General features: G+C 34.4%; 1 protein-coding gene and 3 long non-coding RNA genes across 4 annotated transcripts; all 4 read right to left on the reverse strand.

The window, feature by feature from the left end:
- Positions 1–26,419: 26,419 nt before the first annotated feature.
- On the reverse strand, positions 26,420–27,898 carry LOC127905434 (uncharacterized). The gene is made up of 3 exons (XR_008059411.1): positions 27,778–27,898; positions 26,738–26,970; positions 26,420–26,649 (listed from the first exon to the last, which is right to left on the reverse strand). It is a non-coding gene; the product is annotated as an uncharacterized LOC127905434 (long non-coding RNA).
- Positions 27,899–35,392: 7,494 nt separating this feature from the next.
- On the reverse strand, positions 35,393–46,883 carry LOC127905433 (uncharacterized). The gene is made up of 3 exons (XM_052453643.1): positions 46,639–46,883; positions 46,451–46,570; positions 35,393–36,047 (listed from the first exon to the last, which is right to left on the reverse strand). The coding sequence occupies exons 2-3, from the start codon at positions 46,451–46,453 to the stop codon at positions 35,523–35,525; spliced, it is 528 nt and encodes a 175-aa protein (XP_052309603.1). The 5' UTR covers positions 46,454–46,570; positions 46,639–46,883; the 3' UTR covers positions 35,393–35,522.
- LOC127905435 (uncharacterized) lies at positions 36,678–38,213 on the reverse strand. Its single transcript, XR_008059412.1, has 4 exons — positions 38,093–38,213; positions 37,053–37,285; positions 36,826–36,964; positions 36,678–36,739 (listed from the first exon to the last, which is right to left on the reverse strand). It is a non-coding gene; the product is annotated as an uncharacterized LOC127905435 (long non-coding RNA).
- A 4,086-nt stretch (positions 46,884–50,969) lies between the features above and the next one.
- LOC112326075 (uncharacterized) lies at positions 50,970–54,177 on the reverse strand. The gene is made up of 6 exons (XR_002979809.2): positions 53,477–54,177; positions 52,311–52,533; positions 52,081–52,219; positions 51,933–51,983; positions 51,587–51,859; positions 50,970–51,516 (listed from the first exon to the last, which is right to left on the reverse strand). It is a non-coding gene; the product is annotated as an uncharacterized LOC112326075 (long non-coding RNA).
- Between the last annotated feature and the right edge of the window lie 17,912 nt (positions 54,178–72,089).

A 72,089-nucleotide genomic window follows, 5' to 3' on the forward strand; every position in this document is an offset into this window, starting at 1 on the left:
GTAATTAAACCGAATCAGGGGCTAAATTGAAGACATTAGAAGTTTAATAATCAATTGAGAGTCAAATTGCATAAATCAGAGATCAAAGACCAATTTGAAAAAGGCGACTAACTTCAGGGCCGGCGAGTGAATTTGGCAGGGATGCAATTGAATTGATTTTTAAAATCAAAATTTACAATTGAGGACTTAAATGAACAAATCACAAATTGAAGACTGATTTGGACTTTGACACGTTTTTGCCGCCTTTTTCTTTTAAATGAAACGGCGTGTTTTGTCCAAAATGGCGCCATTTCATCCACTGTTCATAAAAAAAGGACCCAAAACGGTGCCGTTTTGAACGACACCGTATGTCTTCTTCTTCCCTTAGATGTGCAGTAAACAAGGGAAGAGAGCTTTTGTTCTCCTGTTTTCACTGACTTTACTTCCTCTGAAAAGCATCAAAAAGACGCCGACCAAGGACACCCACTTACTAAGCTGACTCGTGGCCTCCCACGTGTTGGAGAAACGAAGGAGACGTGCCTCCTCGGGCAGTCGTGGGGCGGCTGCACAATGATCGCCCCGTCCATATCTCTCCCTTGTTTTTGCCTATAAATACAGGGGAGACGAGGAGAGCAAAATGAGGGAGCACAAGAGAGGGGGTAGACCGAAAGAAAAAAGAGAGGAGAGAGAGTTGAAATAAACGAAGAAAAAACGGAGAGAGAGGGAGGAAGAAAGGCAGAAACCAAAAGAAAAAAAAACAAAAAAAACAGAAGAAAACAGGGGAGAATAAAAAGAAGAAACTGTCGTCCACCTGCCACCCTTAGCTCCCCTGTTCGCCACCGCTAGCACCAGTAGCACCTCCACGAAGCCGTTGCAGATAGGCAGAGCGTTATTGGCGAAGGGAACGAAAGGTAGAGGAAGCAAATAGAAACGCAGTAGAGGGGAGAAGAAGAAGAACCATTATCTTCCGCCACAGTCATTCACCGCGACAACAGCACCGCCTTGACGCCACCCCAGGTAACCTCTTGCTGCCTCGTTTATTTCCTTCTTGCTCAGCCCCTGCCTGCATTTGCATGCAGAACTGCATCAAATGATGAAGTAACCAGCCCATTTGGTTTTTGGCCGGTGTTGGCCCATTTTTATGTTGGGCCGGTGCTGGCCCATCATTTTTGTATAAGGCTGGTGGTGGCCCATTATTTTTATGTTGGGCCGTGCTGGCCCATTACAATTAAATACACCGTAAAAATATAAATCTGGTATTAAAATACTCGGTTTTCGTCAAAACTTCCAAATTACAAAAAAAAATTCAAAAAAGAAAAAATGTTTTTGTGCATACGGCCAAGCGTCTCAAAGCTAAAAAATCATATTGTGTTTTTCATACACCAAAAAACAATGTTTTAGCATGCATTCTGACTTTCATAACCAGTTTATTAAAGTCAAGAGAATATTGGCCAAAATTTCAAAAACAACAAAAAAGTTTTTTGTCTTTTAGTATCCGGGGTACGACATTACACGTAATATGTATTCCAGATATTAAATTCTTTTTTTCAGACGCTAGAATGGTTAGGTTTTACCCTATTAAGATAAGAACCTCCTTATTGAGGATGGTTTTTCTTGAATCTTAGACAGACAAGACCAACAATTAGAAAATACAACCAAACCTTAGATTTTGATCAGACAAATAAAACAATGCAACTTACCTTAGGTAGTACGTATTTGGGGTGCTAATACCTTCCCTTTACACAACCAGTCTCCGTACCCGATCTCTGAGACCAGTTAAGGTTTCTAGTGACCAAAATACTAGGTGGAGACTCCCATTACCTTTACTGATAAGAGACAAGAATTACTGGTCTCTCCATATTTGCCTAATAGACCTATACTTTCAATCCTGAGGGTGGACGATTCGTCACGACGCCACACACGTGCGACAGAATGACGACTCCGCTGGGGACTTTGTGGACCAAGCTTTGTTTTTGTCTGATAATTGTGTTTTATTGTTGGGTTTGTGTGTTTATTGTTGATATGCATTTCCTTTATTTATTTTCTTATGCACTTTATATTTTGTACATATTTGTTCATACATTGTATAAAATTGCCTTATGCATCACACTTTAATTTTTTGAAAAGCACACACAAGCTTCTATGTTAAGTGGGGAATTAGCGATCTACCTTATGACTATTGGTCAGGGTTCAGATGCATGAAACACTCAACTCATATCTGAGTGTCTGCTTGGTAATGACGGGCATATGTGCCTTAGATGTTCTTGCCTTTACGAAGGCCGTCACTAGGCAGATATGAGACCCGTTTTGAGACTAGGTAGAAAACCTACCTTTTGTCTCACATAATGAATAGAGCATGTCCTTAGGTTGTATGTGTCATCTTTATTTGCATAACGGCAAACTCTTCTTGAAGCATCTTGAACTCAAGACTTGTGGGTGACACAATGACCGTCACTCAGAAAATTTTAATTGTAGAGGTTGGGCAAGAATCAAGATACTTGTTTCATCATGCAAGAGTTACGACCATATGTCACCCCTTAAAGGGCGAGTTCATCATATAGAAAAATGTTCATACATTTGTCATGTATGCACCAAGATAAAAAGTAGGTTCCCCCTACTGAGGTCTACTACACTATAATGAGAAAAGTCAGAAAATAAAGAATGGGGTTCGGAAGAGGCTCATGGTCTAAAGGAAATGGAGAGCATCAAATGTGAAGTAGCTAGACTCATTTATCTGCTTGAACAAGTGCTGAGCATCAACAATGGAAAGGGAATGCATATGCAGCCTTCTGTGGGAACACTGTTTGACCACATCCCACACGAGAAGAATATTTTTAGCTCTTCTTCCCAGCACTCCACCAGCAACGACCACATCGTCGAAGCTGCACCTCTCTTGTTCAGTCATGAAAATTAGCAACGCCTTCAGTCATCAATGAAAGATAATTTCTTTTCTGGGTTAGCTGCCCTCATAAGATATTGATTTGAAAAACACAGTAGTAGAGAGAAGAGCACTCCCGATCCAAAAGGCAAGAGTAAATGTCATGGCAGAGCTCTCTCGACAGAGATCTGTTTGTAGATCTGCCAGTTGGGAATCCGAGAGAGGGGTGTAGTAGTTTCAGAACAGCTACAATTTTATCCCACTAGTGTCAGTAGGAAAACACAGAAGTAGGGAGAAGAGACAGAACTAGTCTGAAAAACAAGAGCAGACATTAAACTTCAACATAACAGAACTCCCTCTATAGGTGCTTGTTTGCTACACCGCCAGTGAGGAATTAAAAGGAGATAAAAGGGTTTCAGATTTATCAGTTTCTCTTCTAGTTGAGACAACGCGTGATTCCACACATCAGCAGTAGCGACGCTATATGTCTTCGGGCGCTATCAAGATTACCTGCTATTGGAAGGTTTCCAAAAATCCTCTTACAACCACAACAACATGTGCATATTGATATGATGTTGTGACGATTGCCGAAAGAATTGAACAAGCTATGAAGAGAGGAAAGATTGCAGGTTCTGTCATGAATTCCAGAATAACGATGAGAGATGGATCAAAAGATAACTCTGAAGGTGTAAAACCTTATTTATATGGTCTAGCCAGGTCTCACTATAGCATCAATTGCTCAAATGTTTGTGCCAAGATTGTCTACTAGCATCTATTATACTCCAGACTTATTCCCCGACCCTGTCAAATCCCATGCAACCATCATTTTCTAGGTGGTATAACCCAAATAGGAGATGTGAATATTATGATGGGGGTCTTGGGCCATTTTAGATGAACAGTTGCAAAAGTTTCAAGAATCTAGTCCAGAAGTGGTTAAACAAAAGGCTATATTGTCACCTGAACATCCTAAGAATGACAAGTGATCGAAAATGCTTGGCAAAACACAAAGATTGCCCGAAAAGTTGATCCAAGAATGGTGTTGAACTTTCAATCATCCTTGTTATGAATTTTTTCCATTTTCCATTTTGTTTTGGGATCACATCTCATCCTTCAATGAAACAGGTCTCTTCTTTACTCTTTATTGTTCTGAAATCATGAGATGTTTCTTTCACAGGGTATTGTGATAAAATACTTTGATCAAACTTGAACATGCAAAATTAAAGCTAATCAATCCTAAGGATTAAAGGTGTTTTAATTGCAGAAATGACTCGTTGACATGAAAAACAAACATGAGGTAACCGAACAAATCATGAGCTCACACCACAAAATTAGACCACACATCATATAGCTAAGTTTTAGCAATATGCATAATGACACGCAGTGGATTCAATAGTTATGAACTCGTGAATCAAGACTCTTACAAGTTCAAAGCATTATACTAGTTGAGGTTAAAATTTATCGGTTCTAACCAACCTTGCATGAAATGAGAAAAGGCCATCGTTGTTATCCCTTCACTGTCTAAAGATTATATCCCTTGTAATCCCTATTTGAGCCAGAATAATTTTCTTTTAAAAGAAACTCTGACTGGGATCACACCCCACACTGGGGGCAAACGAGAGATATTTTGAAGACACTGATAGAATCATTGGAAAAGGGAAGGTTAAGAAAAAAAATATCCAACAATTGAGAAAGGGCTAAAAGAAAAAAGAGACATAGACTAGGGGGCAAAAATACTGATGCTGATCTTTCCTTACCATCCAGACAAATCAGTAAAGATAGGAGTTGGAATTAATCATGTCACAGTTATTAGGACAACAAATGCCAAAAGTCAAACACCAAAAAAAATACTGAGCTATAAGCATAACTTTTGGTATCTATGATAAAGTCTCTAATGTCTTCAAAATGATCCAGATTGGTTATTCATCAAGAAAATAGATTATGACCCATGTTAAGAGACTTCTACTTTTATCCTTAACATGACTTTATGTCATTCTTCTATAAAAACAACAAGAGAAAGAGATTGATGAATAGTTAATGTTGATCCAAGATCTTTGAAACCCTTAAACACATTTTGAGCTGGTGAAATCCCTTTTCTTTCATAGCCTTGAACCATAGCCTTGAACCATAGCCTTGAACCGATAAACGACGGTCTCAAAAACTTGAAGAGCCTTTCCATAAGAGTCGTGGCTTCATGAATTAAGCTACTAGTTATTATGCATGCTGATAAAATAGGTGCTAAAAAAGGGAAACACCCTTTTTTGATAAAGCCTTGAGTTTTGATTTGAGCATCCTGTTTCTTAAAATTCACAGAAGGTCACCTCATCACGTACCACAAAAGATATACCAAAGATCAAATATTAAAATTGACAAAAAGAACCACATAAAATGCAATTTTAATCTTACAATGGATCAATTTCTGTTTTCAAAATACAAGACAATTGAAGGACTATATTTATTGCATGATGTGTGTTGGACCTTTGACCAAAGAAACTTGATTTTCAAAATACTTTCCAAAATAAACATCTCTCTGATTTCATTTCAACAATTAGACTTTGAATAGACATAATCTTTGAAATATAAGAGTTGATTACGAAACAAGAAAGATTATCAAACAAAAAGAACATCGATCAAATTTGCAAAATCCTTGACAAAAAGGATATCGCCACTTCTCAATACTTCTTGAAACGTTGAGCAGCTGGGGACAATATAGTGGACCTTGAGAATGAAAAAAAATAGTATTTAAATCAGCTGGGGCAAATGAAGAATCAAATGATGAGTTAACAAAGTCCATCAAAGTTATGATTGGCATCTGGTAATGACAAAAACACCTCCTGCGAGCATGTTCATATCAACTGGGGCAATGTTGTTCAAAGACAGCCTATGATCTAGTGCACCCTCAATAACAATTGATGAGTAATGTTGCACTTGAAGGACATCTTCATATCATCATTCTTTAAAAAAGGGATATTGATCAATAAAGGCATACAGTTGTATTAGAATAAATGACAAAAGATGCAATTCATCAAGACTGACTATGGAGCAAAGATATACCTAGAGGACATCTTCACATCGTTATCCTTTGAAACATGGCTATCGACTGATGTTGTCATGATTGCATTTGAATGAATGATGAAAAGATGCAAATTACCAAGACTGACTGTGGAGCAAAGACATACCTGAAGGACATCTTCACATCGTTATCCTTTGAAACATAACTATCAACTGATGTTGTCATGATTGCATTTGAATGAATGTCGAAAAGTTGCACATCACCGAGACTGATTATAGAACAATGCTGCATTGAAAGGACATCTTCATCTAGGGTTATCCTCTGAAACATGGCCATGACTCTTGAAACGGTGTTATCATATAGCTGCCTTGAAATGAATGTCGAAAAGGCACCCACCACCAAAACTGACTGAGGGACCATCTGTTTTGAAGCAAAAGTGAACTTCACCGTATGAGTATGGGTGATAAAGGCAACATTATTAATGAGGCTGAGACATTTCTTTTCACAATCTGATTAGAGGAGCTGAGGAAAATCTATTGAAAAGAACTTTGAGCATACAACGATGAGCCTTTACTGCAAGCTATTATATTAATGTCTGAACGACTTATAGTTTCAAGAAGCCTGATGATAACATGCACTTAAAGGTCTTGTTACAAATAGAGGCAAGTTTATGGGTGATTGACAATCCAGGATGAGGTTGGCTAGAAAATCTTTGGATGAGTGTTGGCAGGATACACACAATTGATCAGAAAACAGTTACCGAGATGAGTTGAGGAGATGAATGGCTTGTTATGCGACATGATGAATCAAACAACACTACACTTGGGGGCATGATCAAGCTGGGGGGCAATCCAAAACCACATGGTGGGGGCTGGCTCCACGATTCCCTTCCTAATAAAACAAAATGTATGGCTGAGTTGACAACCCTTGAGGTAAAGATTGGAGGACATAGAAGTATAATGGCATCAAACCCTTCCCCAAGGGTCAAGATCACAAGATATGACTCGAGTAAGCAAGAGTGGAAAGACCATCGAAGTTTACTACCAATACTCCAACTTTTGAGAAAAGAAAGACACCATGAAGAAATGGGGACCTATATTTCTTAGGTAAGTATACATGCATATCAATCATAATGTATTGCTTTCAACATTGTCAGATCGGTGTTTCACCATCACCTTTTAGGTAGGGCATTTTCTAACCCTATCTCATTTTGAGTGCGTCTTTGAGCCCTCACTTTATTTTGAGTGCCCCTTTGAGCCCTCATCTCTTGGGTAGTGCATTTTATAACCCTACCTTATTTTGATGCACCTTAAAGCCCTCACTTTATTTTAAGTACGCCTTTGAGCCCTCATCTTTTGGGTAGTGCGTTTTATAACCCTACCTCATTTTGAGTGCAACTTTAAGCCCTCACTTTATTTTGAGTGCGCCTTTAAGCCTTCATCTCTTGGATAGTGCATTTTATAACCCTACCTCATTTTGAGTGTGCCTTTGAGCCCTCACTTCCTTTTGAGTGCGCCTTTGAGCCCTCATCTCATTTCGAGGGTGGTAGTGCATTTTCTAATCCTATCTCCTTTCAAATGCGCCTTTGAGCCCTTGTCCCTTTCTAAACTATTTCTTTTTTCGACTTGGTAAGGTCACCCATTACAATAAGACCATTCTCCATGTTTTTTTATTTGGGTAGGTCACCCATTACAATGAGACCATTCTTCCACCTAGGTAGGTCACCCATTATAATGAAACCACTCTTCCATCTTCCATTCTTCACTTGTTATTTTTCTATCTGGGTAGGTCACCCTTTACAATAAGACCACCACACACTTTACATACACAGGATTTTGGTTCCGGATAAAGAGGATTGGCAAAAAGAATCTCAGTTTTGCCCAACCACATAGTATTTTGGTTCCGGTTAAAGGGGATTGGCGAAAGGAATCTCAGTTTAGCCCAACCACATAGGATTTTAGTTTCGGTTAAAAGGAATTGGTGAAAGGAATCTCAATTTAGCCTAACCACACAAGATTATGATTCTTGTTAAAGGGGATCGGCGAAAGGGATCTCAGTTTAGCCCAAACAAAAACGGATTTTGGTTCTGGTTAAAGGGGATCAGTGAAAGGGATCTCAGCTTAGCCCAACCACACACAAGACTTTGGGTCCGGTTGAAGAGGATTGTTGTAAAGATAGAATTTCAGGTCAACCAAATTTTGAGAAGACCAGTTTTGTTTATCTTTACAAAACTTACTACGCAAAATCTTTGCTTCATAAGTATTGTAATAAACCAGACCTAAATCCAAGTTCTACAGCTCCACTTATGATCCAATAACCGAATGGTGTTCCAATTTGAATTCAACCAGCATCTCTTTTCTAAGTTTAGCCCTCTATTTGTCTTCTCAATTTCAGTGATTAAACTCATCAATCAATCCTTTGATTTATGTGATAGACCTGTATTTAAAATGAACATTTACCATAAATTAAAGGTATCTTATATTATCAGACTTGTTATTATAAAACATGCTCTAGTTAAGGAGTTATTGATACTTCAAGTGCAAAATGATGATATAAAACCTTGATAAAAATGCACTTTTAAGTACTAATCACACCCCCCAACCAGCGTTAAAATAGAAAAACAATTTGCAAGTTTCACAAAACAAGGCATTCATCATTCAACTTCCATTAATCTATCCAAATAAACAAACTCTCATTAAATTTATATATCTGCTGCATATTGTTGAAATAAGAAATTAATAAACCTTCTTTTTATGTGTTCAATGTATGAAAACATAGATGATGAGGCTTTTATTGAAAGAAAACAATATTATGTTCTAATGTTTTTCTAAAGTTAACTTCCTTGGGTTGGGATTATTATCTTTTTTTTTTCTTTTTTTTAAATATATATACATATAACTTAAAACACAATGTATTTTTAACCCATGTAACGAGCTTTCGGCTAATGACTCCAGACCAGTTGGTCTTAGGGCATTAGGTGTTGAAACACCCCTATGAGCTTAGTAACTCGGGTTGCAAATACTGATACGTAAATAGTGCAATGTTTGATTCCCTTAAGCTTTTCTCCTTAACCCACGTAACAAGCACTGGGTCAATAGCTCCCAAGTCAATTGACTTTAGGGTATTAGGTGTTAAAACACCCCTTCGGATTTAATTGCTTAGGTTAGGGAGGCTACGAAACCAAACTTATCACGTCTTTATTATCATCAATATTTTGTTTTTTTGTTTTTTTGCAAACTATATACTATCCCTTTCCCTTAGTTGTTACCTTTAACAAAAGAACATAAATAATGTAATAATCCAATCTGTAACCCACAATCATATGTTAAAGTTTGTGTGTGAAAATGAAGGGTTAAGAATACTTGTTAAATGAGTATATGAGCATAATCAAGTGATAATAATGCGAGAGTTTGTAAACCTGAATATTTCAAGAAGTATTCTGATAGACCTTGATAAGAATATTTACTAATATGCGTCTCAAGAGTCAATAAAATTCCTCCTTACTCTACCATCCTAATAACAGTTTTGTCAAATGATTTTAATAATAGCAAAAATAGTTAGTAAGTTAGTTTTTTTTTTTTAATGTCAACTACTACCCTCTCCTTCCAACCAAAATGAGACATGTCCTCAATGTCATAAGGTAGAAAGATAGAGTATAGAAGACATCACCTGAAACAGCTAACACTAACAAACCTGAAACACACTTAAACAAATATAAGAAATAACAAAACAAAATAATATGTTATTAATAAAACCAAAAGACACAAGGATTCACAAACGAAGGCTCAAATCCAATCTAAGCTTTTCACGGCTTTCCATAGTTAACCAATTTATGCGACTCATGGAGGGATCAATTACAGGGATGAAATATTGTAGTTGGTTAATCAATTGTTCAGCAGTAACAGTAGAGATTATGATTTGTCATGCCGAAGATGTTAGAAATTCATGTTCAACAGCTTGATCAGGAAAAGACAACAAATTATCATAAAAACCATTAACATTTAACAAACCTATAGGTTTATGGTGAATGTGCAGTTGGGCCCAAGAGGAAATATGAAAGATCTCTTCTAATATGCCAAGACCACCTGGTAAAGCAATAAAGGCATCAGCATGGTTAAACATTACATTTAGTCGATTAGAAATTGTGGGAACCTGTAATTCCTCTCCAATTGTTTTGCCAATGATGTCCCCTTTTGCTAAAGCTTTGGGGACGACCCCCAAAACTTGATTGCCTCCTAAAAATACAGTTATTGACACCCCCCCATTAACCCAAGGTTGCCTCCCTCATACACTAAATGAATCTTTCTCTCAGCTAGTACCTGACCAAGATGATTTGCTGATTCTAAAACTCTTTTTCTTTCCCGGGACTGGATCAACCGAAAACACAAATATTTCTTATTTGATGACTTGAGGAACCTGTCATTTCTACACACTTCTATATCTGTTGAATGTATGGGTTGAGTAGAAATGAAGGGAAGGAAGAGAAGATTTTATAGATGAGAAATTGAAAATGCAATCATAACACCTATATGTAGGCCAGCTGGAGTCTCTCTCTCTCTCTCTCTCTCTTGAAAACAAGTGTATGTACAAGTAGTTGTGATTGTGGCTCACATCTTCCCTTGGTTTTACGTCCAAGAACGACTTAAACGCCCTTTATGGGTCCGGGATAAGCTTCCCATCCAGTTTTTTAAAAAACTAGCAAACATGGTTTTTTTTAGTCAGATTCCCAAGACTATGTCGAGCATGTTCTTTATAGAATTGTGGCCATAAATCATGAATTGCACGATGCACATCTCCACTAAGATGCGTCTCAAGAGTCAATAGATGATTATCTAAAGACCTTTTACTCAGGCCATTCTTAATGAATTGTTTTTTATCTTCACGGTTTACAGATACCATTTCTAAAGAATGACATGTTGCATTACAAGTCCATCTGGCACATCTGTGACAGACTTTTAGTCGTTTTGCACGATGTTTCTTTGCAAAAGTACTTTTACTTGTTCCAGGCATGTAGGAAATGAAAGAATTGGAGGACTCACCTGATAATCAGACATTTGCTTCAATTAGCCAGCGAATATCTTCAGGAATTCCATGATTCATTAACAACCTCAATCTTTCACACCGAGCACGGTAAATTTTTGCAAGCGTATTTGGAGGCAAAGCGGGAAAATACTTTTTAATTTTTAAAAAGTGGTGTCTATTTTCAAATAAGAATTGGAGAAGAAATGCAAAGCAAGTAGAAAGAGCAAAGAATTGTACAAATATATACACAGATATCCGTTATCATGGGAAATTAAAAGAACTGACTTAAAAGTCACGGAGTACCATTATCCGCCATTTGACTGGGGTGAAAGAGACTCGCAAAACAAAAGTCACACAAAAAAGAAACACAAAAACAATGTGAGAAAAAGAATCAATCTTTATATACAAGATCACCCAATTCAATAGAGTCATTTTCAACTGAAAAATTGTCAAAGTAAACTTTCAAACGATGTCCATTTACCTTGAAAATATTGTCATTATTTGGATTCTCAATATCACATGCCCCATATGGATACACATGTTTCACAATAAAAGGACCGTTCCATCTTGATCTTAGTTTTCCAGGAAATAAATGGAGTCGAGAATTATAAAGCAAGATGTTTTAACCAACATTGAATGTTTTTCTCAGTATTTTCTTGTCATGAAACTCTTTGATTCTTGCTTTATGAATTCTTGAATTTTCATATGCATCATTTCTTATTTCCTCAAGCTCATTTATTTGTAATTTTCGCAGCTGACTAGCATCATCAAGGTTTGAATTGAAAACTTTAAAAGCCCAATAAGCTTTATGTTCAAGTTCCACAGGCAAGTGACAAGATCTTTCATAGACCAACCTATAAGGTAACATACCTAATGATGTTTTAAAAGCAGTACGATAAGCCCAAAGTGCATCATTAAGTCTTAAAGACCAATCCTTCCTATTAGGGTTCACTGTTTTTTCCAAGATTTGTTTGATCTCCCTATTAGCAAGTTCTACCTGTCCACTTATCTGAGGGTGATAAAGGGTGGCAACTTTGTGTGTGATTCCATATTTCTTCATTAAAGACTCAAATGGCTTGTTGCAGAAATGTGTTCCACAATCACTTATCATAGCTCGAGGGATTCCAAATCGACTCAAAATATTTTCTTTCAAAAACTTTATCACTGTTTTGTGGTCATTGTTTCGACTTGGAATTGCCTCTATCCATTTTGAAACATAATCTACTGCGACTAATATGTACAAGAAACCAAATGATGGAGAAAATGGACCCATGAAATCTATACCCCAACAGTCAAAGATCTCAATGACAAGAATAGGATTTAAAGGCATCAGGTGACGTTTTGAAATAGATCCCACCTTTTGACAATTTTCACAAGTCTTGCAGAATGCATGTGAGTCCTTGAACATGGTAGGCTAGTAAAATCCACTTTGTAAGATTTTTGCAGTTGTCTTTCTTGATGAGAAATGACCCCCACATGCCTTAGAATGACAAAATTTAATGACATTACTTACCTCATTGTCAGGAATGTATCTTCGAAATATTTGATCATGACAATATTTGAATAAATAAGGGTCATCCCAATAAAAGTTCTTCACTTCGTTCAAGAACTTTCTTTTGTCTTGGGTACTCCAATGAGCTGGCAATTGTCCTAAAACAAAAAAAAAAATTAACAATATTAGCAAACCAAGGCATTGTAAAGACAGAAAGTAAAGATTCATCAGGAAAGTAGTCATCGATTGGTGTGATGTCAGATCTTGAATATGTTGTCAATCTTGACAAATGATTTGCAACAACATTTGCGGTGCCTTTCTTGTTCTTAATTGTGATATCAAATTCTTGAAGAAACAAAATCCACCGCACCAATCTAGCCTTAGAATCCTTTTTAGAAAAAAGATATTTCAATGCTGTATGATCACTAAAAACAACAACAGGTGAGCCAACAAGATAAGATCTGAATTTTTCACATGCAAATACTACTGCAAGTAATTCTTTTTTAGTTGTAGTGTAATTCATTTGAGCACTATTTAAAGTTTTACTTGCATAGTAAATCACATAAGGTTTCTTATTTTTTATTTGTCCCAAGACAACATCCACGGCATAATCACTAGCGTCACACATTATTTCAAAAGGTAATGACCAATCAGGAGGTTGAATGACAGGAGCAGAAGTAAGCAAGTTTTTAAGTTTAATAATGGCTTCTTCACAATGTTCAGTCCATTAAAAAATGTTATCCTTTGTTAGAAGGTTACTCAATGACTTAGATATTACACTAAAATCTTTGATGAACCTTCTATAAAAACCAGCATGTCCTAAAATTGATCTAACATCTTTAACAGATTTTGGTGTTGGTAAATTAGCAATTAACTCGATTTTAGATTTGTCAACCTCAATTCCTGTTGATGAAACAATATGACCAAGTACAATGTCGTTTGTTACCATAAAATGATAATTTTTCCTGATTCAGCACAAGATTCTTCTCTTCACACCTGTTCAAAACTTTTTCCAAGTTAGTTAAACAATCATCAAATGAATCACCAAAAACAGAAAAAATCATCCATAAAAATCATAAGAAAACATTCAACCATTTCACTAAATATGTTAAGCATGCATCTTTGAAACATGGTTGGTGCATTACATAATCCAAAAGGCATCCTTCGATATGCAAAAGTATCGAATGGACATGTGAAGGTAGTTTTCTCTTGATCTTCCAATGTGATTTCAATTTGGTTGTAACTTGAATAACCATCTAGGAAACAATAAAATTCATGACCTGCAACTCTTTCTAGGATTTGATCCATGAAAGGTAAAGGAAAATGATCTTTTCTAGTCATTGAATTAAGTTTCCTATAGTCAATGCACATGCGCCAACCAGTAATAGTCCTAGTTGGAATTAACTCATTTTTCTTATTTGTTATCACAGTGACTCCAGATTTCTTGGGTACAACTTGGGTAGGACTTACCCATTTGCTGTCAGAAATAGGATAAATGATTCCATTATCTAGAAGCTTAATGATTTCATTTTTCATTACTTCTTTCATATTAGGATTAAGCCTTCATTGCATTTCTCTAAAGGGTTTAGCATTTTCCTCTAAATAAATTATGTGTGTGCAAATCAAAGGACTAATTCTTTTTATGTCAGCTATGGTCCATCGTAATGCATTTTTGTGCATTTTCAGAGTTTGTAATAACTTACCTTCTTGATGTGCATTAAATTTGAAAGAAATTATTACCGGAAAAGTTTCATTTCTCCTAAAAAAGAGTATTTGAGATTGAATAGTAATGGCTTCAAATCAGGTTTTGGTGATTGAATACTTGAAGGTACGAACTCAATTGATCGTGGTGGCAATTCTTCAATTTGTGGTATCCAATTACTTGCCTTTGATTCTTCTTTAAAATAAACCATTTGCAAATCGTCAGATTCATCAATCTCAGTTTCACTGGAAGTGGTTTGAAATTGATCATGAACTAATTTTTCAATAAAGTCTACTTCCTGTAAATCATTATCATCTCTAGGTTGCTTGCAAATGTTGAAAATATTCATCTCCAATGTCATGTTTTCAAATGATAACTTCATCAGTCCATTCCTAGAGTTAATCAATGCATTAGAAGTTGCAAGAAATGGACGTCCTAAAATAAGAGGAATTAAATTACATGCTTCAACAGGTTGTGTATCCAAGATAATAAAATCCACAGGATAAATGAATTTATCAACTTGTACTAACACATCTTCAATTATTCCTCTAGGAACTTTTACATATCTATCAGCAAGTAAAAAAGTTACAGAAATTGGTTTCAACTCACCTAGATTGAGACTCTGAAAGACTGAATATGGAAGTAAATTCACACTAGCTCCAAGATCAAGTAAAGCTTTTTTAATTTTATGTTCTCCAATAAAGCATGAAATTGTAGGACAACCAGGGTCTTTATATTTCAAAGCATTATTGTTTTGAAGAATGGCACATACTTGTTCGGCTAAAAAGGCTTTCTTTTTCACATTCAGTTTTGTTTTCACAGTGCACAGATCTTTCAAAAATTTAGTATAGGAACGTACATGTTTAATAGCATCCAACAAAGGTATATTGATCCTTACCTGCTTAAAAGTTTCAAAGATTTCAGATTTGTGATTGACTTTCCTTTGTTTGGTTTTGGCATGAGGAAATGCAAATGCTGGCGAGGAATCAGTCTTTTCTTTGCAATGTTCAGATTCAACCCCTTCCTTACCCTCAAAGATTAACTCATCATCTTTCTTGCAAGGTTCAAGAATAGGTTTTTCAATAACCTTACCACTATGAAGAGTAGTGACTGATTTGACTTGATCCATGTGTTGGCTTCCGGAACTACTTGCATTTGCATTGTATTTTCCCTTTGGATTTTGCTGTGGTTAAGATGGAAACTTACCTTTCTCTTGAAAACTGAGAGCAGATGTGAGTTTTGCAAGAGTATCTTTAAAATCTGTCATGCTTTGAGCAAGTTGAGTGTTGATTGTCACTTGCTTTTTAATGAATGCATGCAATGTTTCCTCCATATTTCTTCTAGGAGGTGGAGCATAAGGAGGTGCATATCCATCAGAATTTTGGAAATTATGGTGTGCTTGAAACGGTGGCTGTGAAGTTTGTGCATCACTCTTCCAACTGAAATTTAGGTGATTTCTCCAACTAGGGTTGTATGTTTGCGAGTATGGGTTATGCTTGGGCCTTTGGAAACTGTTTAAAGCATGGGCTTGTTCATGGAGGCATTCCTTGAAAGAAGGCAAAGTTGGACAGTCATTGGTTGAGTGTTCATTGATTTCACAGATTTGACACACAATGTCTTGAACAGATTTTAATTGACCACTCTTTTTCAATTCTAGTGCCTCGACTTTTCTAGCTAAAGATGCAAATTTGGCTTGGAGGTCATGATCTTCCCTAAGGTTGTACGTTCCTCCACTAAATGTATGAGGTTGAGTTTTACTTGGTGCCTCATAAGTGCCTGTAATATCCCAATTTTGAGCATTTTCAGCTAGCAAGTCTAGGTACTCCATTGCTTTATTAGGGTCTTTATCTTCAAAAGTCTCATTGCACATCAATTCCACCATTTGACTATCTTTAGGTATTAACCCTTCATAAAAATGTGAAACCAATCTCCATATTTCAAAACCATGATGAGGGCAAGTATTAAGCAAGTCTCGATACCTATCCCAACATTGGTAAAATGTTTCTCCTGGATTTTGAGTGAATGTGGTGATTTGTCTTTTGAAAGAGTTTGTTCTATGAGAAGGGAAAAACTTCTTTAAAAACTGTTGTTACATTTCATCCCAAGCACGAATGGATCCTAACTTAAGATTTTGTAGCCATGTTTTAGCTTTATCTTTTAATGAAAAAGGAAAAAGCTTTAATTTAATGGTGTTCATGCTACAATTTAAGTCATTATAGGTGTTATAGACTTCCTCAAATTCTCTCAAATACAAGTATGGATTTTCTAGATCTAAGCCATGAAAAATAGGTAAAAGTTGAATAATGTCTGGCTTAAAATTGAAGTGAGATGCATCAAGAGGAAAAACTATACATGAGGGTACACTTGTTCTTGTAGGATTCATGTGGTCTCTAAGTGTTCTAACTCAATTATTCTCATTATTTTCATTATGAAGTGACTGGTTATCTTCTTTGGCCATATTTTCTGAAAATGATGAGGATTCCCTAGAAAGTGTACCACTTAATGTACATGATCAATCTCTCATGCACGTGTAGGAAGAGAATAAAAGGAAAAAAAGAAACAAAAAGAAACAAAAACAAAACAAAAGAAACAAAAGTTAGATACAAGAAAAGTGAAAAGAGAAAATAAAATACATATTATAATTTATACAAGTATTTACCTTCTCGACAACGGCGCCAAAAACTTGACACAATCAAAGAGTTGATGTCTTCTCCCAAGTGTAGGAGTGTTGAAGTAATAAATAACCCGGTAAGACCGGGGTCGAACCACATGGAGGTGAACTCTATAGAATTATAAATAAATAAAAAAGATTTGAAGAGAGCTTTGAGATGTGATAATGATGTAAGGATTTAAATAAAGATAAAACAATTGTTAAGGTTAGAGGATTTATTAATGGTATTTTAAATAAGTATAGTATAAAATTTTTTTATTACTTGACTAGAAACCACACACAAAGAAGGTTCCACTCGGATTATAAATTGTTAACATGATTATATTAATTATCTTATTCGAGTAACGTTAATACTTATAAATATTATCAGGTATTCATGGTGATAACTTATGTTAACAACAAATCAAGTTCCTTTCATAGCACAAGTGTCGGTTATACTATACATTTGGGCTATGAAAGTGCCAAATATTTGTTGTACCAAGGGTTGTTCAACACAAATCTAGATTAACCATTTAACAAGGAAGATATTAAGAGTGAGTAAGATAATAAATATAAAACATGTTAGTATCAAACATTAAAGTCCATGTTGAGTTTATACTATACTTATTCTTACACCATTAGTGTAACCTTTTCACTTTGACATAATAAACTTAGCTGAACATTATGAATAAGAGAAACATAGAAAAACAAGAGGACAACATGATTATATAAGTATAATAAAGGAAATGAAAAGCATAAATAAGAGATTAATGAAAGCAAAACTTTAGCATTATAAAAATATAAAGAGAGAGAGAAAGAACATGATCTTGATCTGAAAACCAAGATGCCTAAATGCATGACAAATGCCACCTTTTATAAGCCAAAATTCAGAACTATTGATTTGATGAATAATTGTTGAGTGGGTGGCCACCTCTTGACTTGGTAACCATCCTTATCTTCTTGTCTGCAGCAAACGTCATTGGTAACATCAAAATTTGAATAGATAGTCTTCATAAACGTTCTAGGGAATTGTCTCAGCTTTCCAACAAAATAAGAATGAGGTCATTTGGACATCTAGAACTCGAGATATGGGCTGAACACTGAACAGTGTCTGGGTTGAGGACAGATTTTGACTTTTCTGTTGTTGCTACAATTTGAACTTGAAAACGATCCTTTTGAATCTTGAACTCTTCATGAACGTTTTAGGCCTATGTTTTAGCTTTCTAGCCATATAAACCAGACCTAAATCCAAGTTCTACAACTCCAGTTATGATCCAATAATCGAATGGTGTTCCAATTTGAATTCAACCAGCATCTCTTTTCTAAGCTTAGCCCTCTCTTTGTCTTCTCAATTTCAGTGGTTAAACTCATCAATCAATCCTTTGATTTATGTGATAGGCCTGCATTTAAAATGAACATTTACCATAAATTAAAGGTATCTTATATTATCAGACTTGTTATTATAAAACATGCTCTAGTTAAGAAGTTATTGATACTTCAAGTGCAAAATGATGATATAAAACCTTGATAAAAATGCACTTTTAAGTACTAATCAATGATCACGTTGGGTACCAAACACATCTCAGCAGCCTTTATAAAGTCATGGAGGTTAGTTCCCTCAAATGTTCTCATCCTTTGCTCTAGGTCAATCAATTTATCCAGACCATCTTCTTCTACCATCTTGTCCTTCATTGTAAAGTCAATGGTAGATGACATATTTGTGGGCTATGCTGGTTAAGAAAATTAGAAATACGTAGCATGTTGAGACACCTCATTTGTCTTCAGATTATGTGGATTTGTGAGCATATGTTCAAGCTGACCTGTAAATTTTTCTTCTTCGGGTTTAGATCTCAAGGCATGTTCGAGTAAGCTAGTAAGCCTTGCGACTTCTTCTCTAAGACTTTCCATCTCCTTTTCAGTGTTGAGCTTCCAACTCAACTCTTTTTTTTGTTATCCATTTGTCTTTTTCACGGTCGAGTATTATAGGTGTGTTTCAAGTTGGGATTGGAGCAATGGTTATGTCAAAAGATATATAGTTTGATGAAAAACAAGTTTGGGATTAGAGCAATGAAAAACAACCACAACAACTTGTTTCAGAAGAAGAACAAAAACAAAAAATTAAAATGGAATTCCAGATTGTACCATTTTTACCTTCTTAGATTGAGGTTCATTATTCTTCAGATGGATCCCCAAGTTCAGCTCAAAAAAAATAACAAAAAAATACAAGAAATATATGATGTCTTTCAAAGAATTGACCATAATGATGTTATCTTCTTTTGTCTTTTTATAGATGATGAACCTTTAACATTTGAAAAAGGCTTATTAAAAGCTAAACGAAAGAAAGCAATGAAAGAAGAGATAACTACTATTAACAAAAATAACATATAAGAGCTCATAACACTTCTTGAAGGACACAAAACAGTAAATGTGAAATGAATTTTCAAAACTAAAAGAAATGGAAAGGGACAAGTTGAAAAGTACAAAACTAGATTGGTAGTAAAGGGCTACACACAACAATATAAAATTCATTATAAGGATGTTTTCGTACCGGTAACATAATTATATTAATTATCTAAATTTATTAATCAAATATTAGATTCAATAATTAAACATAAATTAATATTAAAGATTAAAAAAAATTATTAGTAATAAATATATTTTTACATGAATAGAATTAATGTTACGTGTAACCAACTAATTGACCATAAATTATATACACTAACATTCTCTTCTCCCACGAGAATTATAATCTAATGAGGTAGAAATCCAAGTTATCACAAGAGTGTTGGTTCTGAAGATTAGTGTAGTCTCATCTTACACATAACAGGTAGATTGAATATCTGAATCAGACTTAACTAATGTCATCCAATGGCTTTGTAATTTGGCCGCCATTAAGCTTTGGAGGTTGCAAAATGAGTTCCACTCCATCTGTTCTTTAGTCCAAGCCTTTGAAATCGGTAACCTTCAAACATGTTCTTAAGGGCAGGTAATTAGATAGTTGATCACTTATGTTGTTTGGTATTGTAGTCCAACCATGTTTTTAAAAACTTTTTATTTTTTTAGCTTTAAATAAATTTTTTTTATTTTTTTATCGTTTTGATGTGCTGATGTTAAAAATAAATTTTAAAAATAAAAAAATATTATTTTGGTGCATTTCAAAGCGAAAAACACTTTGAAAAATAACTTTTACCATACTCTAGAACATGTACTAAGCTAAGCAAAGTCCAACCAGAGTTTAGGGGTTTTGGTGGCCAACATTAATGTCCAAATAAGTCCCGAAGGCTCTCAAATATCAGGACTTTTGTTTAAGAGTATAATAACCTTATAGAAAATAAATTTAAATAATTTATAAAAATAAATTTAAAATCAAGTAAATATTAAATGATCAAATAAAAAAAAATTTAACGAAAAAAAAACTTTGTAAAAAAAATGAGTTGACAACCATCTCTTTAAGATATATTAATCTTTTCATCCCCTTGTTGAGTTTTAATCAAATCTCATTTTCATTTTAAAATAAACTAATAAATAATTTGTTTCAAATATCTTCAATTCGGCAGTTCACAGATGTTGAAATATAATTAGAAATTAGTCCTTAAATTAAATTTATATCATTCACACAATTATTGGTGGAATCCGAATACTTTATATAAAGGCAAGGGAGTCCGCGATAATGTCATTATCTCTAATTTGTGAGTGCCACGTATATCTTGCACTGGGTTGCTTAGGGTCAAATCATACACGTGAGATTCCCTATAGCTTGTGGACCCAAATCCCTAGGCTTGTCCCTTTGTCATAAATGCCAGCCTTCCATTTCTGGATTTTCCTCGTCTTGTTCAGATTTAATATTTTCAGCTACAGAACTCCACTCGTTTCACTAATTGACTTTATTGAACGCTTCCACTATAATTAAATAATTGTCACATCTTCTCACTGGTGTGACCTCACATCCAAGAATCCTTCAGAATTTATAGCAAAACTCAAGCCCAACTACTTCAAATTTATTGAAAGTCCCATGCATGTGGACTTTTTTAAACTGAGGTGCGTCGTGCGTGCGCCAACGTGTTTTTTTTTTAATTTTAATAAATTTTTAACATATTTTTATAATGTTTTTTTTTAGGATATGATTTAATTTTTACAATTAGTTTTACAAGTAAGATTTCATCATTTTTTTTTATGTTAGGAGGTATTATTTCTTTATTATCCCTACTAAACAAATTTCTCTTTAATTTTATTCTATTGACTTCCTATATGTGTTTATTAAATAAAATATTTATTTTAAGAGATAATGTTATTAGATACAATTAAGTCAATGACTCCTGTTTCAAAACCAGGTATTTGCAGTCACATCTATCACTCGACTTTTTAATTTGATTTTTGGTTAAAAATCACTTCATTTTTTTATTTAGTTTTCACATAAAATTATAAAATCTTTTTCAAATATGTGCAACTTGGCATAATATATTTTTCTTTGATTTTATTAAATTGGTTTCAAATGTGTATATGTTTCTATCATTATTAGATTAAATAAAGAATTATACATAACTCGTGTTGTGAAAAAAATATATTAATCTACATTCACCTCTCTATTTTTCCAGTTTAATCTCTAGTTATCGTTAATGATTTTTTTATATTTTATTGGCATGAATAATCGTTTGATTAAATAAAGAACTTATTCTAAGAAACAAATTTATTAAATAGAATTGGTATATGGTTGGTATTACAAGATTAAATATTTTAATTTACATTTATTTCTCGATTTCTCAAGTTTAGTCTTTACTTATTATTAATCTTTTTTTATGTTTATTAGCATGGATAACTTTTTATTTATTGAATTAGATGCATGCGTGAGGTTCAAATTTTTTATTATAATTTTTTTATGACCAACCAAAAACACATTGAAAAAATCAAATCACATGTCAAATAGCTAGTATGTAAACTCCTTGATGCTCTATAGTTTCAAATTTATCCTTTTGTATTTAACTTACTAGCCCTTTCTTATGTAAACTAACTTTTCTATTTTTGATCCGTAGTTTCTAAGTCATAAAATCCAAAGAACAACTTACGGAATAAATAGTTGTTTATATTAATAATATACTTCCTTTTAAGCAAAATTGTTGAATATGTGTAATAAACTCAATTTTATGTATTGAAATTATCCAATATATTATTTGGCAAATAAATGTTAAAATGTTTATGAAACAACTTGAAGATTTTAAATCTAATAAATTTACTAACAGATGCAAGTTATAAAAAATTATTTATTGATTTAAACAAGTTTTAAAGAGTTGAAATATCTATTTTAATAAAATAATCAAATGATTTGATTTTATCAAAAATAAAAATAAGTCTTGTGTTCATAAAAAGATTAGTAGAAGTAAAGTTGTTTTTCTAATAGTATACGTAGACGATATATTATTAATAGAAAATGACATTTATTTACTCTAATAGGTAAAGATCTAGTTATCTAAAAGTTTTTCATAAAAAGTATGGGAAAAGTAACTTATATATTATAAATAAAGATCTATAGAAATAGATATATTCTTCAAGTAATATTTATTCAAATCTTAAATAATCTTAGATTATTTTTAATGTCTCTACGTGTTTTGAGAAATCCAACAAACCCGACCTTGTTTGGAATGGGAAAAACCTCATCAAGGTATATAGAAATGGAGCATTGATAGTTCTATTTTAGGGAAATTAGAAAGATAAAAAATTGGAGGAATATCGAGAGATCAAAAAGGTCGGTTTTTAGATGTCTCGTCTTCACACATAAGAATTAGAGCCTAATAAGGTATAAATCCAAGTTATCCGAAGAGTGTTGGTCTTGGAGAATAGTGCAGTTTCATCTTATGCACACAATGTAGATTGGATATTTGAATTGTACTGAACTAATTCCATCTAGTGGTTGTGTAATTTGGTAAATATTAAACGCGGTCTTGTTTGTTCATTTTAAAAATGTTTCTGAAAAATATAATATTTTTTTATTTTTTTATTTTAAATTAATATTTTTTTATTTTTTCATATCATTTTAATGTGCTGATATCAAAAATAATTTTTAAAAAATAAAAAAATATTTTTTTAATGAATTTTTGAGTGAAAAACACTTTGAAAAGCAATTATAACCAATCATTTATACCTCTTTTCTAGACTTTCACATCTGATTTCCTTTCAACCAGTTGCACCTCGTTTAGAAGCCATTGTAAAGAACTTCCCTGCTCAAAAGCTCTTAAATCCCTTTGCCACTTCAAGTTCCATAACCATTTCAAAGATTTTTTGTTGGTGGCCTCTCTAGCCTTTTCTCTTACAGTGAACTTGTTGCTAAGCCTCTCTAGCCTTTTCTCTAACTACTACTTGCTACTGTATTTTTCTTAAATATTTTTCTCTACACTGATTAGGGTCAAATCAGACACACGATAGACCAGAACGCCTAACCTTGTCCTTTGTCATAAATATCCATTTTGGATTTTCCTCGTCTTATTCAGATTTAATAATATTTTCAGCTACAGACTCCACACGTTTCACAATTGACTTTAATGCACACCTCCACTGTGATTGAATGATTGTCACATCTTCTCACTTGGTTTTAATCTCTTTATTTTCTAAGAATATTGATTTAAAAAGAATGTTAATTTGCTAAACATGAAAACAAATACGGGTGAATTACTATGGCTGCAAGTGCCAGTCCAGTATATCATCTTAACTTATTAATATTAATTTTAGGGTTTCCAGAAATTAATCAGTAAACTGACGAACATCCACAGTAAAAAAAAAAAAAAGTGCCAGGTAAATCTTGCACTTGGTTGATTAGGGTCAAATCATTAACATGGAATTCCCTATAGCTTTGTGGACCAGAATGCCTAACCTTGTCCCTCTGTCATAAATGCCCGGCTTCCATTTTGGATTTTCCTCGTCTTGTTCAGATTTTTAATAATTTCAGCTGCAGCTCCCCACATGTTTCACATTTACTTTATTACACGCTTCCACTGTAATTGAATGATTGTCGCATCTTCTCACTGGCGTCCCAAAGTGGACTTCATATCATCATATAAAATTTATCTATGAAATCCTTTAGAATTGTAAAATCAGTATTTTTCTCATCTGCAGCCATGAATTTTAAATTGATTTCAATGTTTGATGATTGCTATACAAAACTTTTTTTGAAATAAATTATCGCTTGAGATATATTCTAAGAAACTCTAACTGGAAAATTCACTGTGGCAAAAAAAAAACTTCAACACAATTCTCTTCTTTTTCCTTTTCTTTTTTCTTATTATCTATTATTCCTTTTTTTTTTAATTATAGGTGTCCAGACCGGCTCATACGCACCTCGACTAATCCCTTGAAACCTTAAAATTAAAAACCATGTAAGTCTCTAGTAATCCTGAAATTTATAACACTTGAATTAATGACCACTATTTTTTAGTTGCATGGAAAGATGGTTTTTAATATTTAAATTGTTCCCATCCCATCCCGTTACCAATAATTATTATACTCACTATTATTGATATTAAAATCACAAATAAATTGATAAAAAATTATAAAATGATTGGACAATTCATCCAATTCAGTCAAAAACATATTTATTTGGAATCTTTGTATTTTTTTTTTAATTTTCAAAGATGTGATCAAACACATGCTAAAATCGAGTACGACATGGCATGCTGAAATCTAATAAAAAGTTGGTCCTTAAATTAAATTTATATGAAGACAACAAAAATGAGTTTAAAATTAACGATTCACACCATTCACTACAAGATTTCACAGTTTTACCGACGGAAATATTCTGTCGGTGTGTGATTAGAAGTTCGTCGGTGATTTATTTACCGACGTCTTCACCGACGGATTCGGTCCGTCGGTTTTCCCTTCGTCGGTGATTTCCCTTTCCCTCGCTATATCGGTCGGAAAAACAAAAAAATCATTTGCCGATGGTTTTACATACGAAATTTGCGCGCCAAAAAAAAAAGTTTCCCACTTGAAATATACCGACGGATTTTTATTCCGTCGGTGATATCGGGATTTACCGACGGCTATGTACCGTCGGTAAAGCTGTCGATGAGTGTTTGAAATATCGACCGAATATATCCGTCTGTAAATTCGTCAGTAAGTGTGGCAACTACTGTCAAATGTCGACGGATTAAGTCCGTCAGTAAGGCTGTCGGTGAGTGTTTGAAATACCGACCGAATATATCCATCTGTAAATACGTCGGTGAATGCTACTGTCAGATGCCGACGGATTCATTCCGTCGGTAAAACCCTTGGTAATAGTTTTTTCTAAATTTGTTTTTAAAAAATTATTTAGAATATATAATATAAAATTATATAAATTAATGGTAATAAAAACCAATTATAAAAATAAAATTTATATTAAACATCAAAAACAAAAAATCAAAGTTAAATAATATTCATTACAAACTGAATATGTTTCAAAAAAAATATTAAATGAAGTTTTAAAGGTAAATAATGTTTATTACAAATTAATATAAAGGTGGAGCTGGAGGAGGAGGAGGAGATCCTGAAGGAGGAGGCTGGTGGTTATACGGCCAAAAAGGATTAGGCGCACATGTTCCACTATGTGTTGCCATGTTCATGACCATTTCGCGAAGCTGTTCATAAGCCGCTTTTTGTTGTTCAGACTCCGCTTTTTGTTGTGGTTGAGACGCTTTGATTTGTTCAGACTCCGCTCTTTGTTGTGCATGAGACGCTTTGAGTTGTGCGTACTCCACTGATAGGTGGTTGTATTTGTCGGTGAGTTGAGCCGTGTGTTGCTGCAAAGCCACGAACTCCTTAGATTGGGAGCTTGATATTGATTGGGAGCTCCCAACGGTTGAAACACTACGGGTCGACCGCAAGTTGTCGGACGTAGTGTTGGAGAGCCCGTAAACCTGATTTTTATCGGGTCCACCTGACGATCCAACCTCCATCCACAAATCCGGATCGAATTCCGGATGGGTCAAAATATCGTCCCCGTATCTCTCCCTCAACCGATTATTATAGGTCTCCTGAAAATAAAAAAAGTAATCATCATATTCAATTCAATAAACATAATAACTTACAAAATAAAATGGTTGAACAAACATACCATGAAATGTTGAGCACGGTTATCAACGAATTGTTGTGCCCCTTTTTGGCGGTCTTGACTCAGCACGTGCGTCTCCACAAACAGCTCAATCGTGCTCGGCTCACGTCCAAGAGACGTAGCCTATAATGAAAAAAGATTTATTAACAACAACTTAATTTAACGATATATTTCATTTAAATTAATCTTACCATCTATTTCGCATGTGCAGCAAACGGAATGGAACCGCCAGTGTGCGTTGTCACCGAGCCATGAATTGGCCGATTCCGGTTGCTAGCACTAGACTGTGAGCGTCGTGTGAATCGCTTAGACGTCACGTGCTCAAGATAGTGCGGCCATATATCTTCCGGGATGTATATCGGTTTGAAACCCCTCCAAACTGCAACATCCTTCCAGCCTTGGAAACCCCTATCTCTCGCGGTTTGTTTTGCCCTTTTTTATGTTTCATATCAACAATCACGCAACCTACTTCATGCAACCAAAAATTACATTTCGAAACATAAATTTTTGTCTAAAAAAAATCTTGTATTGTTTTCGATGTTACCTAGTTGCCGCGTGATTTTCCCACACCCTCCTCGTAACAGTGTTATGCTCACTGTCCCAGCAGAATTTGTTCTGTGTATAAATAATTAATTTTAAATAAAAATAATAATTTATTTACAATTATATTAATAAGCTGAAAATTATAAATTAACACCAACCTCAAACCTGTCAAACCATGCATTGATTTGAGGCATCCATTCAGGATGCTTGGATATCTGACTCCATTGAAACAATGGAATCTCCATCGACGATTTAAACGCCGATGATATTACTCGGGCGGCTTCAATGTTTGTGAACCTGAAAATAAATGAAATAAATTCAATAGTGATTACTTCATAAATTATGTTGTAATTTTAAAAAAAAACTAAAACCTTAAGAAACTTACATTGAAAGGTCGTCCTTCCACTATGCCTCGTACTTGCGGGTAAATTGATTCCGCTGCGAAGGCACGCCGCCTCTGCGCTGTGAAGTAGCGCTGGAAGAGGCAGCATCGGTTGACGGTGCAGGTGGTGTAGATGTCTTTTCTTGAGAGGCACCTAAGGAAATATCATTCTCGCTGCTAGACGAACTAGTTGTTACCATACGTGAGCGACCAGCTCTGGTTTTTGTTCTACGCATCTACACAATTTTATACAAATAATTATATAATTAAATTCAAATGTTAAAAAAAAATTTGACAGCACCTCCCCTATACTGGATACTACCCAAATCCACAAACATGCACATATTAACAATAGCCACAACCAATTGACCCAATCTATACTAATTATTCCAACATATTCAATTACTAATCCTTAGGTAAATTCAACATTAAGAATTACAATTCAACAAATTATTCAATAATTATACCAATACAACAATAAAATATATTCAATAAAAAAAACTCTAGACTAACAATTAAAATTAATGGAAAAAATTAAACATAAATCATGCGATAATAGAGTAAAATTAACAATTATTCCAAAATATTCAATTACTAATACTAAGGTAAATTCAACATTAACAATTACAATTCAAAAAATTATTCAATAATTATGTCAATACAACAAAACAATAAATTCAAAAAAACTCTAGAATAACAATCAAAATAAATGGAAAAAATTAAACACAAATCATGCAGTAATAGAGTAAAATTAATAATTATTCCAACATATTCAATTACTAATTCTATGGTAAATTCAACATTAACAATAAATATTCAACAAATTAACTAATAATAATTATGCCAATACAACAATAAAAAATATTCAATAAATTAAAAAAAAAAACTATAGACTTTAGCAATGAATTATGCTTACTTTAATAATGTGTTGAATTCAATACTTTATCTACATTACAAAAAATACACCAAAACAAAAAACATAACAAAAAAAAATAGCAAAAAAAAAAACCCTTAAAGTAAAATGAAATAGAAAAAACACATACCTTTTAAACTGATGAAGATTCACAAGAAAACTTGCTAGAGATTGCAGATGAAAGCTTTGAAGAATGGAGAGGAAAAGAATCGGTGAAAAACTGAGGAGAAGAAAAAATGAACTGAAGAGGCGGCCGCTGGAACTTATATGGCAGTTTTACCGACGACTTCACTGACGGATATAAAATTAATTTTTATTTTAATTTATTCCGTCGGTGAAGTGTCAAAAATCCGTCAGTAATTTTTGAATTTCGCACCAAAATTTCCAATGACCCTTCATATTTTTCGTGGTCCGTCGGTAATTCCGTCGGGAAATGCCGACGGACTTATTCCCTCGGTATAGGCGTCGGTGATTGTGGCATTTCAAGTAATAATTTTCGAACTCTCTGTGAGATGCCGACGGACTTATTCCGTCGGTATGGACGTCGATGATTATAGCATTTCAAGTAATTATTTCATGATTGTGGCATTTCAAGTAATAAATATTTCGTGTTACAAAATATATCATCCATAATCTAAATTACATGAAAAAAAGGGTTTTATACAGTGCTTCATTTTGATAGTTAGTCAGAATTTTCTTCTTCTTCGTCATCAATTGAATAGTCATCACCTTTATCGCAATCTTCAATATGGATATCATCTTCTTCATCGACATTTGTTTGTCCGCTAGAGCTCAAAATAATATTCAACTCCTTTGTGTCAACATCAACAAGACTATCATCGAAAACACGAAAATTTGAATTTTCTTCCAATTCAATCAAAGGAGCAAGTTGATGTGGTTCAACCAACTCACTAACTTGAAAGACTTCATCTCGCACACTTGTGTCTTCGTTCTCATCCTGAACAACCACGACACGACCCCGGGGTTTCGTTTTTAAAACGGACAACCAATCCACTCTTGATCGATCCTTTCTAAATGAAGGGGTGTATGTGTAATAAACTTGTTGACATTGCTTTGCGAAAACAAAGACATCGTTTATGTTGCGGAGTCTAGCTTTTGAGTTGATTTCGACCAGATCATAGTGCGGATCAACTCTAATTCCTCTGTAAGTCGTGTCATACCAATAACATTTGAATAAAAACACTATATTCTGCTCGTTATGATATTGCAGTTCGACGACCTCTTCTAATCTACCATAGTAGTCAACTTCTAACTCACTACTAGCGGATCCCTTAACACAAACACCGTTGTTGTATGTCTTTCTTCCTTGTCTGTATTCTTCAGTATGGAAAACATATCCACTGACAAAATACCCGTTGTAGCACTTACATTTTCTTTCAGGCCCCAGGCTTAGTGAAGACAATGACTTAGGCGCACTCCTTCCCATTTGATAAACCTTGTATGTAATGTACATCAATAAACAGTAAATGAACGAGAATCTCGTAATGACATGCATACGTACAGTAATTTTGCAAGTTAGAATGAGTTTGTGATAGTGCTTACATCTGTTCTGAACCACGTGACAAAATGTTCATCTTGTAATTGAAAGATCTGGGATTCGGTCAGCTGTGAGTTATTGGAGAGCAAATATTGTCGATGTTGCCTGCAAGTGATAATGAGTGTATGATATTACAATATATAATTAACAGTATATTACTCACAAAGTTTAATTAGTATTACACATATATAAACTTACTGAATAAAAGGTCTCAGCTCATCACAGTTAAATAGAATATAGTTGTGTGCTTGTTTGAACTCTATTTCCGATAAATATCTTCCTCTTACGGCATTGTTAGGCGTGGGTCGTCCAGTATTGGAGAATATTGACAAGTTCCCACCGGAAGGCACTTCACTGCCATCGTCATGCCGTGGAACGCGATTGATTCTCGTTCTCAGATGAGGTTCGAAATAGTATGAGATAAATGTTGAGATCTCCTCAACAATATAGGCCTCACATATCGAAGCCTCAACATGCGCCTTGTTCTTAACCTTTTTCTTGAGATTAAACAAGTACTTGCATTGAATTAATCAAGTATTTTCAATTAAGAAAAACATAGAAAATACTTTTATATATGAATTACATTGCAACTGTAATATCTAACCGTTCGAATGGATACATCCATCTATATTGGACCGGTCCTCCAGCTTTTGCCTCGAACGGTAGATGTATAGGGAGATGCTCCATTGAGTCAAAAAATGATGGAGGGAATATCATCTCAAGTTTACATAGTGTCTCAATGATATTCGTTTGAAGCCTCTCAATGTGATCAACATTTAACTTGCTGGAGCATATATCTCTGAGGAAATGACTGATCTCCGTGAGTGCATCCCATATTCCCTTTGGCAACAAATCACGAAAAGCTAATGGGATGAGTGTTTACATAAACACATGGCAGTCATGACTCTTCATTCCATACAATCTGCAGTCCTCTATATTAACCAGCCTTGATATGTTTGATGCATGTCCATCCGGAAAACGCAGACTCTTAAGCTATTTGTAGACTAGCAGTTGTGCGTTTTTCTCTAACGCGAAGCTTGCTCTTGGTTTTGCGACCCGTGACTCATCATAAACCAACTCCATATTTTTATGGTTACAGTATAAAGCTATATCCAATCTAGCCTTGATGTTGTCCTTTGTCTTCCCCTTCACATCCATGACGGTGTTGAAAATGTTCTCAAACATATTCTTTTCGATGTGCATGACGTCAAGGTTATGACGGAGCAAATTGGTCTTCCAATAAGGAAGCTCCCAAAAGATACTTCGCTTTACCCAATTATGGGTCAAACCAAAACCAGGAAACTTTTGCTTACCTGATTGAAGGCCAAACACAATGTCACCGTACTCTGATACAACATCATGCAATTCTTCACCAGAAAGACGCGGGGATGCAACATCTTTTTCAACTCTGCCAACAAAGAAATCTTTTCTGTTCTTTCTGCACCTGTGATTAAGTGGCAAGAAACGACAGTGACAGTAAAAAAAAGAAGCTTTACCTCTGTTTGCTAGCGTGAATGCCTTGTTGTTTTCCATGCAGTATGGACATGCGAGTTTCCCATGCGTGCTCCAACCAGAAAGCATTCCATAAGCTGGAAAATCATTGATAGTCCACATCAAAGCTGCCCTCATAAGGAAATTTTGTTTCCTCGATATATCATAAGTCAGAGCTCCGGAGGACCACAACTGCGTCAACTCATCAATCAATGGTCGAAGACAAACATCTATATTCCACCCCGGGCTGTTTGGACCGGGTATGACAGTAGATAAAAACATGAACTCCAGCCTCATACACATTCCCGGTGGCAAGTTATAAACTGTGAGTATGACCAGCCAATAAGAATAAGGAGCAGCAAATGACCCAAATGGGTTGAATCTGTCTGTACACAACCCAAGATGCACATTCCTTGATTCAGCTGAAAAGTGAGGATGCACATTGTTAAAGAGTTTCCACGCTTCGCCGTTAGAAGGATGCACCATCACTCCATCAACCGTATCATGTGCTTGGTGCCATGTCATGTGCTCAGCAGTCCTTGGTGACATGAATAACCTCTGCAGTCTAGGTGTGATCGGGAAGTATCTAAGTTTTTTATATGCCACTAGAGTCTTTCCCCTACCAGTTATAGGTTTGTAACGGGAATGCCCGCATGTCATGCACTCGGTCATCTCAGCATTTTCAAGGTAGTATAACATGCAGAAGTTAGGGCACATGTCAATTTTCTGGTATCCTAAACCGATGGATTTCATCATGGACTTCGCAGCATAGAAGTTCTCTTTCAGCCTGTTCCCTTCAGGTAAAATGTTTCTCGCCCATTCAATAATCTTGTCATACCCGACCTCACTCAACCCGTGATCTGACTTGATGGTGAACACCTGTGCTACGACCGATAATTTATTGTGGTTCCTGCAGCCATCCCATAATCATTCGTCAGAATCTTTCAACAAATCAAAAAACCTAGCTGCATCTGCATTAGGTTCTTCTTCTACGATTGGACATTGACTGACATTACCTTGATTCATTTTCATTGCATTCATAACCATATTTCGGTAAGGATTAGTGTTGTCATTTGTCGCTTCATGCACGTTGCTAGCACTAGAAGTAGACCCAACGATCGTTTCTCCCATTCTCCTTTTACTAACAAATACTTCTTCATGTGCATACCAACACTGATAATTCTCTATAAACCCTTTGTGTAGAAGATGCATCATTACAACATCTGGATGCAGATATTTTTTATTTTGACACTTCCTGCATGGACACTTAATACCGCCTCCAGTAAAATTTCTGGGAATAGATGTTGCGAAATTAATAAAACCCTGAACCCCGTTACAATAATCAATCCTCCGCAATCCTTGGGGTGAATCTCGATACATCCATGAACGATCATCCATGACTTATATCGAACCTCTATAAAATTATGATGACATCATGTATTAATTAACTAAGTTAGGTAAATAAACTTGCAAAAATATTACTTTACCACTCCAACAAACCAATCACAACTTCTCATAAATATTAAATATTCATTATCATTTATCAACGTCCATACAAATTAATATATATAAATTTACGAAAATTACCACTCCGCAATACCATTGATAAAACTTTAAACGGACCCATTAAGCAAGCTATTAATTATTTCAAAACAGCACATATAATTCGGTAGTTCCATAAAGTTTTAACAATTTACAAATAAATACAATCTTACAAAATCTAAAACAAACCATAACCGGTATAGAATTATACATTCATATACTACAAGTTTGTTTGAGAAATAACAATAAAACATGTACATCTACTAACAAAATACATATACTGAAAAAACAATAAAATTGACATTTAATTAAATGTTAAAATTTAAAAAGATAGAATTACTTACAAAAATTGATAAAATCCGTCGGTAAATCAGAACATGGATGTTGTGACCACAAAACTTCAAGAAATATAACTTGTTGTGCTGAGATGAGGGAGATTTTTGTTTGGGGGGGTGGGGGCTGGTTGTTTGCAGATGGGGAGAGTTGGGCTTAGGAAGAAGAAGGAGAAATAGAAGAGGAGATGGTCGGCAGAGAGGACATATATTAACCTTTTCCGACGGTTTCACCGACAGAAAAGCCGTCGGTGACGCCGTCGGTGATTCTGACGGAAATATCGACACGTCACCATACGGATCTGGCATTTCGAATCCCTCGGTGATTTCATCGGCATTTTAAACGGTGAACCGGTCACGTCACTGTACGGGCTGTCGTTTCGAATCCGTCGGTAAAAATAACCCCGCCAAAACCTCCACGTCAGCGACCAGCCTTTTTTTTTAAATTCGGAAACTTTTCCGTCTGTAATTCAGTCGATAACTACCGACGGACATTTTCCGTCGGTAGTTACCTACTGAATTACGGACGGAAAAGTTTCCGTCGGTAATTTCGACCTCAAATTACCGACAGAAATATTTCGTCGGTAAATCCGTTGCTATTTAGCGAATTTCTGGTAGTGATTATTATTGATGGAATCTGTATACTTTTATAAAGGCAAGGGAATTTGTAATAATGTCTTTCTTTCTCTTGAAGATTTGCAATTTTTCAATGCCTACCATCATTGATTAAATGACATGGGTGTCAAACTCAAAAGGTTTAAAATATTCTTTATATTCTTAATAATTTTTTAAAATTTAAAAATATTGACTCGTTGCGAAGCGCGAACCAATATACTAGTAGATTCACTGTAGCTTAGGGACCAAATGCAAAATGTGCATTAAATAAAAAATATACATGCACCCTCCTTTGTTTGATTGCGAAGGCTATTAACAAAACCTAATTGACAATGGAAAATTACCGTAACTCCAAACTCATTGTGCATATAGAATAAACATAAGAAATATATATATATATATATATATATATATATATATATATATATATATATATAAAATTGGGAATGAATCACCCATCACATCACAAGGTTTAATGACATTAAAGGTTCTTTTGATATCGATTTTTTACAAAGACACATATTTCTCTGTTTGCAATGAACCTAATTTTATATTAATGTTAACTTTTAAAGAGGATGGATACACGTGTCAACTTCTTATTACTTCCAATTGCTTAAATTGAAACAACATATATGTTTTCGTCAAAAATAAATAAAAATACATATCATCATATAAAATACAAATCAGACACACGATAGCTTGTGGACCAGAACGCCTAACCTTGTCCCTCTGTCATAAATGCCCGGCTTCCATTTTGGATTTTCCTCGTCTTGTTCAGATTTTTAATAATTTCAGCTGCAGCTCCCCACATGTTTCACATTTACTTTATTACACGCTTCCACTGTAATTGAATGATTGTCGCATCTTCTCACTGGCGTCCCAAAGTGGACTTCATATCATCATATAAAATTTATCTATGAAATCCTTTAGAATTGTAAAATCAGTATTTTTCTCATCTGCAGCCATGAATTTTAAATTGATTTCAATGTTTGATGATTGCTATACAAAACATTTTTTGAAATAAATTATCGCCTGAGATATATTCTAAGAAACTCTAACCTGGAAAATTCACTGTGGCAAAAAAAAAACTTCAACACAATTCTCTTCTTTTTCCTTTTCTTTTTTCTTATTATCTATTACTATTCCTCTTTTTTTTAATTATAGATGTCCAGACCGGCTTATACGCACCTCGACTAATCTCTTGAAATCTTAAAATTAAAAACCATGTAAGCTTCTAGTAACTCCTGAAATTTATAACACTTGAATTAATGACTACTATTTTTTAGTTGCATGGAAAGATGGTTTTTAATATTTAAATTGTTCCCATCCATCCCGTTACCAATAATTATTATACTCACTATTATTGATATCAAAATCACAAATAAATTGATAAAAAATTATAAAATGATTGGACAATTCATCCAATTCAGTCAAAAACATATTTATTTGGAATCTTTGTATATTTTTTTTTAATTTTCAAAGATGTGATCAAACACATGCTAAAATCGAGTACGACATGGCATGCTGAAATCTAATAAAAAGTTGGTCCTTAAATTAAATTTATATGAAGACAACAAAAATGAGTTTAAAATTAATGATTCACACCATTCACTACAAGATTTCACAGTTTTACCGACGGAAATATTCTGTCGGTGTGTGATTAGAAGTTCGTCGGTGATTTATTTACCGACGTCTTCACCGACGGATTCGGTCCGTCGGTTTTCCCTTCGTCGGTGATTTCCCTTTCCCTCGCTATATCGGTCGGAAAAACAAAAAAATCATTTGCCGATGGTTTTACATACGAAATTTGCGCGCCAAAAAAAAAAGTTTCCCACTTGAAATATACCGACGGATTTTTATTCCGTCGGTGATATCGGGATTTACCGACGGCTATGTACCGTCGGTAAAGCTGTCGATGAGTGTTTGAAATATCGACCGAATATATCCGTCTGTAAATTCGTCAGTAAGTGTGGCAACTACTGTCAAATGTCGACGGATTAAGTCCGTCAGTAAGGCTGTCGGTGAGTGTTTGAAATACCGACCGAATATATCCATCTGTAAATACGTCGGTGAATGCTACTGTCAGATGCCGACGGATTCATTCCGTCGGTAAAACCCTTGGTAATAGTTTTTTCTAAATTTGTTTTTAAAAAATTATTTAGAATATATAATATAAAATTATATAAATTAATGGTAATAAAAACCAATTATAAAAATAAAATTTATATTAAACATCAAAAACAAAAAATCAAAGTTAAATAATATTCATTACAAACTGAATATGTTTCAAAAAAAATATTAAATGAAGTTTTAAAGGTAAATAATGTTTATTACAAATTAATATAAAGGTGGAGCTGGAGGAGGAGGAGGAGATCCTGAAGGAGGAGGCTGGTGGTTATACGGCCAAAAAGGATTAGGCGCACATGTTCCACTATGTGTTGCCATGTTCATGACCATTTCGCGAAGCTGTTCATAAGCCGCTTTTTGTTGTTCAGACTCCGCTTTTTGTTGTGGTTGAGACGCTTTGATTTGTTCAGACTCCGCTCTTTGTTGTGCATGAGACGCTTTGAGTTGTGCGTACTCCACTGATAGGTGGTTGTATTTGTCGGTGAGTTGAGCCGTGTGTTGCTGCAAAGCCACGAACTCCTTAGATTGGGAGCTTGATATTGATTGGGAGCTCCCAACGGTTGAAACACTACGGGTCGACCGCAAGTTGTCGGACGTAGTGTTGGAGAGCCCGTAAACCTGATTTTTATCGGGTCCACCTGACGATCCAACCTCCATCCACAAATCCGGATCGAATTCCGGATGGGTCAAAATATCGTCCCCGTATCTCTCCCTCAACCGATTATTATAGGTCTCCTGAAAATAAAAAAAGTAATCATCATATTCAATTCAATAAACATAATAACTTACAAAATAAAATGGTTGAACAAACATACCATGAAATGTTGAGCACGGTTATCAACGAATTGTTGTGCCCCTTTTTGGCGGTCTTGACTCAGCACGTGCGTCTCCACAAACAGCTCAATCGTGCTCGGCTCACGTCCAAGAGACGTAGCCTATAATGAAAAAAGATTTATTAACAACAACTTAATTTAACGATATATTTCATTTAAATTAATCTTACCATCTATTTCGCATGTGCAGCAAACGGAATGGAACCGCCAGTGTGCGTTGTCACCGAGCCATGAATTGGCCGATTCCGGTTGCTAGCACTAGACTGTGAGCGTCGTGTGAATCGCTTAGACGTCACGTGCTCAAGATAGTGCGGCCATATATCTTCCGGGATGTATATCGGTTTGAAACCCCTCCAAACTGCAACATCCTTCCAGCCTTGGAAACCCCTATCTCTCGCGGTTTGTTTTGCCCTTTTTTGTGTTTCATATCAACAATCACGCAACCTACTTCATGCAACCAAAAATTACATTTCGAAACATAAATTTTTGTCTAAAAAAAATCTTGTATTGTTTTCGATGTTACCTAGTTGCCGCGTGATTTTCCCACACCCTCCTCGTAACAGTGTTATGCTCACTGTCCCAGCAGAATTTGTTCTGTGTATAAATAATTAATTTTAAATAAAAATAATAATTTATTTACAATTATATTAATAAGCTGAAAATTATAAATTAACACCAACCTCAAACCTGTCAAACCATGCATTGATTTGAGGCATCCATTCAGGATGCTTGGATATCTGACTCCATTGAAACAATGGAATCTCCATCGACGATTTAAACGCCGATGATATTACTCGGGCGGCTTCAATGTTTGTGAACCTGAAAATAAATGAAATAAATTCAATAGTGATTACTTCATAAATTATGTTGTAATTTTAAAAAAAAACTAAAACCTTAAGAAACTTACATTGAAAGGTCGTCCTTCCACTATGCCTCGTACTTGCGGGTAAATTGATTCCGCTGCGAAGGCACGCCGCCTCTGCGCTGTGAAGTAGCGCTGGAAGAGGCAGCATCGGTTGACGGTGCAGGTGGTGTAGATGTCTTTTCTTGAGAGGCACCTAAGGAAATATCATTCTCGCTGCTAGACGAACTAGTTGTTACCATACGTGAGCGACCAGCTCTGGTTTTTGTTCTACGCATCTACACAATTTTATACAAATAATTATATAATTAAATTCAAATGTTAAAAAAAAATTTGACAGCACCTCCCCTATACTGGATACTACCCAAATCCACAAACATGCACATATTAACAATAGCCACAACCAATTGACCCAATCTATACTAATTATTCCAACATATTCAATTACTAATCCTTAGGTAAATTCAACATTAAGAATTACAATTCAACAAATTATTCAATAATTATACCAATACAACAATAAAATATATTCAATAAAAAAAACTCTAGACTAACAATTAAAATTAATGGAAAAAATTAAACATAAATCATGCGATAATAGAGTAAAATTAACAATTATTCCAAAATATTCAATTACTAATACTAAGGTAAATTCAACATTAACAATTACAATTCAAAAAATTATTCAATAATTATGTCAATACAACAAAACAATAAATTCAAAAAAACTCTAGAATAACAATCAAAATAAATGGAAAAAATTAAACACAAATCATGCAGTAATAGAGTAAAATTAATAATTATTCCAACATATTCAATTACTAATTCTATGGTAAATTCAACATTAACAATAAATATTCAACAAATTAACTAATAATAATTATGCCAATACAACAATAAAAAATATTCAATAAATTAAAAAAAAAAACTATAGACTTTAGCAATGAATTATGCTTACTTTAATAATGTGTTGAATTCAATACTTTATCTACATTACAAAAAATACACCAAAACAAAAAACATAACAAAAAAAAATAGCAAAAAAAAAAACCCTTAAAGTAAAATGAAATAGAAAAAACACATACCTTTTAAACTGATGAAGATTCACAAGAAAACTTGCTAGAGATTGCAGATGAAAGCTTTGAAGAATGGAGAGGAAAAGAATCGGTGAAAAACTGAGGAGAAGAAAAAATGAACTGAAGAGGCGGCCGCTGGAACTTATATGGCAGTTTTACCGACGACTTCACTGACGGATATAAAATTAATTTTTATTTTAATTTATTCCGTCGGTGAAGTGTCAAAAATCCGTCAGTAATTTTTGAATTTCGCACCAAAATTTCCAATGACCCTTCATATTTTTCGTGGTCCGTCGGTAATTCCGTCGGGAAATGCCGACGGACTTATTCCCTCGGTATAGGCGTCGGTGATTGTGGCATTTCAAGTAATAATTTTCGAACTCTCTGTGAGATGCCGACGGACTTATTCCGTCGGTATGGACGTCGATGATTATAGCATTTCAAGTAATTATTTCATGATTGTGGCATTTCAAGTAATAAATATTTCGTGTTACAAAATATATCATCCATAATCTAAATTACATGAAAAAAAGGGTTTTATACAGTGCTTCATTTTGATAGTTAGTCAGAATTTTCTTCTTCTTCGTCATCAATTGAATAGTCATCACCTTTATCGCAATCTTCAATATGGATATCATCTTCTTCATCGACATTTGTTTGTCCGCTAGAGCTCAAAATAATATTCAACTCCTTTGTGTCAACATCAACAAGACTATCATCGAAAACACGAAAATTTGAATTTTCTTCCAATTCAATCAAAGGAGCAAGTTGATGTGGTTCAACCAACTCACTAACTTGAAAGACTTCATCTCGCACACTTGTGTCTTCGTTCTCATCCTGAACAACCACGACACGACCCCGGGGTTTCGTTTTTAAAACGGACAACCAATCCACTCTTGATCGATCCTTTCTAAATGAAGGGGTGTATGTGTAATAAACTTGTTGACATTGCTTTGCGAAAACAAAGACATCGTTTATGTTGCGGAGTCTAGCTTTTGAGTTGATTTCGACCAGATCATAGTGCGGATCAACTCTAATTCCTCTGTAAGTCGTGTCATACCAATAACATTTGAATAAAAACACTATATTCTGCTCGTTATGATATTGCAGTTCGACGACCTCTTCTAATCTACCATAGTAGTCAACTTCTAACTCACTACTAGCGGATCCCTTAACACAAACACCGTTGTTGTATGTCTTTCTTCCTTGTCTGTATTCTTCAGTATGGAAAACATATCCACTGACAAAATACCCGTTGTAGCACTTACATTTTCTTTCAGGCCCCAGGCTTAGTGAAGACAATGACTTAGGCGCACTCCTTCCCATTTGATAAACCTTGTATGTAATGTACATCAATAAACAGTAAATGAACGAGAATCTCGTAATGACATGCATACGTACAGTAATTTTGCAAGTTAGAATGAGTTTGTGATAGTGCTTACATCTGTTCTGAACCACGTGACAAAATGTTCATCTTGTAATTGAAAGATCTGGGATTCGGTCAGCTGTGAGTTATTGGAGAGCAAATATTGTCGATGTTGCCTGCAAGTGATAATGAGTGTATGATATTACAATATATAATTAACAGTATATTACTCACAAAGTTTAATTAGTATTACACATATATAAACTTACTGAATAAAAGGTCTCAGCTCATCACAGTTAAATAGAATATAGTTGTGTGCTTGTTTGAACTCTATTTCCGATAAATATCTTCCTCTTACGGCATTGTTAGGCGTGGGTCGTCCAGTATTGGAGAATATTGACAAGTTCCCACCGGAAGGCACTTCACTGCCATCGTCATGCCGTGGAACGCGATTGATTCTCGTTCTCAGATGAGGTTCGAAATAGTATGAGATAAATGTTGAGATCTCCTCAACAATATAGGCCTCACATATCGAAGCCTCAACATGCGCCTTGTTCTTAACCTTTTTCTTGAGATTAAACAAGTACTTGCATTGAATTAATCAAGTATTTTCAATTAAGAAAAACATAGAAAATACTTTTATATATGAATTACATTGCAACTGTAATATCTAACCGTTCGAATGGATACATCCATCTATATTGGACCGGTCCTCCAGCTTTTGCCTCGAACGGTAGATGTATAGGGAGATGCTCCATTGAGTCAAAAAATGATGGAGGGAATATCATCTCAAGTTTACATAGTGTCTCAATGATATTCGTTTGAAGCCTCTCAATGTGATCAACATTTAACTTGCTGGAGCATATATCTCTGAGGAAATGACTGATCTCCGTGAGTGCATCCCATATTCCCTTTGGCAACAAATCACGAAAAGCTAATGGGATGAGTGTTTACATAAACACATGGCAGTCATGACTCTTCATTCCATACAATCTGCAGTCCTCTATATTAACCAGCCTTGATATGTTTGATGCATGTCCATCCGGAAAACGCAGACTCTTAAGCTATTTGTAGACTAGCAGTTGTGCGTTTTTCTCTAACGCGAAGCTTGCTCTTGGTTTTGCGACCCGTGACTCATCATAAACCAACTCCATATTTTTATGGTTACAGTATAAAGCTATATCCAATCTAGCCTTGATGTTGTCCTTTGTCTTCCCCTTCACATCCATGACGGTGTTGAAAATGTTCTCAAACATATTCTTTTCGATGTGCATGACGTCAAGGTTATGACGGAGCAAATTGGTCTTCCAATAAGGAAGCTCCCAAAAGATACTTCGCTTTACCCAATTATGGGTCAAACCAAAACCAGGAAACTTTTGCTTACCTGATTGAAGGCCAAACACAATGTCACCGTACTCTGATACAACATCATGCAATTCTTCACCAGAAAGACGCGGGGATGCAACATCTTTTTCAACTCTGCCAACAAAGAAATCTTTTCTGTTCTTTCTGCACCTGTGATTAAGTGGCAAGAAACGACAGTGACAGTAAAAAAAAGAAGCTTTACCTCTGTTTGCTAGCGTGAATGCCTTGTTGTTTTCCATGCAGTATGGACATGCGAGTTTCCCATGCGTGCTCCAACCAGAAAGCATTCCATAAGCTGGAAAATCATTGATAGTCCACATCAAAGCTGCCCTCATAAGGAAATTTTGTTTCCTCGATATATCATAAGTCAGAGCTCCGGAGGACCACAACTGCGTCAACTCATCAATCAATGGTCGAAGACAAACATCTATATTCCACCCCGGGCTGTTTGGACCGGGTATGACAGTAGATAAAAACATGAACTCCAGCCTCATACACATTCCCGGTGGCAAGTTATAAACTGTGAGTATGACCAGCCAATAAGAATAAGGAGCAGCAAATGACCCAAATGGGTTGAATCTGTCTGTACACAACCCAAGATGCACATTCCTTGATTCAGCTGAAAAGTGAGGATGCACATTGTTAAAGAGTTTCCACGCTTCGCCGTTAGAAGGATGCACCATCACTCCATCAACCGTATCATGTGCTTGGTGCCATGTCATGTGCTCAGCAGTCCTTGGTGACATGAATAACCTCTGCAGTCTAGGTGTGATCGGGAAGTATCTAAGTTTTTTATATGCCACTAGAGTCTTTCCCCTACCAGTTATAGGTTTGTAACGGGAATGCCCGCATGTCATGCACTCGGTCATCTCAGCATTTTCAAGGTAGTATAACATGCAGAAGTTAGGGCACATGTCAATTTTCTGGTATCCTAAACCGATGGATTTCATCATGGACTTCGCAGCATAGAAGTTCTCTTTCAGCCTGTTCCCTTCAGGTAAAATGTTTCTCGCCCATTCAATAATCTTGTCATACCCGACCTCACTCAACCCGTGATCTGACTTGATGGTGAACACCTGTGCTACGACCGATAATTTATTGTGGTTCCTGCAGCCATCCCATAATCATTCGTCAGAATCTTTCAACAAATCAAAAAACCTAGCTGCATCTGCATTAGGTTCTTCTTCTACGATTGGACATTGACTGACATTACCTTGATTCATTTTCATTGCATTCATAACCATATTTCGGTAAGGATTAGTGTTGTCATTTGTCGCTTCATGCACGTTGCTAGCACTAGAAGTAGACCCAACGATCGTTTCTCCCATTCTCCTTTTACTAACAAATACTTCTTCATGTGCATACCAACACTGATAATTCTCTATAAACCCTTTGTGTAGAAGATGCATCATTACAACATCTGGATGCAGATATTTTTTATTTTGACACTTCCTGCATGGACACTTAATACCGCCTCCAGTAAAATTTCTGGGAATAGATGTTGCGAAATTAATAAAACCCTGAACCCCGTTACAATAATCAATCCTCCGCAATCCTTGGGGTGAATCTCGATACATCCATGAACGATCATCCATGACTTATATCGAACCTCTATAAAATTATGATGACATCATGTATTAATTAACTAAGTTAGGTAAATAAACTTGCAAAAATATTACTTTACCACTCCAACAAACCAATCACAACTTCTCATAAATATTAAATATTCATTATCATTTATCAACGTCCATACAAATTAATATATATAAATTTACGAAAATTACCACTCCGCAATACCATTGATAAAACTTTAAACGGACCCATTAAGCAAGCTATTAATTATTTCAAAACAGCACATATAATTCGGTAGTTCCATAAAGTTTTAACAATTTACAAATAAATACAATCTTACAAAATCTAAAACAAACCATAACCGGTATAGAATTATACATTCATATACTACAAGTTTGTTTGAGAAATAACAATAAAACATGTACATCTACTAACAAAATACATATACTGAAAAAACAATAAAATTGACATTTAATTAAATGTTAAAATTTAAAAAGATAGAATTACTTACAAAAATTGATAAAATCCGTCGGTAAATCAGAACATGGATGTTGTGACCACAAAACTTCAAGAAATATAACTTGTTGTGCTGAGATGAGGGAGATTTTTGTTTGGGGGGGTGGGGGCTGGTTGTTTGCAGATGGGGAGAGTTGGGCTTAGGAAGAAGAAGGAGAAATAGAAGAGGAGATGGTCGGCAGAGAGGACATATATTAACCTTTTCCGACGGTTTCACCGACAGAAAAGCCGTCGGTGACGCCGTCGGTGATTCTGACGGAAATATCGACACGTCACCATACGGATCTGGCATTTCGAATCCCTCGGTGATTTCATCGGCATTTTAAACGGTGAACCGGTCACGTCACTGTACGGGCTGTCGTTTCGAATCCGTCGGTAAAAATAACCCCGCCAAAACCTCCACGTCAGCGACCAGCCTTTTTTTTTAAATTCGGAAACTTTTCCGTCTGTAATTCAGTCGATAACTACCGACGGACATTTTCCGTCGGTAGTTACCTACTGAATTACGGACGGAAAAGTTTCCGTCGGTAATTTCGACCTCAAATTACCGACAGAAATATTTCGTCGGTAAATCCGTTGCTATTTAGCGAATTTCTGGTAGTGATTATTATTGATGGAATCTGTATACTTTTATAAAGGCAAGGGAATTTGTAATAATGTCTTTCTTTCTCTTGAAGATTTGCAATTTTTCAATGCCTACCATCATTGATTAAATGACATGGGTGTCAAACTCAAAAGGTTTAAAATATTCTTTATATTCTTAATAATTTTTTAAAATTTAAAAATATTGACTCGTTGCGAAGCGCGAACCAATATACTAGTAGATTCACTGTAGCTTAGGGACCAAATGCAAAATGTGCATTAAATAAAAAATATACATGCACCCTCCTTTGTTTGATTGCGAAGGCTATTAACAAAACCTAATTGACAATGGAAAATTACCGTAACTCCAAACTCATTGTGCATATAGAATAAACATAAGAAATATATATATATATATATATATATATATATATATATATATATATATATATATATATATATATAAAATTGGGAATGAATCACCCATCACATCACAAGGTTTAATGACATTAAAGGTTCTTTTGGTATCGATTTTTTACAAAGACACATATTTCTCTGTTTGCAATGAACCTAATTTTATATTAATGTTAACTTTTAAAGAGGATGGATACACGTGTCAACTTCTTATTACTTCCAATTGCTTAAATTGAAACAACATATATGTTTTCGTCAAAAATAAATAAAAATACATATCATCATATAAAATACAAATCAGACACACGATAGCTTGTGGACCAGAACGCCTAACCTTGTCCCTCTGTCATAAATGCCCGGCTTCCATTTTGGATTTTCCTCGTCTTGTTCAGATTTTTAATAATTTCAGCTGCAGCTCCCCACATGTTTCACATTTACTTTATTACACGCTTCCACTGTAATTGAATGATTGTCGCATCTTCTCACTGGCGTCCCAAAGTGGACTTCATATCATCATATAAAATTTATCTATGAAATCCTTTAGAATTGTAAAATCAGTATTTTTCTCATCTGCAGCCATGAATTTTAAATTGATTTCAATGTTTGATGATTGCTATACAAAACATTTTTTGAAATAAATTATCGCCTGAGATATATTCTAAGAAACTCTAACCTGGAAAATTCACTGTGGCAAAAAAAAAACTTCAACACAATTCTCTTTTTTTTCCTTTTCTTTTTTCTTATTATCTATTACTATTCCTCTTTTTTTTAATTATAGGTGTCCAGACCGGCTTATACGCACCTCGACTAATCTCTTGAAATCTTAAAATTAAAAACCATGTAAGCTTCTAGTAACTCTGAAATTTATAACACTTGAATTAATGACTACTATTTTTTAGTTGCATGGAAAGATGGTTTTTAATATTTAAATTGTTCCCATCCCGTTACCAATAATTATTATACTCACTATTATTGATATCAAAATCACAAATAAATTGATAAAAAATTATAAAATGATTGGACAATTCATCCAATTCAGTCAAAAACATATTTATTTGGAATCTTTGTATAATTTTTTTTAATTTTCAAAGATGTGATCAAACACATGCTAAAATCGAGTACGACATGGCATGCTGAAATCTAATAAAAAGTTGGTCCTTAAATTAAATTTATATGAAGACAACAAAAATGAGTTTAAAATTAATGATTCACACCATTCACTACAAGATTTCACAGTTTTACCAACGGAAATATTCTGTCGGTGTGTGATTAGAAGTTCGTCGGTGATTTATTTACCGACGTCTTCACCGACGGATTCGGTCCGTCGGCTTTCCCTTCGTCGGTGATTTCCCTTTCCCTCGCTATATCGGTCGGAAAAACAAAAAAATCATTTGCCGATGGTTTTACAGACGAAATTTGCGCGCCAAAAAAAAAAGTTTCCCGCTTGAAATATACCGACGGATTTTTATTTCGTTGGTGATATCGGGATTTACCGACGGCTATGTACCGTCGGTAAAGCTGTCGGTGAGTGTTTGAAATATCGACCAAATATATTCGTCTGTAAATTCGTCAGTAAGTGTGGCAACTACTGTCAAATGCCGACGGATTAAGTCCGTCAGTAAGGCTGTCGGTGAGTGTTTGAAATACCGACCGAATATATCCGTCTGTAAATACGTCGGTGAATGCTACTGTCAGATGCCGACGGATTCATTCCGTCGGTAAAACCCTTGGTAATAGTTTTTTCTAAATTTGTTTTTAAAAAATTATTTAGAATATATAATATAAAATTATATAAATTAATGGTAATAAAAACCAATTATAAAAATAAAATTTATATTAAACATCAAAAACAAAACATCAAAGTTAAATAATATTCATTACAAACTGAATATGTTTAAAAAAAGATATTAAATGAAGTTTTAAAGGTAAATAATGTTTATTACAAATTAATATAAAGGTGGAGCTGGAGGAGGAGGAGGAGATCTTGAAGGAGGAGGCTGGTGGTTATATGGCCAAAAAGGATTAGGCGCACATGTTCCACTATGTGTTGCCATGTTCATGACCATTTCGCGAAGCTGTTCATAAGCCGCTTTTTGTTGTTCAGACTCCGCTTTTTGTTGTGGTTGAGACGCTTTGATTTGTTCAGACTCCGCTCTTTGTTGTGCATGAGACGCTTTGAGTTGTGCGTACTCCACTGATAGGTGGTTGTATTTGTCGGTGAGTTGAGCCGTGTGTTGCTGCAAAGCCACGAACTCCTTAGATTGGGAGCTTGATATTGATTGGGAGCTCCCAACGGTTGAAACACTACGGGTCGACCGCAAGTTGTCGGACGTAGTGTTGGAGAGCCTGTAAACCTGATTTTTATCGGGTCCACCTGACGATCCAACCTCCATCCACAAATCCGGATCGAATTCCGGAATGGGTCAAAATATTGTCCCCGTATCTCTCCCTCAACCGATTATTATAGGTCTCCTGAAAATAAAAAAAGTAATCATCATATTCAATTCAATAAACATAATAACTTACAAAATAAAATGGTTGAACAAACATACCATGAAATGTTGAGCACGGTTATCAACGAACTGTTGCGCCCCTTTTTGGCGGTCTTGACTCAGCACGTGCGTCTCCACAAACAGCTCAATCGTGCTCGGCTCACGTCCAAGAGACGTAGCCTATAATGAAAAAAGATTTATTAACAACAACTTACTTTAACGATATATTTCATTTAAATTAATCTTACAATTCGTTTTGCATGTGCAGCAAACAGAACGGAACCGCCAGTGTGCGTTGTCACCGAGCCATGAATTGGCCAATTCCGGTTGCCAGCACTAGATTGTGAGCGTCGTGTGAACCGCTTAGACGTCACGTGCTCAAGATAGTGCGGCCATATATCTTCCGAGATGTATATTAGTTTGAAATCCCTCCAAACTGCAACATCGTTCCAGCCTTGGAAACCCCTATCTCTCGCGGTTTTTTTTGCCCCTTTTTATGCTTCATATCAAAAATCACGCAACCTACTTCACGCAACCAAAAATTACATTTCGAAACATAAATTTTTGTCTAAAAAAAATCTTGTATTGTTTTCGATGTTACCTAGTTGCCGCGTGATTTTCCCACACCCTCCTCGCAACAGTGTTATGCTCACTGTCCCAGCAGAATTTGTTCTGTGTATAAATAATTAATTTTAAATAAAAATAATAATTTATTTACAATTATATTAATAAGCTGAAAATTATAAATTAACACCAACCTCAAACCTGTCAAACCATGCATTGATTTGAGGCATCCATTCAGGATGCTTGGATATCTGACTCCATTGAAACAATGGAATCTCCATCGACGATTTAAACGCCGATGATATTACTCGGGCGGCTTCAATGTTTGTGAACCTGAAAATAAATGAAATAAATTCAATAGTGATTACTTCATAAATTATGTTGTAATTTAAAAAAAAAAACTAAAACCTTAAGAAACTTACATTGAAAGGTCGTCCTTCCACTATGCCTCGTACTTGCGGGTAAATTGATTTCGCTGCGAAGGCACGCCGCCTCTGCGCTGTGAAGTAGCGCTGGAAGAGGCAGCATCGGTTGACGGTGCAGGTGGTGTAGATGTCTTTTCTTGAGAGGCACCTAAGGAAATATCATTCTCGCTGCTAGACGAACTAGTTGTTACCATACGTGAGCGACCAGCTCTGGTTTTTGTTCTACGCATCTACACAATTTTATACAAATAATTATATAATTAAATTCAAATGTTAAAAAAAAATTCGACAGCACCTCCCCTATACTGGATACTACCCAAATCCACAAACATGCACATATTAACAATAGCCACTACCAATTGACCCAATCTATACTAATTATTCCAACATATTCAATTACTAATCCTTAGGTAAATTCAACATTAAGAATTACAATTCAACAAATTATTCAATAATTATGCCAATACAACAATAAAATATATTCAATAAAAAAAACTCTAGACTAATAATTAAAATTAATGGAAAAAATTAAACATAAATCATGCGATAATAGAGTAAAATTAACAATTATTCCAAAATATTCAATTACTAATACTAAGGTAAATTCAACATTAACAATTACAATTCAAAAAATTATTCAATAATTATGCCAATACAACAAAACAATAAATTCAAAAAAAACTCTAGAATAACAATCAAAATAAATGGAAAAAATTAAACACAAATCATGCAGTAATAGAGTAAAATTAATAATTATTCCAACATATTCAATTACTAATTCTATGGTAAATTCAACATTAACAATAAATATTCAACAAATTAACTAATAATAATTATGCCAATACAACAATAAAAAATATTCAATAAATTAAAAAAAAAACTATAGACTTTAGCAATGAATTATGCTTACTTTAATAATGTGTTGAATTCAATATTTTATCTACATTACAAAAAATACACCAAAACAAAAAACATAACAAAAAAAAATAGCAAAAAAAAAACCCTTAAAGTAAAATGAAATAGAAAAAACACATACCTTTTAAACTGATGAAGATTCACAAGAAAACTTGCTAGAGATTGCAGATGAAAGCTTTGAAGAATAGAGAGGAAAAGAATCAGTGAAAAACTGAGGAGAAGAAAAAATGAACTGAAGAGGCGGCCGCTGGAACTTATATGGCAGTTTTACCGACGACTTCACTGACGGATATAAAATTAATTTTTATTTTAATTTATTCCGTCGGTGAAGTGTCAAAAATCCGTCAGTAATTTTTTAATTTCGCACCAAAATTTCCAATGACCCTCCATATTTTTCGTGGTCCGTCGGTAATTCCGTCGGCAAGATGACACGGTCAAACATGCGTTTAATGCACAACCCTTTGGAATTTGCACAGTCTGTCGGTAATTTTGTCGGTAATATTAACCCGCCGACAAATTACCGACGAATATATTTCCGTCGGTATGGACGTCGGTGATTGTGGCATTTCAAGTAATTATTTTCAAACTCTCTGTGAAATGCCAACGGAATGATTCTGTCGGTATAGACGTCGGTGATTGTGGCATTTCAAGTAATTATTGTCGAACTCTCTGTGAAATGCCGACGGACTTATTCCCTCGGTATAGGCGTCGGTGATTGTGGCATTTCAAGTAATTATTTTCGAACTCTCTGTGAGATGCCGACAGACTTATTCCGTCGGTATGAACGTCGGTGATTATAACATTTCAAGTAATTATTTCATGATTGTGGCATTTCAAGTAATAAATATTTAAACTACAGACTCCACACGTTTCACAATTGACTTTAATGCACACCTCCACTGTGATTGAATGATTGTCACATCTTCTCACTTGGTTTTAATCTCTTTATTTTCTAAGAATATTGATTTAAAAAGAATGTTAATTTGCTAAACATGAAAACAAATACGGGTGAATTACTATGGCTGCAAGTGCCAGTCCAGTATATCATCTTAACTTATTAATATTAATTTTAGGGTTTCCAGAAATTAATCAGTAAACTGACGAACATCCACAGTAAAAAAAAAAAAGTACCAGGTACATCTTGCACTTGGTTGATTAGGGTCAAATCATTAACATGGAATTCCCTATAGCTTTGTGGACCAGAATGCCTAACCTTGTCCCTCTGTCATAAATGCCCGGCTTCCATTTTGGATTTTCCTCGTCTTGTTCAGATTTTTAATAATTTCAGCTGCAGCTCCCCACATGTTTCACATTTACTTTATTACACGCTTCCACTGTAATTGAATGATTGTCGCATCTTCTCACTGGCGTCCCAAAGTGGACTTCATATCATCATATAAAATTTATCTATGAAATCCTTTAGAATTGTAAAATCAGTATTTTTCTCATCTGCAGCCATGAATTTTAAATTGATTTCAATGTTTGATGATTGCTATACAAAACTTTTTTTGAAATAAATTATCGCCTGAGATATATTCTAAGAAACTCTAACCTGGAAAATTCACTGTGGCAAAAAAAAAACTTCAACACAATTCTCTTCTTTTTCCTTTTCTTTTTTCTTATTATCTATTACTATTCCTTTTTTTTTAATTATAGGTGTCCAGACCGGCTTATACGCACCTCGACTAATCCCTTGAAACCTTAAAATTAAAAACCATGTAAGCCTCTAGTAACCCTGAAATTTATAACACTTGAATTAATGACCACTATTTTTTAGTTGCATGGAAAGATGGTTTTTAATATTTAAATTGTTCCCATCCCATCCCGTTACCAATAATTATTATACTCACTATTATTGATATTAAAATCACAAATAAATTGATAAAAAATTATAAAATGATTGGACAATTCATCCAATTCACACAAAATCGAGTTAGGCATGCTGAAATCTAATAAAAAGTTAGTCCTTAAATTAAATTTATATGAAGATAACAAAAATGAGTTTAAAATTAATTATTCACACAATTATTATTGATAGAATCCAAATAATTTTATAAGAGCAAGAGAATTTGTAATAACGTCTTTCTTTCTCTCGAAAATTTGCAATTTCTCAATGCTTACCACCTTCCACTTTGTTGGTTAAGGTAAAATTATAATAAAAGCTAAATGATGGGGGAAGTTATTGTAAATAAAGAGATATTTTATTATAAATTATAATAGTAGTTTCATTTTTAATTTTTTATCTTTTCATAAATGGATAAACATTTCTTTGACTTTCTTTTACAAGGACAATCAGGTTTTTTCAATTTTCAAGTATAAGCAAATAACGATTTTAGCTTAAAAAATCAAAAAAGAAGTTTGAAAAATTGAATCATTATGATTTGATCTAATAAGCAACATATATTTCTCTGTCTATAATGAACCCAATTTTATATTAATATTAACTTTTAAAAAGGATCGGTACACGTGTCAACTTCTTATTAGTTTTAATTGCTTAAATTGAAACCATGTGCATGTCTTGTCTTCGTCAAAAAATACATATCAACTATCAATTAAACACAGCCACAATTTAAGTTTCTTAGATGGAACACAAATTCAACTATCAAATTCAATATAATGGAAGAGTCATTAAAGCCCAACAATCTAGTGAAGATCCTGAAGTTCAATCAACATAATAATTATAAGCCACAAATTCACTACCATAAAATTGTAAAATAGCAATAGAATTGCTGATGAAATAATATATTTCATCGGTAATGTCCGATTATAATAGAGATGTAATATTTATGTCAATGATTTCCAACTTAATTACCAACAGAAAAAATTATGTTGGTAATTAATGACGGAATCACAAATACAATAAAATAATAAAAATAAGTAAAAAAAATAGTATGTCGGTGATTACGTTGTTAATATGACATGTCATCATATCAAATGGATTTATCGACGGTATTTTCCAATGCAATATTTCATTGGAAAATTTTAGAGTGTTATAACTGACATCAACCCTATTCTCTTATCCTTCCTGTTCCTCTTCAATTGCAAATCAAAACCACAGCCCCTCCCAATAACTTACGAAATAAAATGGTTGAATGAACATACCATAAAGTGTTGAGCGCGATTGTCAACGAACTGTTGCACCCCCTTTTGGCGGTCTTTACTCCGCACGTGCATCTCTACAAACAACTCCATTGAGCTCGGCTCATGTTCAAGAGACGTAGCCTGTAAGAAAAAAAATTAATTAAGTAACAACAAATTATTTAATGATATATTTCATTTAAATTAATCTTACCATCCATTTTGCATGTGCAGCAAACGGAACGGAGCCGCCGATGTGCGTTGTCAGCGAATCATGAATTTGTTGGTTCCGGTTGCCAGCACCGGACTGTAAGCGTCGTGTGAACCGCTTAGACGTCACGTGCTCAAGATATTGCAGCCAAATATCTTCCGGGATGTGTAGCAGTTTGAAATCCCTCCAAACCTTCTTGTCGTTCTAGCCTTAAAGACCTCAATCTCTCGCGTTTTTTTGGTATTTTTTTGTGCTTCATACCAAAAATCACGCAACCTACTTCCATAGTGACAAATTAGATTTAAAAACAATTTTTTTAAAAAAAATATCGTATTGTTTTCGATGTTACCTAGTTGCCGCGTGATTTTCCCACACCCTCCTCACAACATTATCATGCGCGCTGTCCCACTCGAATTTATGTTGTGTATAAGTAATTTATTTAAAATAAAAATAATAATTTATTAAAAATAAGCTGGAAATTAGAAATTAATATCAACCTCAAATTTGTCAAACCATGCATCAATATGTGGTATCCATTCAGGATGTCTGGATACCTGACTCCATTGAAATAATGGAATCTCCATCAATGATTTAAACATCAATACTATTACTTGGGCGGCCTCAATGTTTGTGAACCTAAAAATAAATTAAATTAATGAAATATTGATTAGTTGTTCATAAATTATGTTATAATAATAAAAAAAAACTCAAACCGAAACAATTTTACATTGAAAGGTCATCCTTTACTATGCCTCGTACTTGCGGGTGAAATGATTCCGCTGTGAAGGCATGCCGCCTTTGCACTATGAAACCGTGCTGGAAGAGGCAGCATCAATAGGTGGCGCAGGTGCCTCTTCTTGATCAACACCTAAGGACATGTCATCCTCGCTGCTAGAAGAACTAGCTGCGACCATATGTGAGTGACGAACAGTTGATTTCATTCTACGTATCTACACAATTTTATACGAATAATTACATAATTAAATTCTATTGTTAAAAAAAAATTCGGCAGCATCTCCCCTATACTAGAGACTACCCAAAATTTTCAAACCTCCAAATATTGACAATAGCCACAACCTGAGCAATAGTAAAATGCATTCATTTAAGAGCAGACTCAATCTACCCTTCCAATCATCCAATTTTTTGAGCAGACTCAAATATTGACAACATCACAATCACAATTTAAAAGCATACTCAATCTAGCTTTTCAATCATCCAATTTCACATTCATTTTTCATAATTAGCATTAAGTATACTATATTATATTAAAATCAACAATTATGAATACAATATAAATTACAATACATGTGAATAATTTATAAACAAAGTAAGTTTAATATCAAGTTACAAACACTTGAGTAAGACATTATGCCATTGTTTTTGAAGATTCAGACACTTCAAAAGAAACTCAAATGGGCCAACACACACACAATTATTTTTGGGAAGTTCACATAGCAAACACATACATAGATAATAGATAAGTCGAAATCTTCTTTTGGTAAATAACATTGTTACAATGTGAAGCCAATTCATATCCCATTGTCAATGAAACAGTTGGAATTGTTTCCACCAATCTAAAACATATTCCCAGCACCACAGCTCAAAGACATGTAAATTTATTTTTATATATTCAATTACTAATTACAAGATAAATTTAACAATCACAATTAAATTTCAATAAAGTTTTCAATTATTATGGCAATACAAACAATAAAATATATTGAACAAATTTTTTAAAAAAACTATAGACTTTAGGAATGAAAAATGCTTATCTTAATTTCATCTTTATTTCAAAACTTTATCTACATTATAAAAATACACAAAAACAAAAAACACAACAAAAATAACAATAACTAAAACAAAGAAAAAAGCATATTAAATAGAAACACATACTTCTTTTAATTTGCTGAAGATTGAACTAGAGATTACAAGCAAAATCAAGAGATCTGAAGCAATTAAGAGAACGAAAAAGAAGAAGAGAGCTGTGAAATATTGAAAGAAAAAATGAACTAAAAAGACGGTCGCAGGGATTTATAGCGCAATTTTCCCGACAAATTCCCTAACAAACATTTAAATAAAATATTTTTATATTTTTAAAACACAAAAATAATCATTCCCCGCAGGACCACTTTACCACTTTTGAATTACATAGCATTATTCATTCTCAACAGTGAACTAAACCTCTCCAGCCTTTTCTCTAACTACTACTTGCCACTGTATTTTTCTTAAATATTTTTCTCTATACTGATTAGGGTCAAATCAGACACACGATAGCTTGTGGACCAGAACGCCTAACCTTGTCCCTCTGTCATAAATGCCCGGCTTCCATTTTGGATTTTCCTCGTCTTGTTCAGATTTTTAATAATTTCAGCTGCAGCTCCCCACATGTTTCACATTTACTTTATTACACGCTTCCACTGTAATTGAATGATTGTCGCATCTTCTCACTGGCGTCCCAAAGTGGACTTCATATCATCATATAAAATTTATCTATGAAATCCTTTAGAATTGTAAAATCAGTATTTTTCTCATCTGCAGCCATGAATTTTAAATTGATTTCAATGTTTGATGATTGCTATACAAAACATTTTTTGAAATAAATTATCGCCTGAGATATATTCTAAGAAACTCTAACCTGGAAAATTCACTGTGGCAAAAAAAAAACTTCAACACAATTCTCTTTTTTTTCCTTTTCTTTTTTCTTATTATCTATTACTATTCCTCTTTTTTTTAATTATAGGTGTCCAGACCGGCTTATACGCACCTCGACTAATCTCTTGAAACCTTAAAATTAAAAACCATGTAAGCCTCTAGTAACTCTGAAATTTTCAATGCCTACCATCATTGATTAAATGACATGGGTGTCAAAATCAAAAGGTTTAAAATATTTTTTATATTCTTAATAATTTTTTAAATTTTAAAAATATTAACTCATTACGAAGCGCGAACCAATATACTAGTAGATTCATTGTAGCTTAGGGACCAAATGCAAAATGTGCAATAAATAAAAAATGTGCATGCACCCTCCTTTATTTGATTGCGAAGGCTATTAACAAAACCTAATTGACATTGGAAAATTACCGAAACTCCAAACTCATTGTGCATATAGAATAAACATAAGAAAAGAATATATATATATATATATATATATATATATATATATATATATATATAATTGAGAATGAATCACCCATCACAAGGTTTAATGACATTAAAGGTTCTTTTGGTATCGATTTTTTACAAAGACACATATTTCTCTGTTTGCAATGAACCTAATTTTATATTAATGTTAACTTTTAAAGAGGATGGATACACGTGTCAACTTCTTATTACTTCCAATTGCTTAAATTGAAACAACATATATGTTTTCGTCAAAAAAAAAAAAATACATATCATCATATAAAATACAAATCAGACACACGATAGCTTGTGGACCAGAACGCCTAACCTTGTCCCTCTGTCATAATTGCCCGGCTTCCATTTTGGATTTTCCTCGTCTTGTTCAGATTTTTAATAATTTCAGCTGCAGCTCCCCACATGTTTCACATTTACTTTATTACACGCTTCCACTGTAATTGAATGATTGTCGCATCTTCTCACTGGCGTCCCAAAGTGGACTTCATATCATCATATAAAATTTATCTATGAAATCCTTTAGAATTGTAAAATCAGTATTTTTCTCATCTGCAGCCATGAATTTTAAATTGATTTCAATGTTTGATGATTGCTATACAAAACTTTTTTTGAAATAAATTATCGCCTGAGATATATTCTAAGAAACTCTAACCTGGAAAATTCACTGTGGCAAAAAAAAAAACTTCAACACAATTCTCTTCTTTTTCCTTTTCTTTTTTCTTATTATCTATTACTATTTTTTTTTTTTTACTATAGGTGTCCAGACCGGCTTATACGCACCTCGACTAATCCCTTGAAATCCTAAAGTTAAAAACCATGTAAGTCTCTAGTAACCCTGAAATTTATAACACTTGAATTAATGAACACTATTTTTTTTTTTTTAGTTTAACGTGGGTGTCCGGGTCAGCTTGCGCGCACCTCGACTAATCCCACGGGCCCTGAAGTTAACGACCATGTAACCCTCCAGTGGCCATCATATGAGCAACCACAGGGCTTGAACCTGAGACCACAAAGAGAGCAAACCTCTTGGTCCCAAGCTCTTACCACTGGGCCACCACCTAGATGGTTATGAACACTATTTTTTTAGTTGCATGGAAAGATGGTTTTTAATATTTAAATTGTTCCCATCCCGTTACCAATAATTATTATACTCACTATTATTGATATCAAAATCACAAATAAATTGATAAAAAATTATAAAATGATTGGACAATTCATCCAATTCAGTCAAAAACATATTTATCTGGAATCTTTGTATATTTTTTTTTTAATTTTCAAAGATGTGATCAAACACAGGCTAAAATCGAGTACGACATGGCATGCTGAAATCTAATAAAAAGTTGGTCCTTAAATTAAATTTATATGAAGACAACAAAAATGAGTTTAAAATTAATGATTCACACCATTCACTACAAGATTTCACAGTTTTACCGACGGAAATATTTTGTCGGTGTGTGATTAGAAGTTCGTCGGTGATTTATTTACCGACGTCTTCACCGACGGATTCAGTCTGTCGGCTTTCCCTTCGTCGGTGATTCCCCTTTCCGTCGCTATATCGATCGGAAAAACAAAAAAACCATTTGCCGATGGTTTTACAGACAAAATTTGCGCGCCAAAAAAAAAATGTCCCGCTTGAAATATACCGACGGATTTTTATTCCGTCGGTGATATCGGGATTTACCGACGGCTATGTACCGTCGGTAAAGCTGTCGGTGAGTGTTTGAAATATCGACCAAATATATCCGTCTGTAAATTCGTCGGTAAGTGTGGCAACTACTGTCAAATGCCGACGGATTAAGTCCGTCGGTAAGGCTGTCGGTGAGTGTTTGAAATACCGACCGAATATATCTGTCTGTAAATACGTCGGTGAATGCTACTGTCAGATGCCGACGGATTCATTCCGTCGGTAAAACCCTTGGTAATAGTTTTTTCTAAATTTGTTTTTAAAAAATTATTTAGAATATATAATATAAAATTATATAAATTAATGGTAATAAAAACCAATTATGCAAATAAAATTTATATTAAACATCAAAAATAAAAAATCAAAGTTAAATAATATTCATTACAAACTGAATATGTTTCAAAAAAAATATTAAATGAAGTTTTAAAGGTAAATAATGTTTATTACAAATTAATATAAAGGTGGAGCTGGAGGAGGAGGAGGAGATCCTGGAGGAGGAGGCTGGTGGTTATACGGCCAAAAAGGATTAGGCGCACATGTTCCACTATGTGTTGCCATGTTCATGACCATTTCGCGAAGCTGTTCATAAGCCGCTTTTTGTTGTTCAGACTCCGCTTTTTGTTGTGCTTGAGACGCTTTGATTTGTTCAGACTCCGCTCTTTGTTGTGCATGAGACACTTTGAGTTGTGCGTACTCCGCTGATAGGTGGTTGTATTTGTTAGTGAGCTGAGCCGTGTGTTGCTGCAAGGCCAAGAACTCCTTAGATTGGGAGCTCGATATTGATTGGGAGCTCCCAACGGTTGAAACACTACGGGTCGACCGCAAGTTGTCGGACGTAGTGTTGGAGAGCCCGTGAACTCGATTTTTATCGAGTCCACCTGACGATCCAACCTCCATCCACAAATCATGATCGAATTTCAGATGGGTCAAAATATCGTCCCCGTATCTCTCCCTCAACCGATTATTATAGGTCTCCTGAAAATAAAAAAAGTAATCATCATATTCAATTCAATAAACATAATAACTTACAAAATAAAATGGTTGAACAAACATACTATGAAATGTTGAGCACGATTATCAACGAACTGTTGCGCCCCCTTTTGGCGGTCTTGACTCCGCACGTGCGTCTCCACAAACAGCTCCATCGGGCTCGGCTCACGTCCAAGAGACGTAGCCTATAATGAAAAAAGATTTATTAACAACAACTTACTTTAACGATATATTTCATTTAAATTAATCTTACAATTCGTTTTGCATGTGCAGCAAACGGAACGGAACCGCCAGTGTGCGTTGTCACCGAGCCATGAATTGGCCAATTCCGGTTGCCAGCACTAGATTGTGAGCGTCGTGTGAACCGCTTAGACGTCACGTGCTCAAGATAGTGCGGCCATATATCTTCCGAGATGTATATTAGTTTGAAATCCCTCCAAACTGCAAGATCGTTCCAGCCATGGAAACCCTTATCTCTCGCGGTTTTTTTTGCCCCTTTTTATGCTTCATATCAAAAATCACGCAACCTACTTCACGCAACCAAAAATTACATTTCGAAACATAAATTTTTGTCTAAAAAAAATCTTGTATTGTTTTCGATGTTACCTAGTTGCCGCGTGATTTTCCCACACCCTCCTCGCAACAGTGTTATGCTCACTATCCCAGCAAAATTTTTTTTGTGTATAAATAATTAATTTTAAATAAAAATAATAATTTATTTACAATTATATTAATAAGCTGAAAATTATAAATTAACACCAACCTCAAACCTGTCAAACCATGCATTGATTTGAGGCATCCATTCAGGATGCTTGGATATCTAACTCCATTGAAACAATGGAATCTCCATCAACGATTTAAACGCCGATGATATTACTCGGGCGGCTTCAATGTTTGTGAACCTGAAAATAAATGAAATAAATTCAATAGTGATTACTTCATAAATTATGTTGTAATTTAAAATAAAAAAAAACTAAAACCTTAAGAAACTTACATTGAAAGGTCGTCCTTCCACTGTGCCTCGTACTTGCGGGTAAATTGATTCCGTTGCGAAGGCACGCCGCCTCTGCGCTGTGAAGTAGAGCTGGAAGAGGCAGCATCGGTTGACGGTGCAGGTGGTGTAGGTGCCTCTTCTTGAGAGGCACCTAAGGAAATATCATCCTCGCTGCTAGACGAACTAGCTGTGACCATACGTGAGCGACCAGCTCTGGTTTTTGTTCTACGCATCTATACAATTTTATACAAATAATTATATAATTAAATTCAAATATTAAAAAAACAATCGACAGCACCTCCCATATACTTGATACTACCCAAATCCACAAACCTGCACATATTAACAATAGCCACAACCAATTGACCCAATCTATACTAATTATTCCAACATATTCAATTACTAATCCTAAGGTAAATTCAACATTAAGAATTACAATTCAACAAATTATTCAATAATTATGCCAATACAACAATAAAATATATTCAATAAAAAAAACTCTAGACTAAGAATTAAAATTAATGGAAAAAATTAAACATAAATCATGCAATAATAGAGTAAAATTAACAATTATTCCAAAATATTCAATTACTAATACTAAGGTAAATTCAACATTAACAATTATAATTCAAAAAATTATTCAATAATTATGCCAATACAACAAAACAATAAATTCAAAAAAAACTCTAGAATAACAATCAAAATAAATGGAAAAAATTAAACACAAATCATGCAATAATAGAGTAAAATTAATAATTATTCCAACATATTCAATTACTAATTCTATGGTAAATTCAACATTAACAATAAATATTCAACAATTAACTAATAATAATTATGCCAATACAACAATAAAAAATATTCAATAAATTAAAAAAAAAACTATAGACTTTAGCAATGAATTATGCTTACTTTAATAATGTGTTGAATTCAATACTTTATCTACATTACAAAAAATACACCAAAACAAAAAACATAGCAAAAAAAAATAGCAAAAAAAAAAACCCTTAAAGTAAAATGAAATAGAAAAAACACATACCTTTTAAATTGATGAAGATTCACAAGAAAACTTGCTAGAGATTGCAGGTGAAAGCTTTGAAGAATGGAGAGGAAAAGAATCGGTGAAAAACTGAGAAGAAGAAAAAATGAACTGAAGAGGCGGTCGCTGGAACTTATATGGTAGTTTTACCGATGGCTTCATCGACGGATATTATTTTAATTTATTCTGTCGGTAATTTTTGAATTTCGCACCAAAATTTTCAATGACCATCCATATTTTTCGTGGTCCGTCGGTAATTCCGTCGGCAAGATGACACGGTCAAACATGCGTTTAATGCACAATCCTTTGGAATTTGCAAAGTCTGTCGGTAATATTAACTCGTCGACAAATTACCGACGGATATATTTTCGTCGGTATGGACGTCGGTGATTGTGGCATTTCAAGTAATTATTTTCGAACTCTCTGTGAAATGCCGACGGAATGATTCTGTCGGTATAGACGTCGGTGATTGTGGCATTTCAAGTAATTATATGCCGACGGACTTATTCCCTCGGTATAGGCGTCGGTGATTGTGGCATTTCAAGTAATTATTTTCGAACTCTCTGTGAGATGCCGATGGACTTATTCCGTCGGTATGGACTTCGTTGATTATAGCATTTCAAGTAATTATTTCGTGATTGTGGCATTTCAAGTAATAAATATTTTGTGTTACAAAATATATCATCCATAATCTAAATTACATGAAAAAAAGGGTTTTATACAGGGCTTCATTTTGATAGTTAGTCAGAATTGTCTTCTTCTTCGTCATCAATTGAATAGTCATCACCTTCATCGCAATCTTCAATATGGATATCATCTTCTTCATCGACATTTGCTTGTCCGCTAGAGGTCAAAATAACATTCAACTCCTTTGTGTCAACATCAACAAGACTATCATCGAAAACATGAAAATTTGAATTTTCTTCCAATTCAATCGAAGGAGCAAGTTGATATGGTTCAACCAACTCACTAACTTGAAAGACTTCATCTCGCACACTTGTGTCTTCATTCTCATCCTGAACAACCACGACACGACCCCGGGGTTTCGTTTTTAAAACGGACAACCAATCCACTCTTGATCGATCCTTTCTAAATGAAGGGGTGTATATGTAATAAACTTGTTGACATTGCTTTGCGAAAACAAAGACATCGTTTATGTTGCGGAGTCTAGCTTTTGAGTTGATTTCGACCAGACCATAATGCAGATCAACTCTAATTCCTCTGTAAGTCGTGTCATACCAATAACATTTGAATAAAAACACTATATTCTGCTCGTTATGATATTGCAGTTCGACGATCTCTTCTAATCTACCATAGTAGTCAACTTCTAACTCACTACTAGTGGATCCCTTAACACAAACACCGTTGTTGTATGTCTTTCTTCCTTGCCTGTATTCTTCAGTATGGAAAACATATCTAGTGACAAAATACCCGTTGTAGCACTTACATTTTCTTTCAGGTCCCAGGCTTAGTGAAGACAATGACTTAGGCGCACTCCTTTCCATTTGATAAACCTTGTATGTAATGTACATCAATAAACAGTAAATGAACAAGAATCTCGTAATGACATGCATACGTACAATAATTTTGCAAGTTAGAATGAGTTTGTGATAGTGCTTACATCTGTTCTGAACCACGTGGCAAAATGTTCATCTTGTAATTGAAAGATCTGGGATTCGGTTAGCTGTGAGTTATTGGAGAGCAAATATTGTCGATGTTGCCTGCAAGTGATAATGAGTGTATGATATTACAATATATAATTAACAGTATATTACTCACAAAGTTTAATTAGTATTACACATATATAAACTTACTGAATAAAAGGTCTCAACTCATCACAGTTAAATAGAACATAGTTGTGTGCTTGTTTGAACTCTATTTCTGATAAATATCTTCCTCTTACGGCATTGTTAGGTGTGGGTCGTCCAATATTGGAGAATATTGACAAGTTCCCACTGGAAGACACTTCACCGCCATCATCATGTCGTGGAACGCGATTGATTCTCGTTCTCAGATGAGGTTCGAAATAGTATGAGATAAATGTTGAGATCTCCTCAACAATATAAGCCTCACATATCGAAGCCTCAACATGCGCCTTGTTCTTAACCTTTTTCTTGAGATTAAACAAGTACTTGCATTGAATTAATCAAGTATTTTCAATTAAGAAAAACATAGAAAATACTTTTATATATGAATTACATTGCAACTGTAATATCTAACCGTTCGAATGGATACATCCATCTATATTGGACCGGTCCTCCAGCTTTTGCCTCGAACGGTAGATGTATAGGGAGATGCTCCATTGAGTCAAAAAATGATGGAGGGAATATCATCTCAAGTTTTCATAGTGTCTCGACGATATTCGTTTGAAGCCTCTCAATGTGATCAACATTCAACATGCTGGAGCATATATCTTTGAAGAAATGACTGATCTCCGTGAGTGCATCCCATATTCCCTTTGGCAACAAATCACGAAAAGCTAATGGGATGAGTGTTTACATAAACACGTGGCAGTCATGACTCTTCATTCCATACAATCTGCAGTCCTCTATATTAACCAGCCTTGATATGTTCGATGCATGTCCATCCGGAAAACGCAGACTCTTAAGCTATTTGTAGACTAGCAGTTGTGCGTTTTTCTCTAACGCGAAGCTTGCTCTTGGTTTTGCGACCCGTGACTCATCATAAACCAACTCCATATTTTTATGGTTACAGTATAAAGCTATATCCAATCTAGCCTTGATGCCGTCCTAGTAGATTCACTGTAGCTTAGGGACCAAATGCAAAATGTGCAATAAATAAAAAATGTGCATGCACCCTCCTTTATTTAATTGCGAAGGCTATTAACAAAACCTAATTGACATTGGAAAATTACCGAAACTCCAAACTCATTGTGCATATAGAATAAACATAAGAAAAGAATATATATATAAAAAAAATTAAGAATGAATCACCCATCACAAGGTTTAATGACATTAAAGGTTCTTTTGGTATCGATTTTTTACAAAGACACATATTTCTCTGTTTGCAATGAACCTAATTTTATATTAATGTTAACTTTTAAAGAGGATGGATACACATGTCAACTTCTTATTACTTCCAATTGCTTAAATTGAAACAACATATATGTTTTCGTCAAAAAAAAAAATACATATCATCATATAAAATACAAATCAGACACACGATAGCTTGTGGACCAGAACGCCTAACCTTGTCCCTTTGTCATAAATATCCATTTTGGATTTTCCTCGTCTTGTTCAGATTTTTAATAATTTCAGCTGCAGCTCCCCACATGTTTCACATTTACTTTTTTCACGTGAGAAATATGTGTCTTTGTAAAAAATCGATACCAAAAGAACCTTTAATGTCATTAAACCTTGTGATGGGTGATTCATTCTCAATTTTATATATATATGACTTTGAGATCCTTCGTTGAAGTATATCCTCCTATGCTTTCCCACGTTTTTTTTTGTCGGATGAAACCCAAACTATTCAGTTTTGTTAATGAAAATAAAAGGCGTGGGAAAGCTGCTGTACTTTCCCCACGCCTTTTAGAGTATTGTTAATGTAAACACCCAAAAGAAAAAAAATATATATATATAGATAGAATTGATGATGTAGTTTTCGCTATCAATTTCTGCATTGGCAGCGAAGCAGTTTTCACTGCCGATTTCTGCATCAGCGGCGACGCAGTTTTCGCTCCCGATTTCTTGATCGACAGCGACGCAGTTTTCGTTGCCGATTTCTGCATCGGCAGCGACGCAGTTCTTGTTTTTTTTAAAAAAATAATTAACTTAAGGAGCTGGGAGGGAGGGATAAAACCGGTTTTAGATAGACCAAAACAAGGATAAGAACACATCTAAACCAACCCTCAAACAACCCACCTCATTTGATAGGGAATATAAATACAAGGAGGAGAGAGAGGATGATCCATCTTCTTCCCAAACAGCAGCTGCATGTCGTTCTTCCCTTCCTCTTTCACAACAGAAACCTAAACCAAACTAGTAGAGAGTGCTTTGTGAATGTGTGAGGGAAAGATGAGACATTGAGGGAAGATTGGACAGCTGCCTAGAGGGAAAGGAAAAAAAGGGCTGGAAAACGTGAGAGGAAGAAGAAGGAGGAGAACCAGCAGGAGAAGAGAAAGAATAGTGTCAAACCTTCCTCAAACTTAGTTAGATTCGAAAGGTATGGGTCATGAAACTCCCTTCCTCTTCTCCTTAAGACCAGAAATGGAAATGAAGAAGAAAACCCTAAGAAAATTGACCTAAGACCTAAGCTAGCTGTGAAGGAAACTGAAATTAACTAGGAGGACAAGGAAATAGAAATGAAATGAAGCCAATTTCAGAACATCTAACAAAGAAAAAATGAATAAAGTGGAAATAACAAATCATGGTAGAGGGCTGACTTTAACTATGGGGTTGGCCAGCATGCATGTGTGTGTTCTTCTGGGATTTGTTGAAGGATTATGTGCTGAAATTGATGGTTTCAATGTGTGTGTTCTGCTGGAATTTATTGAAAGATTATATGTTGTAATTGATGGTTTTCAATGTGTGTGTTCTGCTGGGATTTTGTTGAAGGATTATGTGCTGAAATTGATGGTTTCAATGTGTGTGTTCTGCTGGAACTTAGTGACAGTGTATATGCTAGGGTTGTTACAGCATGTGTGGTATGTGTTCATGCCAAAATGTGTGTTGTGTAGCAAAATTGTGATTCGCTGCCGAAACTGCGTCAGCTGCAGCGAATTAGCATTCGCTGCCGAAACTGAGTTATCTGCAGCGAATTTGTGATTCGCTGCCGAAACTGAGTCTTCTGCAGTGAATTAGCATTCGCTGTCGAATTGTGTGTTATGCAGCGAAATTGTGATTCGCTGCCGAAATTGTATCGGCTGCAGTGAATTAGCATCGCTGTTGAAACTGAGTTGTCTGCAGCGAATTTGTGATTCGCTGCCGAAACTGAGTCTTCTGCAGCGAATTAGCATTCGCTGCCAAATTGTGTGTTGTGCAGCGAATTGTGATTCGTTGCCAAAACTGTGTCAGCTGCAGCGAATTAGCATTCGCTGCCGAATTATGTGTTGTGCAGCGAATTGTGATTCGCTGCCGAAACTGTGTCAGCTGCAGCGAATTAGCATTCGCTGCCGAATTATGTGTTGTGCAGCGAATTGCGAATTAGCATTCACTATCGAATTATGTGTTGTGCAGCGAATTGTGATTCGCTCCTGAAACTTTGTCAGCTGCAGCGAATTAGCATTCGCTGCCGAATTATGTGTTGTGCAGCGAAATTATGATTCACTGCTGAAACTGTGTCAGCTGCAGCGAATTAGCATTCGCTGCCGAATTATGTGTTGTGCAGCGAAATTGTGATTCGCTGCCGAAACTGTATCGGCTGCATCGAATTAGCATTCGCTGCCGAAACTGAGTTGTCTGCAGCGAATTTGTGATTCGCTGGCGAAACTGAGTCTTCTGCAGCGAATTAGCATTCGCTGCCGAATTGTGTGTTGTGCAGTGAAATTGTGATTCGCTGCCAAAACTGTGTCGGCTGCAGCGAATTAGCATTCCCTGCCGAAACTGAGTTGTCTGCAGCGAATTAGCATTCGCTGCCGAATTGTGTGTTGTGCAGCGAAATTGTGATTCGCTGCCGAAACTGAGTTGTCTGCTACGAGTTTGCATTCGCTGCTGAATTGGCTGCCTGCAGCGAAACAGTTTTCTCTGCCGAATTGGGCAGCCTGCATCGAACTAGTTCTCGCTACCGATTTCTACAATAAGCCTCCTAGGCAGAAATGACTTAAATGCTAGTAACAATTTCATGGTATGATGATGTAAAATGTGGAACACTCGAATGTGACACATATGAACTCTTGAAATAAGTGTGGTGACGAATGTGATTGAAAAATACAAATGTATTGATTTGTGACCATTGATGTCTTAGGTGGTGCGGTCGGGATTGGACCATCGTCAAGACAAGAACAACCTACAGGTGGAGCAGGTAGGTGACTTGCACCTTCCTTTTTCATACGTTGAATAATGAAATACTTTATCATGAATATTACCATATTGTGTTAGAACATATATTAGATTGTCGAACGCTTAAATGTTGACAAATGATTAATTAGCTTTGGCTAATGGCATCCGAATGGATGACCGGGATGAAGGATTGATTAGCTTCGGCTAATGGCATCCGAATGGATGACCAGGATGAAGGATTGATTAGCTTTGGCTAATGGCATCCGAATGGATGACCAGGATGAAGGATTGATTAGCTTCGGCTAATGGCATCCGAATGGATGACCATGACGAACGACTGATTAGCTTTGGCTAATGGCATCCAATGGATGGCCGGGACAAAGAATGATTAGCTTTGGCTAATGGCATCGTAATGGATGACCGGGACGAACGACTGATTAGCTTTGGCTAATGACATCCAATGGATGGCCGGGACAAAGAATGATTAGCTTTGGCTAATGGCATCCGAATGGATGACCGGGACGAACGACTGATTAGCTTTGGCTAATGGCATCCAAATGGATGGCCGGGATAAATGAATGATTAGCTTCGGCTGGATGACCGGGACGAACGATTGATTAGCTTTGGCTAATGGCATCCGAAGTGGATGACCGGGGTGAGTGAACGGTTAACCTCAGCAAATGATGCCTTAAGAGGACAGCCGGGTTTAAGATTATGGTTGATTGCAAAAATTGGTGCATCTATATGTACTACAAGCTGTTTATACCAAGTACATGAAGAAATTATAAATGTTAATGCTTCATTTAACTGGCAGACCGTTTAGTTACCATTATTATTATTATTATTATTATTATTAAGTAATTGCATTCTCTTAAATGTTTTGTACTGCAGTAGGGACGTCACACCAACGAGATGTCTAGGAAACCCAATACACGGGAACCTACTTTTGCAAGAAATCATGTAGATGCATTCTAAATCACAATGTATTTTGTATTAATCAATGTACTGAATGTATAACTTTTATTAGATCCTTTTGTTTAAATTCGTAATGGCTATTAGTAGGATAGGAATGCAAACTCATGTCTATGTATGTATATTTTTAATATGAACTTCTAATTATGCAACCATAATATTATGTGTTTATGTAAGATTTACTTTTAAATAAAATGTTGATTCTATGGATTGTATTTTGATGATGTGAGGGATCAGGTTCGCTGATTACCGGCACCATGCGTGTCAGGTATATATATAAAAAAATTTACTGTTGTTTTGAGCTTGAAAAGTCGGGTTGTTACAGTTAATATATATATATATATATATATATATATATATATATATATATATATATAAGAAACTCTAACCTGGAAAATTCACTGTAGCAAAAAAAACTTCAACACACTACTCTTCTTTTTCCTTTTTTTTTCTTATTATCTATTACCATTCCTTTTTTTATATATATAACTGTGGGTGTCTGGGCCAGCTTACACACACCTCGACTAATCTTCCGAAGCCCTGAAGTTAACAATTATGTAACCCTCCAGTTACCTTGAAGTTTGTGATACTCAAATTAGTGATTTTTGTTTTTTAGTTGCATGAGAAGGTGGTTTTCAATGTTTAAATTGGTCTCATCCCGTCGTCAATAATTATTATACTCACTATTATTGATATCAAAATCACAAATAAATTGATAAGAAATTATAAAATGATTAGACAATTCATCCAATCAAGTCAAAAACATATTTATTTGGAATCTTTGTATATATATATTTTTTTAATTTTCAAAGATGTGATCAAACACAGGCTAAAATCGAGTTACGACATGGCATGCTGATTAAAAAGTTAGTCCTTAAATTAAACTTATACAAAGACAACAAAAATGAGTTTAAAATTAATGATTCACACCATTATTATTGATGGAATCTGAATACTTTTATAAAGGCAAGGAAATTCGTAATAATGTCTTTCTTTCTCTTGAAGATTTAAAATTTTTCAATGCCTATCATCGTTGAAAGAGTTTAAAACATTCTCTATACTCTTAATATTTTTTTAATATTTTAAAAAAAGAATTGATATTGACTCGCTGCGGAGCGCGAGCCAATATACTAGTAGATTCACTATAGCTTGTGGACCAAATGCAAAATGTGCATTAAATTAAAAATGTGCATGCACCCTACTTTATTTGATTGTGAAGGCTATTAACAAAACCTAATTGGCATTGGAAAATTACTATAACTCCAAACCCATTGTGCATGTTAATGAATATATCTCATATAGAATAAACATAAGAAAAGAATATATATAAAATTGAGAATGAATCACCCATCACAAGGTTTAATGACATTAAAGGTCCTTTGGTATCGATTTTTTACAAAGACACTTGTAATTTCATTTTGAATAATTGAATCATTATGATTTGATCCAATAAGCAACACATATTTCTCTGTCTATAATAAACCTAATTTTATATTAATATGAACTTTTAAAGAGGATCGGTACACGTGTCAACTTCTTATTAGTTCTAATTGCTTAAATTGAAACAACGTGTATGTTTTTGTCAAAAAATACATATCAAATATCAATTAATTATAGCCACACAATTTAAGTTTCTTAGATAGAACACAAATTCAATATAATGGAAGAGTCATTAAAGCCCAACAATCTAGTAAAGATCCTCAAGTTCAATCAACATAATAATCATAAGCGATAAATTCACTACCATAAAATTATAAAATAGCAACGGAATTGCTGACAAAATATATTCCTCGGCAATGTCCGATTATAATAGCGATGTAGTATTTATGTCAGCGATTTCCAACTTAATTACCAATGGAAAAAATTGTGTTGGTAATTAATGATGGAATCATAGATACAATAAAATAAAATAAAAAATAGTATGTCGGTGATTACATTGTTAATACGACATGTCATCATATTCCAATGGATTTATCGAAGGTATTTTCCAATGCAATATTCCATTGAAAATTTCATTGGTAAATTTTAGAGTGTTATAACCGACATCAACTCTATTCTCTTATTCTCTTATCCTTCTTTTTCTTCCTTTTTCTCTCGAACTACAAATTAAAACCACAACCCCTCCCACCTATTTTGCCATAATTCTAGGCCCTATCATCCCAAATTGAGCCACCCAACACTCCATAGTATCAACATTATTGTCTTGATACCATTTTTTCTAAATATTATCTACACCAAGTAAGCAAATCTATCCATTTATGTTTTAAGATAATGTATTAATTTGAGATGGAGTATTTGTAGTGTAGTTTGCTTCTATTTTTAAGTATTTCACAACCTTTTCATATAGAATTAAAGTTTGATTTGTATGTTAAGGTTTGTTTGTAATTTAGGGAAATTTGAAAAAAAACTTTATAATCTGATGAAATTGATTTTGTAATTGAGATGTGTTATAATAAAAGAAATTATGGGTTATTTAATGGGTAACAATCGCATTTTGTTAATTTTATTGTTATGTTGGAAATTTTGGGGAAATAGATTTTTTTGTGGAATTGGTAACAATTAATTGGTATTAATTTAGATTAAATAAGTTTGAATTGAAAAAAATAATAGATGATTAGTTAGGTACCTATTAAATCTTGTTAATTGGATTTATTTTATTAATATTTTGTCGCATCATTACATTTTTGTACAAAAATAATAATTGGTTATTAGATTATGAATTTATTTTTAATTACAAAAGTTGAATTTTGAATTGATTGTTACATTGTTAAGAAATATTGTCATTGTTTTTCTATATAGGTTTCCTAAGTAATGGATGATCATTCTTGGATATATCGAGATTCACCTCAAGAGTTGTATATGGAAGATTATTGTAAAGAGGTTGAGGATTTTATTAATTTTGCACTTTTAAATCTAAAGAATATTAGTGGAGGCAGAATTATATGTCTATGTGTGATGTATAAAAACAAAAATTCTACCAATTAGATGTTTTGATGATGCATCTTCAAAAAAAAAAAAAACAAAAAAGGTTCGTTGAGAAATACATTTGTTAGTTTGCACACAAAAAATCCTATGTTCCTTATGAGATCATTTTAGAAATGATTATTGGTTCAATATCTATTTCCAGCAAGATACACGAAGTTCTAGATGATAATAATTATTGCTATAGAAGTATGATGATGGATTTAAAGAGAACAAATCATGGTTATTCAAGTAAAGGTTCACGTGTAGATGAAGAACCAAATGTAGATGCATCTAAGTTTTTTGAATTTCTATAAGATTTTGATGAACCATTATGGAATGAGTGCACAAATCATAATAAATTATCGGTCATTACATAAGTGTTTTCCATCAAGTTTGATTATTGTATGAATGAGGCCGATTATAATAGCATAATCGAATAAGCAAAAAACATATTACCTTAAGAAAATAAGTTGAAAGAGAACTTCTATATTGCAAACTCCATGATGAAACCCCTAAGCCTAGGATACTAAAATATTGATATATGCCTAAATATTTGTATGTTATATTATGGTGAAGATGTAAATTTAACAGAGCACAAAACCTGTGGGCATGCTCGGTATAAACCCAATATGGGTCGGGGAAGGACACTTGTCACATACAAAAAACTATGATACTTCCTAATCACTCCTAGGATACAAATGTTATTTATATCTTTGAAGACATCTAAGTGCATGAAATGACATCATTCATATGATACAGAGTATGGAGTCATGGTGTACCTTTTAATGGTGAAACATGGAAGAAGATTGATATGGTACATCCTAATTTTTCATTGAAACCATGTAATATGCATCATGGTTTGTGTACATATGAGTTTAATCTATTTGGGTTATTTGCTGCACTCTATTCTTATTCACCGATCATACTAACAATTTACAACTTGCCCCCGAGGATATGTTTGAGACTAAAATTCATGTTTTTATTTACAGTCATACCTAGTCCTTATAGTTCAGGTAGGAATACATATGTTTGTCTTCAATCATTGATTGATGAGTTTAAACAGTTATGGTTGTTCAAGGCTTTAATGTCTGATATCATAAGGAAACATAATTTTTAAATGAAGATAGTTTTGATGTGAACTATAAATGATTTTTCAGTGTATGAGATGATTTTGAGATGAAGCACACATGGAAACTTATCTTGTCCTAATTGTATGAAAAACAACACGGCCTTTACCTTAATAAATGGTGGTTGAATCACTTTTTTTTATTGTCACCAAAGGTTCTTGTCACGTCGTCATCGATACATAAAAAACAAAAAAGACTTCCTAAAAGGTAAAGTTTAGAGGGATGTTTTATCACCAGTACTATTAGGTGATTTTTTTTTATGTATTCTCAAAATATATGGATATTGTTTTGATTTTTAATCTTGTAAGTATAAGTTTCCTGGTTTTGGTGTAATCCATAGTTTGGTAAAACAAAGTATTTTAGGAACTTTCTTATTGGAAGACTAATTTCCTCTATCATAATTTGGATGTCATGCACATTGAGAATAATGTGTTTAAAAACATTTTTAACACAGTAATAGACATCAAAGGGAAAACAAAAGACAACATAAAAGCTAGAATGAATATAGTTTTGTTTTGTGGCCGTCAGAATATGGAGTTGCTTAATGATGGGGTATGTTTGGAAAAGCCCAAAACAACATTTTCCTTAGATAAAAAAAAAAAAACCATAATTTCTTTTCTATGAATGGCATAAGAGTATGTGATTTTTTATAGATATGCTTCGAATATAGCTAGATTGGTGAACTTGGAGGAATATAGATTGTATGGAATGAAGAGTCATGAATGTCATGTGTTTATGCAAACACTCATTCCAATTACATATAGAGATTTATTTCCAAAAACAATATGGGATGCACTCACAAAGATTAGTCATTTTTTAGAGATGTTTCCTCAAACAAGTTGCATTTATAACATATGAAGTAGCTTGAAAGGAACATCATTAAAACAATCTACAAATTTTAGATGATTTTCTCTTCCTTCTTCATTAACTTAATGGAGCATTTGCCTATACATATAGCATATAAAGCATAACTTAGAGGCCTTGTGCCGTCTATATGGATGTTTTTTTTTTAAGAGATTAGGGATTACATGCATCCTAATTTAGTAATGTGTTTTTTAAAACTTTCAGTCATTCAATCTATATATGTTTATCTTAATGCAAGCACTTGTTCAACCTTAAAAAAAAAAGTTAAAAATAAAACATATGTTAAGGCTTCAATGTGTGAGGCTTATACTATTAAAGAGATTTCAACATTTATATCATATTATTCTGAACCCTATATGAGAAAAAAAATCAATTGCATTCCAATACACGATGATGGTGGTGAATTACTTTCTAATGAGAATTTATCAATATTTTCCCATTTTGGTTGACTATAGTGGTTGACTATTGTCGAATAATGCAATTTTGATAAAATATTTAACAAACATCAAATTTAGACAAGCATATAATTATGTGCTATTTAACTATGATGAATTGAGATATTTTGTTAATTAATTCAAGTTTATAATTTTTGAAATGATAAATGATTTTCTCATATATTCTCATTTATGATAAATGATCACTAACTTCCTTATAAGAAACATTGTAGTGTTTTGTTATTCCAAAATTCACATCTCACTAAAGCTATAATTTTTCAAATACAAGATGAACAATTCACCACGTGATTTAAAACAAAAATATATAATAATTTTTAATTGT

This window comes from Populus trichocarpa, chromosome 6, assembly GCF_000002775.5.
Source record: "Populus trichocarpa isolate Nisqually-1 chromosome 6, P.trichocarpa_v4.1, whole genome shotgun sequence".
Classification (NCBI taxonomy): Eukaryota; Viridiplantae; Streptophyta; class Magnoliopsida; order Malpighiales; family Salicaceae; genus Populus; species Populus trichocarpa.